General features: G+C 40.4%; 2 protein-coding genes and 1 long non-coding RNA gene across 4 annotated transcripts; 1 reads left to right on the top strand and 2 right to left on the bottom strand.

The window, feature by feature from the left end:
• The first annotated feature begins 16766 nt into the window (after positions 1-16766).
• On the top strand, positions 16767-20598 carry six2a (SIX homeobox 2a). Of its 2 annotated transcripts, none has more exons than XM_035400820.1 (2): positions 16767-17821; positions 19751-20598. In XM_035400820.1, the coding sequence occupies exons 1-2, from the start codon at positions 17256-17258 to the stop codon at positions 20055-20057; spliced, it is 873 nt and encodes a 290-aa protein (XP_035256711.1). In that variant the 5' UTR covers positions 16767-17255; the 3' UTR covers positions 20058-20598. The 2 variants fall into 2 exon arrangements, with proteins under 2 accessions (XP_035256711.1, XP_035256712.1); XM_035400821.1 differs by having other exon boundaries at positions 16780-17815.
• A 28409-nt stretch (positions 20599-49007) lies between these two features.
• On the bottom strand, positions 49008-53402 carry six3a (SIX homeobox 3a). Its single transcript, XM_035400819.1, has 2 exons — positions 52058-53402; positions 49008-50094 (listed from the first exon to the last, which is right to left on the bottom strand). Exons 1-2 carry the CDS (start codon positions 52747-52749, stop codon positions 49902-49904), a joined length of 885 nt encoding a protein of 294 aa, XP_035256710.1. The 5' UTR covers positions 52750-53402; the 3' UTR covers positions 49008-49901.
• A 2371-nt stretch (positions 53403-55773) lies between these two features.
• LOC118218269 lies at positions 55774-56427 on the bottom strand. Its single transcript, XR_004763395.1, has 2 exons — positions 56324-56427; positions 55774-56023 (listed from the first exon to the last, which is right to left on the bottom strand). It is a non-coding gene; the product is annotated as an uncharacterized LOC118218269 (long non-coding RNA).
• Between the last annotated feature and the right edge of the window lie 15662 nt (positions 56428-72089).

Below are 72089 nucleotides of genomic sequence, written 5' to 3' on the forward strand. Positions count from 1 at the left end.
TGTCTGTCTTTCACACTAACCTAAACTGTAACTGTAGAATTTTAGCTGACGTGAAGGACATATGGTTTCCAAAGAAACCATTAGCTGGGACCCCCAACCCCCCCCCCCCCCCCCCCCCAAACTCCTACTGCCTTTACCCTAATAAAAGTCAACTATTCCTAAAGTTGAAGTGTTACTCTGCGCGTGTTTTATTTAGTTCTTACCTCGTTTGTCCGACAGTTTCAGGGGAAACACTGAACGTTACACACTGGACATGAGTCACAACAACCATAACAAAAAATAAATAAATAAACAGGAGAAAGTGAGGGAGAGGGTGTGGTGAGGGAAAATATGTGGATAGAAGCTAGCCCATAACAGAGGTCATGAGATACATCAGAGATGAAGCACAGAACTCAGCCCATTTTATGTGAAGGTCTGTGTTCTGTCCGGCCGGCTTTAGGTTCCAAAGAGCAATTGGCTTATTAAAGGCATGCAAAGGGGTATTAAGTGCAGAGCATGTGCCCCAGATGCTGCTGACCTTCCAGTGAGGTACAGAAATACACGGTCGTTAGCTCTGGTGCGGGGCATTTATTTACCCTTGCTAATTTCGCCCCTTGTTTCCAGGTCCTACGAGAGGCGAACATCCTGGTTCTATAGGCCATTAGAGGGAGCGGGTTAAGGCGGCGCAGCCTGTTTGGTTAAGTGGGGCAATTTTCGTCTTTAAGTATCTTGTGTCACTTCCCCTCAAGCGGGGCGGACGACACCACTCTGAGCTCTGGGACATACGTGGCAAGAGGAATATGAATGTGATTTTTTTTTTTTTTTTTTTTTCACCCACCAAAGTTTTATAACTGGGACTCTGATGAAGGCCAGTAAAGGCTGGTCTAATAAATAAGCTTTTCTTGGAGGAGAGGAGTGTGTGACGTTCTTTTTCTTGGTTTAAAATGCAAACACTGCCATTATGAGTGCTTGGATTGTCCATCTTGTCCACCTTGATTCATGAATTTTACATTGCAGTACAGGCATTTTAGCAGATGCTCTTATACAGAGCAGCTAACACAACATTCTACATAGCAGTTACATTGCATCCATTTATACAGCCTGATATACGCTGAAGCAATGCAGGCTAAGTACCTAAATCAAGGGTACACTGGCATTGTCCTACCCGGGGAACACTAGTTCCTCACCCATTATACTACACTGCCGCCCCATTTAATGCATTTAATCCGCCAGTTGCGGTGATGGATAACCGTAACTCTGAGCCCCTGTGGTCCTGGCATGACGGAGAGAATTGGCTCCTATCTCTGAGGGCTGATGAGGTCATCCCAAACCTGCGGGCCTCGCCCATCCTGTTCCCCCTGCCCACTGCCGGGCAGAAATTAAAGGAGCGATATTTTATCCCGCTCATCGAACGCAGAGCTCTTCCTGTCACCGTGCCGACGGAGGAGCGTTTGTTAGCTGCTAAGAAAGGTCACGATAAGAAACAGAAGATGAAAAGCTGCTATAAGACCTGAGGACCCTATTATGATATCTGCGTGTGCGGGCGTGTATGCTAGTGTGCATGATAGCATATGCATGCATGTGTATATGCGTGTGTTCGTGTGTGTGTGTGTGTGTGTGTGTGCGTGCGTGTGTGCATGTGTTTTAAAGAGAGATTGGTTGCGTTTATGTGTTTTACACAGTGTGTATTTTACATGTCTTTTAGAGTGTGTGTGTGTTTTAAAGAGAGATTGACTGTGTATATGTGTTTTACAGTGTGTGTATTTTGCATGTCTTTCAGAGTGTGAGTGTGTGTGTGTGTGTGTGTATGTATGTATGTATGTGTGTGTGTGTGTGTATTTTGCATGTCTTTTAGAGAGAGTGTATGTGTGTGTGTGTGTGTATTTTGCATGTCTTTTAGAGTGTGTGTGTGTGTGTGTATGTATGTATGTATGTGTGTGTGTGTGTGTGTGTGTGTATTTTGCATGTCTTTTAGAGTGTGTGTGTGTGTGTGTATGTATGTATGTATGTGTGTGTGTGTGTGTGTGTGTGTATTTTGCATGTCTTTTAGAGAGTGTGTGTGTTTGTGTGTGTGTGTGTATTTTGCATGTCTTTTAGAGTGTGTGTGTGTGTGTGTATGTATGTATGTATGTGTGTGTGTGTGTGTGTGTGTGTGTATTTTGCATGTCTTTTAGAGAGTGTGTGTGTGTGTGTATGTATGTATGTATGTGTGTGTGTGTGTGTGTGTGTGTGTATTTTGCATGTCTTTTAGAGAGTGTGTGTGTGTGTGTGTGTGTGTGTATTGTGTGCCCCTCAGGCTGCATCAGTGCCTTGGCCTCACTCAAACACCCTCTTGGGGGGACGTGCTGTGAGCGGCTGCTCGGAGTTACACTCAGGTGCCCGGCACTCTGCTTTTATTAATAATATTACACTATTTCATAAATATGACTTCTCCTGCCTTTCCCTTTCCCTTTCCAGAATGCATCACCAGGGGCTTGAAAACCAAATCCTTACACCCCCACCCTTTTTGATGCGTCCCTGCTGCACAGGAAATTGATGAGCTTGCAGGAAATGATAAGTGAGCCAGCTAAGGGTGAGCACTCCAACTTTTGACTAAGTTTTACATATATTCATTTATCTATTGACATATTTTTCCATATTTTTTATGGCATGTCAGAAACCATTATGGAGCGGTAAATAAATGATTCTTTAAAGTGTCTGCACCCTGAGGAAACTGCCTGTAGAGCTGCATTAGAGAGGAAGGAGACATCCACTGTGCTGTTCTGCTTGTTATACTGCAGTATGTTCGTATTGCACCAAAGGCTTAATGCCCCCCCCCCCCCCCCAAACGAACCCCCTGAAAGCCCCGCCCCCAAACCCCCACCCCTGTGTGCAGACAGACTGTGGCTCCCGGCTTCCTCGCGGCTGTTGGGCCCTTTAACGCTCTCTGACCCCGGACCCCGTGGTGTAAAGTCTCTTTTAATGCGGGGGCGCTGGTTTGCTCACTACTGTGCCACGGCTGCTCACTCGGCCGTGAGCAGATGCAGCATCTCCTGCTCCGAGCGGCACAGCTGCTCTGGCCTTCGTCCCAAACTCTCCCCGCTTACTGAGGCGCTGGAGGGGAAGGGCGAATCGACCCGAAACACACACGGCGAGAACGGGGGGGGCGGCCTCTGCGGCGGCACTTCCTGTTACCGTGACGATAAAAAACCCAGGGAAAGCGTTCGGTTGAACACGACGTGCTTTTCACCCGTTATGGAGACTGTAAAAAATGGGGTTCACATTCAAACACCGAGCCCTTTTTCCGCTGAATACAAGTACATTTCAGTTTTAAAAACATGACTGTGTGCTGTATGCTAACTGCCTGGACCAGTCTGTTTTTCAAATAAGAGCCGTAGGTGGTCTTAAAAAGGAGGAGGTGGGGATGATATCTGCCACACATTTGATGAATTTTATTTTCCGCAGTACTTCTTGATTCTCTGCCAGCGTTCTGGGAAAAAGAATGGGAATTATTTCACTCATGGGGTCTTATTAGGTCCACTTACTCAATTAGCCATCTGCTTGTCGCCACAGAGAGGATGAAAAAATGAGAATTAGACTCCTACTGTGTCCATATTTCAGCAATAAAGATGACCATAACACCTGTAATATAAAGGCTTATAATAATATTTATTATTATATTATTATGACACGTACTATGTGTACACGTGTGCATGTTTGCGTGTTTTAAAACACCAAAACCAGCATGCTTTCAGGCCAGCAACAATGTTAGAATGTCACATTCCTGAAATTATTATTCTTTTGCACCGTGAATAATTGTTTCAGACAGTGCCCTTACACAGAGTAATATACTCCCTACGCATGTTTCTTAGTATATATACTGTATGTATGCTCATACATATGTAAAACATAAATTGATGTACAGTTTCTAAACCTGGACTAGTGCACGAGTAATGGAGTCACATTAATGAAGAAGAATGCAAAAATAAAAAAGCTACAGTGGAAACAGTGATGAGCTCCTGTACCACATTTAGCATCGCATGTCGCCACTGTGGAATGGACATGTGTACCAATTTATCATCTGTCTATCAGCAGGGAGAGTGGGTGGTCAGGGTCCTGGGTATTATTACAATTTGTACGCAATTGACAGTAATCCCCCCCCCCCCACCCCCCCCCCCCCCCCCAAACTAATGCTTTCGCATGCAGACGAGCACAGAGCCGCTCCTCGTCTATCGAGTCCCCATAAAATAAACACAATATGTCTAGTCAGAATGAGCTCTGTGTGCATATTATCTGACCCACGTATTGTCTGAAGCGTGTATTCCTTCTGCTCAAGTTAACTGTTTTATTTTAAACATACTTTTTTAAAACTGTGGAGCCAAATGACATTGGCACCGCTCGTGGTAACTAAAATGAAAGCCACACAGCTACACACAGTGTACAGCTCAATTATTTTGTTTTGATGTGATTTCTCAGATCATCTTGTAATTTTTTATTTATTTTAATTGGTTCAGTTTCATGATGATCTTGATCCTCCCTTTTGAACACCTGCGCCCTCAAAAAAACAAAGAAGTAAAAAAATCAAAGACAACTAACGTCTCTATGTTACTGCTCATTGTGATGTATCCAATACATACAGCCCATAATGGTGGTCTCTGGCGCAGTATATTTAATTATGAACAATATCAATTCATCTTTCGCGTACGTAATGTTCTCAATGCAATCCAATCTACAAGTACAAAGGTTTCCTACTGGTCTTTATAAAATAAATTAATGATACATTAGGAATATATACTTCATACTTGTCACGTTACATGGCGTGTTTAATACATCATTTCACTATTATTTAGTCTAAAGTGCATTCGCAGCAGGGGCAGTGTAAAATCCGCCTGGATCAGAGCCACCTAACACCGACTATTGATGGAAACTTTGGCTTACCAGGCAACACGAGAAATAAGGAAGCGCAGACTGCAGCCTGACGAGAGTAACAGAAACATGTGTTATTACTTTGGAGAAACAACAGGGCCACATTTTTTGTGCAGTAATATTGCATTTATTAAGTCTTGAAAGCTACCAGTGTGTAACTTGCTTGTGGTTAGGGGGTCCGGGCGCAGTGACACACAGAGAGCCCCCTCTATTCACATAGAATTCCTAGGGCTGTCCTAGGCTGTGAAATATTTTTTAAAAGACAGAAGTGTTACATTTTTAAAATATGACAGGGTTCATCCAGCATATGTCTTGGAAATCCATAATCTTGCAAACTTGGTGGTTTAAATGTTTTTTTTAATAGTTCAATAATTTGCATATTTGTTTCTTAATTGTGAAATTGAAATTGCAGAACATTTTGGATATATATATGTGTGTGTGTGTGTGTGTGTGTGTGTGTGTGTGTATATACTCTTTGGCTACATTCAGCTTGAAACACAAGTAGCTTTAAAACGCCAACAATATGCATTTGTTTCACCAACATCTGTTCAGTGCTCGCATTCATTTCCACAGCTTTACCCTTCTTCCCTTTATAGTACATTAATGTGTTCATGTATCCAAGTTGATCATAATCTGGGCTTTCTGGTTTTTGCAAGCACTTTATTAGGCTGAATTAAAATCAATTATGCAATAGAATCCAGAAATATAAACTGGCCCAGGGACAAAGTGAAAGTCTCCTGGTTGGCTTTTCGCAATAAGCGGTTTCATATCCGCACGTAACATTTTTTGTAAATGTTAAAATATGTGATGAACTGGCAGATAGTATAAATCTGCACAACTCGTTATTATCCTGTAAGACTATTGCAGTATTCAGTTTCTTGTAAAAAAAAAAAAAAATTAAAAAAAAAAAAAGAAGAAGAAGCCACGCAGTTCAGAATGTACAGAGATCATCTTCCAAGGTCAAGGGTTCAGGCTTCAGAATGTTCGCATGAAACTCTTTGCAGCTAGATTTCCCTCCCAAATCATAAGACAGATGGCATGTTGGTGAGTTTTTTTTCAAATTTGTTTCTTTTGTTTGGGTTTGATTGCCCTGCGAACAAATAACTCCGGTTAGATTTGCACATACATTTGTACTGTTGTAAGCTCAGTGTCACTGTTTGGATACCTGATAGTCAATTTTGTTTACTTGCTAATGCGGTGAATTATCAAGTTATTGCTAAACGTGCCAGCATCAATCAAGATTTTTTTTATTTTTTATTTCAGGTTTCTGGCCAGATGACTACGAACCCAGACCGAGGTTTGCTGGCATGAATACATTCGTTTTCACATAATATACCATGAGGCTTGCGCTACTTAAACATGTGTACAGTACAAATTTTGCATGTGTGTAGCCCACAAAGCTCATTAAAACAACTGCATTATGAAGCAGTTATGAAACAAAATGCATCGCTCCCCGAGTTCATCGTAAGCAGTCATCGTAGGTTGCAAAGCTGTTTGGGTTAGTGCAGCAATGCAGTGTTAACTCATATGGCCCTTGCACTGTACGGTACCATTACTGACTTTATCTGAGAAGAATTTACAGCCCATATGGCTGGTGACACAACGTGAACTCCTTGTTTCAAGTAAAACCGCAAGATGCAGTAAAAGTCCAGCCACATGAATGCATACAAATTCAGCATTAGCACATTGCTAATTATTTCGGAGCAATTTTATAAAACCTTACCTTGACATATAAAGTCAGAAGCTGTAAAGAGAGGTCTTGCAAATGCATTAAGCGGTGTGCTTCATTTCTGTAATCAGGGACCCTAACCCTAACCCTGACATACATAAGGAGATACCCTCAGAGACTGAAATAGGCCACTGAACTCAGATGATAGGAAAGTGCTGGATGGAGCCCTGTCTTTTCGGTTTGGGAAGTGAACACAGACGCTAGGCTGGACGGCCAGCCCCAGACGGGCTTGCGGGTTTGTTCGCAGTGAAATGGGTGCAGCTGCTCTGCCCGGGTCTGCTCTGCTCTGCTCTGCCCGGGTCTGCTCTGCTCTGCTCTGCCCGGGTCTGCTCTGCTCTGCTCTGCCCGGGTCTGCTCTGCTCTGCTCTGCTCTGCCCGGGGGAGGCCTCGGGATGCCGGCCTCTGTGCGCCCAGAACCTTCCAGAACCTTCCGCCTGAGCCGTACCGGCCGCTCCGTGAAACGCAGTGTGGAGACGCGCCGCAGGAAGGGCCTGCCGCTGCGGCAGAGAGACCAGCAGCTGGCCAGGAAAGCCCCTCACGTGCTGCCACCTCAGCATGGGGTACAACGGAAGAGCTGGGGGGGGGGGGGGGGGATTGAAAAGTTCTTCCTGCATGACGTATGTCAGTGAGTAACTGCCATGGACAAACAAACACAGAAATGACCCCTATCCCCCCATACATGTCCCACACAATTAAACTTCCCCTCCTTCCCCTCCCAGTAGTAATATTGCTACATAGTATACATGTCTTCCTCCAACATTTACGACTGTTCCCACTGGGACTTCCATACGTGAGGGTAGTGGGTAGCGCCCTGCTGGACTGGGTATGGATGGTCGTCTGGGTTTCATGGCCACCTCTGGCTGTTAGGTGAATGGTCTGTGATTCTCTTTGAATTGTTTTCTACTCCGGTGAAGAAAACAGGCTTTAATTTTGGGAACACATTAGGTAGTGGCTTTGGCTTAGTTTGAGATAATAAAAAAAAAGACTCAAGCAAAAAAGAGAAGCTCATTTTTAAATTTGTTTCTCAACGTTTTTTTCATTTTTTTTTTTTTTTTACCTTCAAATCTTTTTATTTGAAGGTATTGCTTAAGGTCATGGCCTAGGAGGACAATGGAGGTTTCAATCTCACACTTTTTGACAGAATTCCAACGGAACTACAAACTGCTGAACTAGCCTTAACTTACCCACTCGAGATTAGACAGTGCATACCAGTCCATGAAGCATACCAGAAAAGCAGTCTTGCCATGATAAATTCAAGAGCAATATTTGTAGTGCTGTACCCACACCATGTTCCCTAAGATAGGAATTCCAGAACAAATAGGCGATGTTTAAAACCAGAGTATAACAAGATAATGGAATCTTTTTTTTATTATAAGGCATGAAATTTCCTCTGACAATTCCCCAGTCCCAGTCCAATCCTTGGAAAAGGCTGGTGTGATATGTCACAGGGAGGAAAGATCCGTGTGCCATATTGAGCATGGAAGAGGTGTGGTACCTCTGTAATCGTGCTCGTTGAACAGTGCCTCTGTATTTTCAGCTACTGTTTAGAGGTTTTTCAGACTCAACCCCATTAGTTGCTAATCCAAGCTCATAACATCATAAAAGGAACAGAATTTGGAAGGAAAAAATCTCAACTAAATGTGGGTTTTGAATGAGGAATGGTGATATGCAATCTGCCTAATAAGGATTTCATTTCTTGTGGCAAAGAAAAGTCAGAAACATTTTTGACAGTATTCGTTTAGTGAAGAGGCTGAATGGACCAAGTACAATAAACTGTACAATAAAAGCTGCATAGTCAAGTGATTCTAGAAGATATTTATAGATTTTTCCATATTACTTCAGGATTTTGCATCTTAATCTGTGTGCAATATATAAGAAGGAGTCTGTGTGACAAGTCCAGAGTATGTTAACGCAGTGTGAAAAGGAGTAAATAAACTCTATGGCTGCGTTAAAACCCCACAACTGTATGGATCTGAAGTGTGTCCAGACAAACTGTAACAATTTCCAAATATGTCGCTGTACACACCTAATTTTTCCACACGCTATTTGGCGCTTGAATTTTATTGAGAATGACTGACTCGCTGAACAATTCCGTCTTGATAAAACAAAGTGACATTAGTTACCTCTTTCAAATTCTTTAATAATCCGTTTACGTATGCAACGTATCTTGCAGCCTCGCACAGACCCTGGAAATTAGAGCATCCTGCGCGTTATGCATCTATCTGGGACAAGAGTTAGTTAAGTTGTTTATCTCGATTAATTTTGTGCTAAAGTGTGGCTATTGTTGAGGATGATTAGAGAGAACTATAATAAACAAATTTAAGCAATAGGGACAATTGCTACAACGTGAGAATGATTTATGTTTTATAAAGTGAACAAAATCTATATTAATAGGCTCTGCGACAAAGCCACGAATCTATTATCTCTGACATAGATACCATTATTTAATTACTTCACGATATATAATAAAATATACATTTCAAAAAGAATATTAAGAGTATATATACACGTCAGTGTGTGCTTCTGTGCTTGTGTGTATGTCTGAGTGATTTTAAGGCAGTTCATGCAAATTATAATAACCAGATGACTTTCGTCGGATAGCAATTGGATTGCAAATGGCTTGTGTGTAGCTATCACGTGGACTTGTGACACTGAAACACAAACACACTAAACAACTGCTCCTCCAGCACATCGTATAAATATAGTGGCGGCATTATGATTTGTTTACATTTACTAATTATGGTCTCTAGACGTGCGCACGATGGCGTTAAACATTTTATAAACCTTTGAATAAACGATGCGGAAGAGATGACAAGTAACAGACGAGCTGCAAAAGAAACATGCATTCAAACAACATAAATTTCAGAGCCATAAAACGGCTCCTTAAAGCGTATGCCTGCACGCTTATAAATCTTCATTTACAAAACCCTAGAGACCACGTCTGTAAAATACCCATTCAGTGGGCATTCTATTTTAACCGTTTCGTGTTTACTTTTACTTTCGAGGTCCATCCGATCTGTCATTGCAAAATTACATTGGTCCCTGGGCAATATTTGAGGCAGCAGTGCAGCGTGTTAACGAGAAGTAAGTTTGCTCGGATCTGTCCGGTGAAAACAGATTTTTTTCCACATCAACAGAACTGCGCGCTCTGAAGAACAGGTCCCCCTACTCGCGACAAGCGCGTGCCGATAAGAATTGTCCTACACAGATATAGTCTACACTTAATATAATGGCCTTAGCAAAAAAAAAAAAAAAAATCTGCTTGTGAATACTACCAAGAGCGTGGTGCCCTGCAACTGTATATTTATGGTAACCGACAACAGCTCAGGTAACTGGCATTTAAGTTAATTAATCGGGCGGGTTACTTTGTAGGCTGATAATAATTTTGCGATTTATGTTGTGACAAGACTCAGTGTTTGTAATCGGGAGTTCATGGGTGTAATTAAAATCATGTGCCATGCTGTTTACACGTTTCAATTGCCATATATTAACTAGAACTAGACATTTTCCCAGTTTCTGTGCGCCCGCACGTAATGACGCGCCTGTGTATTGAATGACAGCTGGACTCATTCATGACCCAAAACAGTTCGTATGATTAAAATGAGCAATTACAATAGATCCAGTTACAACAGATCAAAGTACATTGCATTTGGATGCAATTACATTTTTATCTACCCTTTAAAATTTAACTATATCACCATCAAGTAGGCTGTGTGGGAAATATAAAATTATTCATTTCCCAAAAGTATTTGTTATTGATTTTTTTTAAACAATAATACTAAGCCTGCTGCTACTGGATAATAATAATAATAATAATAATAATAATAATAATCGTTATCGCTACAATGCTTAATTTGTAAGCATCATCTGTCATCCATACATATATAAAGAGTAATTCTACCTGAATTGCAAGTAATTTCCTGCATTTTTGCATTTGACTTCTGGGTATTGAAATTTGGTATCTTCTTAAAATAAATGAAAACTAAACCTTAAAAATGTATATAAAACCTGCATGCCAGAATCAAAAATACAAACTTCTACATTGGACAGCATCTGCCTGTTTGTGGAAACGTGCGGCTTTCAACTATAATTAATACGCGGATGGAATAGAATAAGGGACGGACGTGTCAATGCACTGTAAAATCTGATGGGCCTACTCTCGTTTGGACACATTTGTAGAACGTTAATTCATGAAGTTTTATTAGGCTACTGTAATTTTGAAAGAAAGTAATCTATACAGATTTATCCGCAGCAAATCGGAATGTAACAGCGTGAGGCTGGTACCACAGAGTTAAACCAATTAGAATATTTTCGTAGTGCGGGAGACAAATCGAAACCATGTTCTGTAACACGCGCCGTGGACAGAATGTTGTTTGGTGTTTTATGATAACACCCCCCACAAGTCGTTCAACAGAATTTAATATATAACCATTTAGGAATCGAGTGAATTAATGCAACAGTTGGAAATACAGCATCATCGTGTCATGTACAGGGCACACTCGAAGGTTCACATGTACCATAAAGTTATCTTCTATTTAATTAGAAGGGTTTAAGTGTGAAGTTCTTAAATGTGGGCAAACTGTATGTGTAGCAATTTCAGTTTTGTGCATGTTCACGTCGCTGTTCAATGCTTAGTACTTTTATAATAATAATAATAATAATAATAATAATAATAATAATGCTGTTGTTGGTGTTGATATTGTAATTACTTCTCCTACTCCTACTAAAACAATAAACGGCCTTTGTGTTATTTAATTGTAAAGGCACAGGTTGAATAGTGATTCAATTCAATTTCAATTAAATCAGTTCGGAAAATGAACTGAAATTCAGTTAATTAATCCTCACAGAATGTCATGGCCAGTTTTCAGCCCATTGATTTTATTACATTTTTGTGGAGTTGGCTAAACTGAAAAGAATTGAATATTACTTTCCATCACTTCCTCAGTCCAGTCGCATGTTTGCTTTTTTCGTCACACGTAAAATGTTTCCACATAACTGTTCTACACACGACTTCACGAAATAACCTACAATTTCGAAAAATGTTAAGATTGTAAGAATATGTTTCCTGAAGTGGACAAGTGTGTAAGTGTTAAGATATTACAAAAAAGGGACAAGACATTTGACATGGTCAACGTTAGGCTACCGGACGGTGTGCTGTCAATTTCTTACGCCGTCGTTTTGACGAGAGGCAGGTAGGCCTTACGCTCCACAGGCAGACCTGGCTTCGAAGGGCAATGAGAGTTACCAAACCGACAAAGTCTGAGAGGGTGAAGAAACATAAACTGTCAATTTGGCTTCTTGTTAGAATAAATAAACCAATTAACCAAAATAGGAATAAAATAGAAATAGAATAAAATGATTGACGATGATTGATTAGTTTGGAAAGTGCACTTGCAACTTTAAGGTTGTGGGTTCTATTCTCGGCAGGGGCACTACTGCTGTCCCCCGGCAAGGCACTTAAACTTGACTGCTTCAGGGAAAACTATCTATCTATATAAATGTATTGTATCTAAATGTTTAGACGCTCTGGTAAATGCCAAAATGTACTGTTATATAATGAATCACCGTGGTTCGTCATAACCCCAAAGCATACCAATACCATTAAATTCCTCCAGTGTTATTTAGGCAAATTAGTGTTTTTCCAAACAGACTTGAAAATATATTTCTTAATTTATTGACGATGAAATAAATTATTAATATCACATTGAACAATAACTGTAGTCTATGGAATAACTGAATTTTTAGGATTTACCATTTACCTTTTAATTAGCCATTTTTTGTAATACGTTTAGTTTTGTTTAGTACATATACTTCTTTTCTATTGCTTTCTTCCAGCACCCCCAAAACTAGAACGGAAATATTTAATTTCTCGATGGACTGTTTGTCTGGTGAACTTGATAATGATCGTATAGTGCAGGCAGCATTGCAGTTTTGCTGATCCAAAAATGTAGGCCTGTAGAACTAGTGATATATACATACAATAAGTAGGCTACACACTAAAACATGGTTGTATTTCGTAATAAAATCAAGAGAGCCAACGCTCCTGTATGTGCTCCCATCGTTATTCCAATCATGTATCGATGAATGCAGCCGATCAATACAAGCCGGTTAGCTTGTCGTTGGCGCAGGCTAAGGAAGAACGCCGAGCCGCCACCACCCTGCGTTCCCAAACATCTTGCAGTAATCAGCCCAATTAGTGGAGGTCGTGGCAGCAGGCTCTCGGGTGAGCAGTGGGAGGTTGTGAAAATAGGGGGCAGCTATTAGGGGAAACGTGATCCCCATTCATCAGTATTGTAATAATCACGGCTCAGACGAACCACGCGGGCCTGCTGAAGCTCTGATCAAAATGATCCATGGAAACAAGAAGTTTACAAACAATGTCAAGGCGAAACGGGTACGTTGATTCGGTCTGTCGTTGTCGGACTCCAGTCTTCTTTGGAGCTCAATTGAGTTTGATAGACCACTGTGTTGTGACTCGCTGCGCGAGTCTATTCTGCGGGGGATAATTTAACTGTAGCCTAGTTCCAACCCCACAAAGCTCTAGTCGGTGTCCAGTCTAATTCAGGATGCTTCCCTTAAAGATTGACATGCCTCCAAAAAGACTACAACACGGGCAACATCTAATCCAGTTACCCTCAGTCCTGGTCCTGGAGAACCACTGAGTCTGTTAGTTTTTGTTTTCGCCTTAAGACCAGCAATCGATTCAGACCCAAGAACCAGGTGACCTGAATTAGCTGTGTAATCAAATGCTTTAACTGATCAATTGCTGTGCTACTTAAGTTCCGATCAACAACACAAATCAGCAAACCCTGCGGCTCTCCAGGATTGAGGTCCACTGATCGTTTATAGATACAAGCGGCAAATGAGGTGGTTAGTGTTGCAAGTAAAAGGTCTGCTTCGCTCGTTCATTGAGGAGCACAACGTCGGCCTATTTAAGACCCACAGGGGTAAGTCACCTTGTCCCCCATTTGTTTCCCACTAGAGAAATCGGTACAGTTTATGATTATGGCCGCAGCTATGCATCAGCGCGAGACAAAACGTGACTAGGAAGAATGTACCATGTTATTGACCTAGCAAAACCTAGCATTGGCATCACCGCGAATTAGTCGAGTCAATTTAATTACGTCAAAAAGTTTACAACTTGGCAGAATATATCCATAAGTCTCAAAACTCTTCAAAAATACACAAACGGGTACTCCTTAAAACGGCTCTGTTATGTCATGCTGTCGGTCCTGTTACAATACACAATACAGGAGCTCGGGGTATTCATTCAATTAAGACACATTTCGTTGTTTCTTTAAGATTGCAGAAGAAGATAAGCGAATTTAAAAGCTATCCGAAGTGCCTGGTCTGTCAAACAGCATTCAAGTGCTCATTTTAAACATGTGTGCTTACTGCTTTCGCATTCTGAGAAATTATGTAAAACCAAAATCCAGTGAAATGTTAGGTCAACAATATTATCCTGTCCTTCTTGACAATAGTTATGATGTGGTAGCGGCAATGTCCGTAATAATAATAATAATAATAATAATAATAATGTTGTTGTTGTTGTTGTTGTTGTTATTATTGTTGTTTTTATTATTAATGATAAGAATCATCATCATGAATGATTCATTCTTAATCTTTTTCATGTGATAACTTTCAGATGATTACAACAATATTTAATGAAATCTGCTGACCATTTATTAAGCTATAATTCACTAACTCTCAGTTTAATAGGCTATTGTTGAGCTGTGAATTTCTCTCATATATTCAAATACGTTAATAAGATTAAATCGAATTGGCCAGTTGTTTCTGTGAATATCAATTTCTTCTTCCTTGTCCCCTGAGGAATAGCATCACTGAATATAATGCCCTTAGCATTCATAGAACTTTGCTTAAGGCGAAACCCAAGTCATTTTATTAAATTGTAAACACCCTCTTTCCTCTCTTAGTGAAAACACAACATGGAAATGGATTAGGGTCTCCTTCCTTACAGGATTATTTGTCTCACTCTTCAAAGGGAAACCATGAGTCGTAACTACAAGGCCTTATTGCTCAAGCTATTAGCTTGTGTGTGTGTGCGTGCGCGCGCGCGCGTGCATGAGAATTACAGGGTTCTAAGAGACATTTTAGAAAATTAGTTATATACAAATAATTAATGTATTTATATTTATTTGTGTGTGTGTATGTATGTGTGTATGTGTATATATATATATATATATATATATATATATATATATATATATATATATATATATATATATCCAACAGGCAACAGGTTCAGCATTTACGAGAAAATCAAGACATACAGCATACTGATGAAATACATATTCAAAAATGTATTCATAAATATATGAATTAAGCGTACATTCGTACATGCGCACCTCTGCCGATGGTGCTAACTGAAACACTTTCCTAACCTGAATATTGAAAGATCCGGTGATGAATTGCATGTATGCAAAACTTTCTTTGACAGCCTGGGAGGAAAGCTGAAAAATGCAATGTTCTTGCATCTCCCTCGCGGCAAAGCTGAATGAAGCAGCTGCTCTGCGATCCCCCGGCGACAGATTAGAGCAACTACGGCTCGAGAGAAATAAGAGTAAACTGTTTAACATTTAAAGTGGAAAAAGCAGACACACACAAAACCAATTCATTTTCATCTCATGAAATCACGTACATTCCCTTCCGTAAATCTTTATTTGTGTATACAACATAAAACAAAGATTTAAGGAACCTTATTGTGGTTTGAAGTAGGATAGGCCTATCTACAAATTAATAGAATGTCTTAAGCCCCGGAAAAATTGACGTAGGCTATTTAACAGGTTCAACACTGTTTTATTGACAGAACACAGATTAAGTACATGCGATGAAAGACGAGATCAGTTAAGAAATCTGATGAAAAAAAATCAATTACACGTTATAGAATCAATCGTGTGGTCCATTCTGCATCAATAACGTCTTCGACCGACGGACCCACACGCGTAAAACCAAAAGACTGGATGAAAGGTCAGCACACCTCAGTCAAAAAACAAGTAATGAAAAATATTATTAACGCTAGCCGAGTTTAGCGACGCGTCACACTTAAACAGATACAGACACACGTAGCCTAATTCAGTAAATATTTACTTAATGCGAAGGGAGCCATTTAAAGATCACGGATAATAAGAAGGTATATATAAAAGCATCAGTTTTAAATCAACGTGGTATTTTTGTCTTACCGAGATCACGGGTTAATTCCTCGCAGAAATGGGGGGATAATTCTTCCGTCTTCACTCTCTGAGATAGGGAGCCGCTAGCTGTGCCCACGCCTCACTGTAAAAAGGGGAGAATCATCCTCTCAACCTTTCTGGCTCTGTTTTACATGACTTTCAGAGTTCGGCTGTCTAAACCCATTGCTTGTGATACAGTAGCAAGTCCTTTGCGCCTGGAAACCGTGCTATCCAAGATATTTCGCACACATTGTGTGTGCGCGCAGTAAGGCACGGTGTAGGCATATCGGCTCCAACGCTATCGATGTGCTTTCATGTCCCTACGAATTAATTTATTGCTTATAATTAGTCTGTTTTTATGTAATTAATCGGTGCATGAGATAATTTTGCATGCGTTCATTGCTACTGAACACACTTAAATTAATGCTGCATTTAGTTATTAGATTAAAAAATAAAACACGCTATAAGAACTCATCAAATCTAGTGCGGAAATTTGTTCGTGCACTTGTGGAGTCTCGTGTAGAGGTGTTTTATATAAACAAAAGCAACCAGAGACTTTTTTCCAGTCAAAAATGTCTTGAAAAGCGACCACAGTGGCCAAGAATTCCCTCTCCATATAGCTAATGAACGTAAAAATGTCCATATTTGTTACATATAATTATGGACTTGAGTATTTTTTGAAAATTGTTCAAGCCGACATGTACTTCATTTATTCCGTAGTAGCTGGGTTTTTAACACATTTGGAGTCTTAGTTTGCTGCGCCGTCAAAATGCGCACGCAATGGAGGAGCGCATTGCTCACTGGCGCCATCCTCCCCCGAATGGAAGGATCACAACACAACAACTCGGCACTCTATGGCTGGTTCGACTGTCTGTCACGGTATGTGCAAAAAAAATTTAATATACAGAGAAAAAATCTAAGCAATATTTCAATCGGTAGGCGGGCTAGGAATGGAGAGAACAATCTGTCAGCGGAGCCAGGGAGCCACCTCAAAGCATATCGGGTTACTTTGAATGACAGCGTAACCATGGCAAATAATTTGACTAAAACTATTGTCTTATCCTCACCATCCCCGGGTCAGATAACCAACCAATCACAGTTCACATAATCGCTTTTCTTGCCAGCTTAGAATAATATTATTAAAACAAGCGAACGAGGCTAGTCTTTAGGAGTACGTTATGTTGAAACGGTATAGAAAAGGTGGCGATCGACTCAGGGAGAAGAAAAACTTGGTTTCCTGGTAGTTTAATTGGAATGTCGTACATAATGTATCTGTGAACAGGACTAAAAAAGTTTTCCAGTCGGATTGGATTTATCATCGTCCTTTTCAAACTCTTGCAACTCTGAAGTCTTGCCGTCTACGGACTTACAACGTTCGGCTTTTTGATGTCTTAGTTTGAAATACAACGTAAAACAAGACGATAAACATACCTGCTCATTAAATAGCAACCATGTCTATGCTTCCAACATTTGGCTTTACGCAAGAGCAAGTCGCGTGCGTCTGTGAGGTTCTTCAACAAGGGGGCAACATCGAACGTCTTGGTCGCTTTTTGTGGTCCTTACCAGCATGCGAACACCTCCACAAGAACGAAAGCGTCCTGAAAGCAAAAGCAGTAGTTGCTTTTCACAGGGGTAATTTCAGAGAGCTATATAAAATTCTAGAGAGCCACCAATTCTCTCCGCATAATCATCCAAAGCTGCAGCAACTTTGGCTTAAGGCACACTACATCGAGGCTGAAAAACTGCGGGGCCGCCCTCTCGGGGCTGTGGGAAAGTACCGCGTTCGCCGAAAGTTTCCCTTGCCCCGGTCAATATGGGACGGAGAGGAGACCAGTTACTGCTTCAAGGAAAAGAGCCGGAGCGTACTGAGGGAGTGGTACACTCACAATCCGTACCCTTCCCCTCGAGAGAAGAGGGAGTTGGCCGAGGCCACTGGACTGACAACCACCCAAGTCAGTAACTGGTTCAAGAACAGACGGCAAAGGGACCGCGCGGCGGAGGCGAAGGAAAGGTACGAGTAAGTGTAATACGTGTTCTCACAATGACACAGTCATATAATTGTTTTTCTCGATATTTAATGAAGCCCCCTTTAAAGGAGTTCACTTCACAGTATACACTGGAAGGAACACTGAAAATCTGCATTTTCTTGAAACAGAAAAATGTCACAAGAAGAAAAGAATCTGTCAGGACATGCGAGCAACTGGTTTCCTTACTGAAATACAGTACAAAAGTGATATGATACAACATAGATACAGTTGTCAAAATAAATCCGGCAAAATGTGAATTCTTTGTTTAAATAGCCTCAAGTCAAAAACTTGTTTAGATTTTTGTTAATTCAATAATAATGAATATTTAGTACACGAGAACCCTTATACATCACCCCTTACAACACACGATCTCCGGATTATATTGTTGTTGTCCTCGTGAAATCTTTAAATTTAATAACGCAGTTAGATTATAGATACACACTGACAGGCCACAAGTAAATATAAAATCTTTACTGACATTATTCCTTCTGGGCACAGCTATTAAAGAAAATACGTGATCACACCGCAATTTCTTTATGACTCTGTCGAAAATTTCAAAGTCACATTTTGTTAATTAGGCCTATACATGTTAGGGTTTAAAAGCACACAGCTCGCCTGTCAGTTGCTCACCCAAGAGAGTGTCTGGTTTCACCCGGCGGTAGCTAACTCAAGCTGAAGCGACCGCTGTAAATCATTGCATTTCTACTTTAGGAGTCTGACTCACTACAAGTTATACTTGCTAAAATACACATACCTATTTAATATTAATTTAGTGTTTTGCCTGTGCTGTGCAATGGCTTGTTGTAGTCTACCTTTATTCCGTTTTATAAAGATCAACTGCATAAAAGTGTTCAAGTGATTTCTTCCTATATGTTTTAGATATAGTAAAAAATTAATTATATATGAAAGCCTTTCACAATGACAATCAATTTTTGTTATTGACATTCGAATGGGTGGAACAGTTTCAAGTTACAAAAAAGTTTTAACTAAATTGCTGATTTTTATTTATGTACACTTGTTTTAAATTAAGTAGAATGGACCAACAAATGCTGGCATGAAAAGTACGCTGTATCACACATACACAATACTTTACATTATATAATATTTACTCCTGTTAAGTTTAGCTAAATATAAGGTGTGCGTACTCTGGATAAATGGTGATTATTATTATTATTATTATTATTATTATTATTATTATTATTGTTATTACGTCTAACTATATATAAGGTGTGCGTACTTTTGATAAATTATTATTAGTAGTATTAGTAGTATTAATAATAATAATAATAATAATAATAATAACTAATAATAGTAATACTACTAATAATAATAATTTGTTTCTCAGGACCAAATAGCAGGATTAAGATGGCTTTCCTATTACAGAGCCTACAGAGTTTACACTAACGTTGTGTAAACTGACGTTGCTTAGGGCATCGGTGGTCTGCTTAAATTCATGAATCATTAAATTTGCATTTCAGAAACAAAGTAAAGCTCCCAGCATGGTATAACATAGATTATTTTCGAAACAAGGGTGTCCGTGCGTATTTTCGTGCGCTCAGGCATATCCTTCAACACAAGCTGTCGTAGTAGCCTAAACTGGCCTACACTCTCAGTCAGTATGGACGTAAACGCACTGGAAATGGTTTTTCTTTTAATGAAGACTACAAAATAAGTGATAATATACATACTGTATGTTCGTTACAATTCGATGGACACTCACCAATACTTGTCACCGCACAGATTTCTGAGGATGTCGGATATGTTTGAAAAAGGTTAGTTAATTGGGATCGGGCTGATATGTTTCGGCTGTAGGTTTCGGGAGCTTGTACTTAGCCCACCAAACTGAAAGAAGAAAAAGAGTAAGGTTATTTACATGGTTGTGCATTGTACTGTCCTAACAACCCTTCTCTCTTGGACAGGGAAAACAACGAGAACTCTAATACGAACAGCCATAACCCATTGACTTCTTCCATGAATGGAAATAAAACCATTTTGGGGAGCTCGGACGACGATAAAACACCCTCGGGAACCCCTGATCACACCTCGTCAAGCCCAGCTTTGCTCCTGACTTCAAACTCGGGGCTACCACCCTTGCACGGCCTCGCGCCACCGCCTGGTCCCAGTGCTATTCCCGTTCCCAGCACGGACACCGTGCACCATCACCATTCTTTGCACGATACTATACTGAACCCTATGTCGTCCAACCTGGTCGACCTCGGCTCTTAAACGAAGGGACTTCTTTTTAAAGGACAATAAAAGAATCGTGGACGCTCGAGAGAAGAAAAGCCATCAGACACTTGAAGTGATGTACAAAAACAAGCGAAAAGCCAGAGTCAGGATGTTTTTGTCCGCACGGAGAGAGGAGAGATGGTAGGCGTTTAAAGGTATTTTAATAGAATGTAATACAAAAAACAGTAACAATAAAACGTCTTAATTCTTGTTATTATTAGTTATTATTTTAGAGGACAGATTTCAACAAATCCGTATACACTCAGTTGGATACCCCAGCCATTCTCTATTTGTTTACGCACTGCAGATTATCAAAAAGGCCATCTTTGGTTTTATTTTTATGGGGTATCACATTGGAGATCTATTATAGGGGAAGAAGTCTTTGAAACAAAGATTAAGATTATAATCTCTTCTTTTTGTATTTTATTTTGGAAAGCGACTGCATGTAAACTTTGCGAATAATAAAAAATATAAATAAATCGATCCCACCATAGTTTCATATACCCTTTACAATAAAAACAAACATTGAATTTATTAAGTAGAGAATGTGTCTGATTTATCACATGTGGTTTCTGTTTAATTTTGTTGTCCTATCAATAATGAGACCTCTTTAAAGGATTGCCAAGCCAATTTGAAATGCATAGTCGACATTTGATTCAATAAATGCGTTTCACACAAATACTTTCATTGGTTACATCTGTAAGCATCTAGGCGCAGGCTAATACATAATGCAAAATGGATATAAACAATGTATTGCATTGGAATGACCATAATCAAATATAAAGTAGGGGGTCACAAAATACAGGAATAAAAATAAGGGATTTTCATTCTGTTTCTATGGACGCGTCATCATCTAATGGGAAAGATACTGAAGTTTTGCCATCAGCGATTAAATCTACCCCGCTCGAGGCCTTGCTTGGCCTCTCAGAGTCAAACTCGCCTGGTAAAGCGAAGTAAGGTTGTAAGGGCAACAGAAAAGGAGTGTTATCGGAATTGTACGAAGTTTAACAGGAACAGTATCGGGAACGTTTCGATAAAGTTATGTGAGTTGTACTGGATTGTTTTCTCTTTTGTCAGCTTACTGGGCTTGATAGAAGAAAGACGACATGATGTATTTCAACATTTCTGATTATATTTTAACTCTGTAATTTCTACTTTATGACGTGTATATCATGATCTCCTTTATTAGCCATGCAATTGCATTCTGTCATGGCGGTGGCGTCGTTTTTTATTTTAATTTTAAAGTAATACCAGTCTCCTGCTTTTAGATTATTAGTCGAACCATTCCAAAACTGGTCTAGCATTGCCCGCTCCAGCCTAGCCCTGGACAGTGTGGCCCCGTGCCTTGTGTACATATACAGCGATTAAAACGCACTTTGCACTTTTTATTCTACTGTGCTCTCTTTATTGGTCTATAAGCGTGGATATTGTTTGTTATGTAATAGCTGTCAGTACGTGGCCAATTGGCTTTTTCTTCAATCACCACTCCTGAGTGCTGATAGCGCGAGTTAAATTGTGCGTGATACGTCTGAAGTCATTAAAGATGTATGGTAATATTGCACAGGCAGTCTGTCTTTTGTCCTGATTCGAAAAGACTCCGATTTGTTGTGATAGGAATGCACACGAATGAAATGGTTTATTCTCAGTTAGGCTAATTGTGTGAATTAAAGACAGACTTGGAGAATTACGCTGCCTAAAATTAAGTGTGGCCTTGACATAGTACACTAGATTCATGTACACGGAATTGCATGTCATTGTGTAAATTTTATTTAAATTTTTATAGCATAAACCTCTGCTTTATTTTGAATCTATCATGTTATTTAAACGCGATAGGAGTTCTGCGTATCAGTTGTCATGCTATCTATAAATTGGCGGTCTTTTAACTGCCTTTTCATAACGCTGCAGCCTTGGAAATAAAGTGGGGCCTATCTCAGTTCAACGAGCAGGCATAATTAATGGCTACTTCTGGATACGCGCGTGGCATTCTGACACAAGTCTAGAACTACAAAACTAATTTGCTTGAAAGCTACGGCGACCATGTGCAATACTTGAACAGAGAACAGAAGCGCGATATGCTACAGAGGCTATATAGAATCATGTCTAGTGTTGAAAGATTACACTTTGTTTGAACAGCTTATCCCAGCAGACTCTCACGGTTGTGCAATCGCATGTCCTCGGATCATTCACAACGTGATATCACTCATTACGAGGGTCTCTTCCTTTATCCTTATCTTAATTCCTTATCTTTTTTGGTTTCTTTTAAGTGGGATAATTCTACGATAAATCATACATACGCATCATTTGTCACGCTAAATATGAAATTCGGCTCGTGCCACATGCCTGCCACATATTAGTACCACACTTTGCTTAACACAGCCAGATTTGTACTTACACAAGCAATGCTTTTACTGAAACATTTGCGGCTTTACACTATCCTGGAGTTTAAATGATATGTAACAGCTCAATAACGCCAACCGTCTAAATAGCCGCCTAATCGCGAGGACAGCTCAAATGGAGCTATCCATAGCCTATCTGAATACTGTACGTATTGAAAGCGACCGTTTCCAGTGTTCCTGCCACTGCTAAAGCGGCGATTCGCTTCAGGGGCGAGATAATCGAATCATATAACGAGCTGGCCCAACACTCAGTTTAGAAGTAGGCTAACTCTAAGTACTTATAACCATATATAATATACATTTCAATGCAAGCCGAATGCGGGATTGCTAATGTGAATAATAAAGTGAATAACAAGAATAAGAGAACTGCCTTTAATTTTTTTAAAGATTAGGACCACTCTTTTTATTCGATTCATTATTGATTGGTAGGCCTATTGGCATTGGCCTATTGGTATATTACTAAAGTATGTCTGACATGACTTCGAATACCTCGTCCGTAAATTATTTTTAAATAAAGCCCAATGTTTTTATTTAATTCATAATAAGGTTAATATGTGCTCATACATGTTGAAGTTCACCCGGTTCATGAATAGTGAACACCCCCAAACAAACAACCAAACCATTAAATGCTGGCTTCGGTATATGTAGGCGTTATACGAAATTTTAGTGAATTTACAGAAAATTAAGAAAACATACAGTCAATCCTAGGCTACAGTAACCCCCATCCACCTCGGGCTAAAGATGTTACAAAAAAGTAACATATCAAATTAATCCAGCTTGGTCATAAATGTCAAACAATATGCTGATGTAACTATGGAAGGTCTGTTTATTAGCAAATGACTCTAAACTGCAGCTAAACGAAAATGAATGGAAACAGACTAAACAATAACTTATTTATACAAGAGCTCGCATTCCATTAATTCATGCCTCTCTTGCGTCTTTTCGTTTTTCACCTCTCTCTCTCTCTCTCTCTCCCTCCCCCCTCTCTCATTTTGCTACATATTAACAGAACTAAATATGTGACAACAGTCCATTCTCGTATTAAAACTTTTGACCCAAGTCCCTAATTTTTTAACAGTTTCTGACACATATACCAACGTTGCTCCAATTCACTTAGACACATGGGGATTTTGCATAGGCATACACCGGAGAACCGCGGATTTTTAACGTTTCCAGTTGGAACACTTTATATGCGCATTTTAAGTGTGCTGGTTGAGTATGGGGCAACACAAAACAAGACCTATGCATGCACGGATCAGGGATACGCATGTTGTCTCCTTTCATAAGGCACATTTTTTGACTGAAAAGTGAAAATCAATGCAGCAATGAACTGGGTCTCACGCGCTTTTCCTTGGAGGCAAATAGACTACAGGATGCAACATCAGCACAATCATGTCTGTAAAGTTAACTTTGTCGCTTTACACAACTTACATTTATTTTCCGAAAAAAAAATCGAGTCATTTGAAACCATGTTTCAGACTGCGTGGAAGTGCGTGTGTAGCCTGCATTTTGTTTCCCGAATATGGTGCGACTTTACATATACGATCTCTTCTCCAGAAAGTATGACCTTTCAAGGGCTAATTTTCGTCATGGATCTGATTAACTGACGGACAGAGACAGATTATAAATAATGTTAAAATGTTGTTTAACAGCACAGCCTGTAACACATATTCATATTTAGCCGATTTCAAATTCAGACGGACCATTTAGATGGCTGTACACTCTGAAGATGGAAAGACTGCAATTGAATCAGGGCCATTCCGTTAGGCGAAGCTGGAGTCACTAAGGGAAACCCACTAAAATTAATATTATTATATTTTTCGCAATATACAATGAGTTCTACAGTTCTTAAGTTCTTCCATTCCTTTCTGTCTTTCACACATAGACTACGATTTCCCTATACATTCTACAATTATAGATGATTATTTTGGCTGTAGCCTGCAATATATAAAATTAACCAACTCTGGACCCAGCTCAGAGTATGAGTTACAAGTCCAACTGTCAGTCATTTTTGTTTTTGTTTGTGAAAACAGGATCTACTAAAACCCTATAGGCTATACAATGAAAAGGGGTTCATGACACATTAACCTTCCGAAAACGGAATTGTCTTGTCAGCTGAGACTTAGGCTACATCAACAATGGTCACATCATCCTAATAAGATGCAAATCTAAAAATAAGCTATATTTTAAAGGCTATAAAACACAAAGATACATTATAGTTCTCCTAAAAAGCTGACTTAAGTTTGCCTTACTTTGCTGTCCTCACTGATTCTTGATTCACAACATAAAACGGTTGAGATACATATATTACTGCATACTGAACAACAATCAGTTGTTATGTAGCCGACTTTGCCCGCAGTGATTACTAATAGCTTCCGAGTTTGAAAGTTTATTTTGGAAATATGTCGGCCTGCCTAGCCTTAATCCTACCAACTACAATAAGGCTTTCCCACAAGTAATTTTTTTTTCTGTAGAGATCTATACAGCATTTCATTCTTCTAAGCCATTCTAAGCATCTTCTTTTTCTATCTTCAGAAATAGAAGTGTTCACTGGCATAGTGCATCAAGTTTCATATTATGAATGAGATTTCTGTGAGTGTCATTTGTGTAAGCAAATATTTCTGCCCGTGATCCCTTGTTGCCGACACTATCGAAAGTAGTCTGCTTAATTTCCAAATATAGGATAGGTATAAGGACAACGAAAAATGCATCAGATTCAGCAAATACGCTCTTTAATCACTCTTTTCTATACTTCACAGTGAGACGGTAGTCACGACAACCGCAACTGTTGCTTTAATTTATTGCACTGCAGTTGTAGTTATTACGTGGTTTAAAAAGAAAATACAGAATGTTCTACAATATGCCATGGTTTGTTGTATATCATTTTAGAATTAAAACAAAAATGTGGGTAAATAAGATGGGAATCTTGTATTTTATATAAACAAGAAATTGGTTTTTTAATAGCAGGTAGAAGATTTAGTAGCCTATAACTAGATTTCAACCAACATTTCTGGAATATTTTTTTTTCATGTAGCCTACACCTTTTGGATTTAAATCACTATCAGGGTGTTCTATTAGTTTATTGGCTATCGGAATATCCTGCTATCAACATATTGTATGTTGTTCCGCCAAGGCGACAGGTGTGTAAAAAATATACTGACCGAATCAATTTGACGGACAATAAATAAATAAATAAATAAACCGTGGATTTGAGTAAATGGAATTTCATACACAAATTGTAGAAAATAATAAAAGGTGCAACAGCAGCAAACCGTACACATATATTAACAACAACAACAAGAACAATAATAATAATAATAATAATAATCCAAGCCCTTAGATTTTTTATCTTATTTGATGACATGTAAATGTAACTTCAATAAATTGGTTTATTGTAACTTCGGAACGAAAGAATGCAACACATTATTTGGTTATCAGTCTTTGTGACCATAAGACAACATTTTTATGCAGTTATAAATATTACCATACAGTTGTAACAGTTCCAGAAGTCTTCCATCCGATTTGAAAACACTCAGAAAATCTTTTTTTCTGAATGGATCAATATTGTGTAACTTTTTACTGCAGTGATACACAGTAAAATGTCTAGTGTTAATTTAACTCAAGACCACATAACAGCCCGTTAGGGACCATACTCTAAAAGAATTGATTCAACAGTAAACATTTTACTTTGTAATGAGGCAATTCAGAGCGAAAATCGCTTTGGACCAAACTTTGAACCAACAACGAGAGAAACAAATCTTTCGGGTATCAATTAATTTCAGACGAACCCAACAGCTTATTTGATTCGCCAGGCAAATATGTATTTACAGTTCACACTCTTTAAATCGAAAATACAATAATATGAAAGTGTCTAAATACTAATGTTATGTGTCAATATTAATTCACGTTTTAACCATCAAAATAGAGGTTTCTGACTGACGTATTAATGATCAAGTAGGCTGTGGTGTTAAACATTGAACGGTGGTGGTTGATTGGTGATCATACAGCAACGGAATTATAGTCAGGCTAAGTGATACCGACCATTAAACGCAACTTGCTTAGGATGTAGAGCCTGTTGGTGCATTTTGAGTATAACGCTGTGAACACTGGCCATATAGGCTACGGCCGACTTCACGACGCAACCGTAATCAGAGCACAAATCCGTATACCTTACTGAGCCTCCTGCTGACAGGCAGGTGCGGCCTCAAGGGACAGAAGGAGAACGCCAGCAAGCCTTTGTTGTCCAATAAATGAAACGGGAACAGCAAGATGAAATCGGATTAGGTACGTCAGAAAAAAAGGACTACAGCTATTTGACCGTGACAAGTGAGTTTACAAAACTCGCAAAAAAAAAAACTGTATACAAATAATCCACGAGGAAATGTTAACAGGCTGCATGAGCATATTTTAGAATAAGCACATTTAAGGGGGCATTAGGTCAATATTAGCCCAGTGATTGTGACGATATAATTAAGCGTTATGAAGAGAAAAATGCGACCTTATGTTTCATGTATACACCAGGCCTATTTTGTTCACGTTAAACCTGCCATTTAGGTCAGAGCTTAGAAAACAATATTATTTAATTGCGTGTTGTGATTAATTACACATTTTGCTCAACTAAAAAACGGTCCCTTGAAGTTCTAACGAGTGTATGCTTCATATTAGTTCGCGCGTAATCGCCCAAAATAAAATGTCACGCTGCCAAGTTATTGGATGAGTTAATTGGTTTAATTTAATTAATGTACTAACTACGTATTTAACTCCGTATTAAAACTGCATTTAAGACTTTTTCGCGAAGAATACGAGTGTCAATTTTCGTGTTTTCTATAGGCCTAAATGTTCCGCACAACTATGGTCTAAAGAGCTATCCAATTGCTCTCTACTGGTACTCTATAGCGAAGACTACGCGGCATTTGACGTTCACTATTATCAAGTTTGGTTACTTTTTTGTCTCCACAGTAAATAAAACAACAAGGTTCTTCCGAAGTACTGAACTTGACCTCAGTCCATTGGGCAGGATCTCGTTTTTTTTTTTCTGGAGAGACGCTGATCTGGACGGAGGTCAATTCTGTGCCCCCAAAAGGAAGCCTGGCTCGTGTGGACTCCTTGGCATTCAAAAGCGAGCAAAAATACGAAACCTATTTCATGATATTCATGACATTCATTTTAACATACGACCACCAGATACTTTTTGGTGTACTTTAAGAGAAGGAAAACAGTGTGTTCCCACGAATAGCAGACGCGATATAATGAGATTATGACCACATAAAATATATTACGAGTATAGGTCACTGCAGTTATGATGTGTATGTATGTGTATGATATATAATAATAATAATAATAATAATAATAATAATAATAATAATAATAATAATAATAATAATGTTGTTATTATTAACATCGTAAATCAATAGAAATATGTCACCCTACTTCCTCCGTCACGCCATTATCAACTTCACCGCAAATAACGTACGATAGCATTCGGTCAGCTTTCGTCCATTCTTATGCAAAATTGGATGTACTACTGGAAATGCAATGCCACCTTTTGTCCAGCGAGAGCTATTGCACTGCGAAGGAGACTCTCAGCAATGAAATCCACAAATAGATCTCATAATTTTCCTCAGGTAGACAGCAGAGCGGTGGCCAATGCTGTTTTTATATAGTAGATACTAATTAAAACTTATTCAGCATTATAGCGTTGATTAAATATCCAACAACATCGAAACCCTTCTACACGGCACCAGATGGTTTATCATTTCAGATTATAAAAAATAAAAAATAAAAAACTAGCTGGGGGTAATGTGACTGGCAACTACTTTTCAGAGAACGAACGGGGTGTAAAGTATGCTTGGTAGAGCCAGAATGTTATAAGGCTTTCCTGTGTAAGCAATCTGTTCCATACGACAGGCCTGCCACTGGCTCTGTGCGTCACGTGGAGTATGTTAAGTAATATGAAAGCAGAGTGTCGCGCCAGAGCGGGGAAGTTATCACCTTTCACTTAGACTTTAGAAATCTATGTGTCACCTACTGTGCACACAGTTTCTATGGCATGACAAACGTATGCTAAACGGCCGGCCAGCCGAACTCCAAAAATGTGTTCCAAGGGACAGACGGCCTATGTTGCATGGTACCGTACACACAGGTTTGCATCCAAAATGTTTGTCTCATGTCTACTGTCATATTTGCCAAAGATCCCAGTGAGGCCATCCCAATACACCCGCACACCCACACATAAAGTACACACACACACGAATGCATACACACACGTGCACGCATACAGTATATATACACACACACACACGCGTGCATACAGCACACCCACACACACACACACATGCGCACGCACACACACTGTAACTTAACCGCTCTCGGAACAAAAAGCAGCACAGCTCACTTGTACAACAGAACTCTCATTTGTTTCCCTTCACAGCCAGACAGGTATGACCAGGTAAACAGGTGAGACTGTCTGATCTCGGAGCCCAGAGCAGCAGCGTAGCTCTCTGCCCTCAAGTGTCATACCCTTGCCTCACTGTGGAGCTTGATTTTTGGCTCTCAGGTGCATGCTGGGAAAGATTTGTGGCCAATTAATTATTTACCATTGATAACAAACAGCTAATGTTTATTCACATTATATTTGTTCTTATTTAAATGGAATCCAGCTGTTTCCCAATAGTTCAGATTATTTTACCAATGCCTCCTCACCACCGCTGGATTAGTTCAGGACTATTAGGTCCTTTGACACAGACTGTGTTACCCCAGTGGGGTAGTTTTACATTTCCTTCAGCGAGTTTTGTGTAGGATTTTTCCTCAAATGTTTTCTGTAAATCAAGGTCAGGCTGATCTAAGAGTACAGAGCAGCAGTGTACCTCTCTCTCCCCAGATATTAGGTTTCTCTGACACTGATCTATAGAACAGTGTCACTGTTCATTATTTATTTATCATTTATGTACCTATGTAACTGTGTGCCAAATTTCTCTGTTTCCATTGAACTATGTGTCTATGTATTTATTTACATTTTTGCTTGATAGAAACCCTTATTCACAGGGCATTGCTCACATATTGACATATTATGCATCTGAATGGTTATTTTCCTTTTTATTGATTCAGGCACTTTCTTGGTGCTGGCTGGCTTCCTGTACATTGGTGTAACTGGCAATCGAAGGCGCACTTTCAGGCAAAAGCACAGTGCCTGATTCCAGCGCCATCCTGCCACCATTGTACCCTTGCCCAAAACCATGCCCTGCAAGGCCAGACATTCCCAAACTATACAAGCCCACATTCTACTAAATACATGAATGCGTATCTGTGAGTAAACTTTCTTAAAATGTTCCCTAACATTTGTTCAACGATGAAATTTAAAGTGTTTTAACATACTTTAAATACAACAGCTGCAACAAGCAACCAGCAAGTGTTTTTTGTTCATATTTATCTCATGACGAACCAGAAGGCCCCGTTCGGGAGCTGTTGTTCTGAACCACGCTAACAGACCCACAGCCCCTCGTCCAGCTCTCCCCGACGGTGCGAAGGGAAGCCGCCCACAGTCATAACACCGGAACCGCGTAGCGTTAGCCGCGTCATGGTTTTGGAAAAACACGCAGCGAGAGGACGCCCCATCCACCTTGCCCCGTAAGCGGGGGGTGGGTGGGGGGTCACCGACGTCCGCCAGCTGCGGTGCAAATCGTAGCTATCAGAAAGCGGCCGGTATAGGGTCAGGGGTCACTGTATCCTCAACACACATACCAAACCCACTTCCTGGACCTGCAACCTGCAGACGTGCAGAGAGCCAGGTCATCCCATTCACATTTCCTTTGCGAGTCACTGCGTCTTAATTATTCCTGTATGCTCTTATGTTTTTGGGCCAGTGTAGTATAATGGGTACGGAACTGGCCTTGTAACCTAAAGATTCCTGGGTAGGGCACTGCTGTTGTACCCATGAGTAAGGTACTTAACCTGCATTGATTCACTATATATCAAGCTGTATAAATGGATGCAATGTAAATGCTATGCAAAAGTTGTGTAAGTTGCTCTGGATGAGAGCGTCAGCTAAATGCCTGTAATGTAATATTTTTTATCCAGGATCCAGAAGGGTTTATGTTTAATTATTCTAATTAGCTGTGTAAATATATATACATGGTTGGATACAAAAGCAATTCAAACAGGCCCCCCTTGCAAAACAGATTTAAGTCTCAATGGGGTATTCCTGGTTAAATAAAGGCTGAATAAAAAGTATTTCCAGTTAAATCACTGGCTAAAGGAAAGCTGACCTTCCAGCAAACTTGTGCTCTCATTTACCTTAGGTCTGTGCGCTCCAATGATTTATTTGGTCTGACACTGAAAAAATTATAGCTGCTAGCTACAGCTGCAAACTGTGTTTAATTTGGTTTGAAACATGAACACTGACGTATACAACTGTTCAGAAAATTAAGCATAATAATCTGCGGGGAAGAAAAACAAGCACACACACACCTGCCCTCAAGCAAAGCTCTCCTGCACCTCAGTACAAAGTTCCTACAGGAGCTGTTCTGGATTTATCAAAAGTGACACAACGGCTCCCTCTGGTGTAGGACATGCGTCATGAATGAAGATATCGGCAGTTAGGGTCTGCCTGATACAGCAACCTTCACACGTACAGCCTTTATGGACCATTCATACAAAAAAAAAAGAGTAAATTCATTTGCATTTTTGACTCGTGGGAAACATGATTTAAGGTTTGCTGTTTTAATGTTCTTACTCGGGTAAGAATCCCATTTCACAACAGCTTCATGGGAAACACAAACAGGCTTGTCTTGGGAGATAACACGCCGTTATGATTTTGGTTGTCCGAATTCTTTCCAAAAGGTACTGCATCAAGGAAAAAGGGGGGAAAATGGTTTGTCTCATGCAGCTGCTCATCTGTAGATTCGCAGGCTTAAATGGACAATGGCCAGCCCCGCACACGCCTCCTTACCCCTATCCCACAGTGTAGTCGTGGAAACCCCTCCAAATCTGAGAGAGGCTGGAGCAAGAGCAGAACTCTGCCTGGGGGCGGGGGGGCAGCCCACTGTGTCTCTGCACTGGGCCTATGAGGAAACGTGTGTGCATCAGGGTCATGTTTCCCTCACATAATCTGCCTTCACGCTGCAAGTCATGTGGACAGGTGCACGGCAGCATAGATGATTCCAGAAAGAAGCCCCCCCCCCCTCCCCCCACACACAGACACACCACCCCCTGCCTGAGAGAGAGAGAGAGAGACAGAGAGAGAGAGAGAGAGAGAGTTAGCCAACCTCTGAAAGCAACATCCACACTCCACTTTTCATGGCTCAGTTGCTGTGCACAGTAGCTGCTGGCTAAAGCGGCCATCCCCACCCCCCCGAACACATACACACACTCCCTCTCTCTATCTCTATCTCGCTCTCTCTCCCTGCAGATCTCTTACACACCAAATGTCAGCATCTGCCGAGCCGAAGACCTCGTTCATTGTAATGCGAAAGCTGTTTGAGGCATTTCTTGCTTTGTTAGCTTTCCTTTGCTGCTCGACTAAATTGTCCATTGAGCTCTGCTTGCTTCTCGCCACCAGCGGAAAAGAAGAACAGTTGTGCAGTGAGCGACAGACAACGTGCCACGGGTTCACTGCACTTTTCTGAGAGAAAGAAAAGGGATGCAGAGAGAGAGAGAGAGAGAGCGAGAGCGAGAGAGAGAGAGACATGACTGGTCGTTCGTCCCTCACTGCAAGGTTGATGTGGCACAGGCCATTTCACTTCACGGCTTCAGAGTGCCCTATAGACCGTTTCCTCTGTCAGCAGATAAGGGTAAGGCTGCAGCCGGCAGTGAAGTGCAGCTAAACAGCCCTGACTTGTGGCTGGAGGGTTAAAAAAAAAAACAAAGCAACATGGGGCAGGGCTCGCAACGTCATAAAGCACATAACCAAACAGACAACCTAAGGACGAGGACGGTTACATTTCAGACAAACCTTGACAAACCTTGAAGCGGTTTTGACAGATCTGATGTGGAAAATTTAAATCCTCAAGAAAAGAAAACATTTTCCTGCATTTAAAATAGTTTTAACAACCGACTTAAAATATGCTTTAGATACATTCTTAGAAACAATTGTAGCAAAGATCCCTTTAATTTTAAATGTGGCTTCCCTCTTTCATGCTTGCATTTACCTGATTTCTCTCCCTGATTTTTATTGCCTGATCCGAACTGTAGGCTCTGTCGCCTTGCAGTAACGTCCTCCAACCAGTCAGGGGCGCAGGCACACACTAGCATGCACGTCCCCAATCTTGTACGTCATCTTGTGCACTTCAATTATTGAATGAATGCTTATGCGAAATGGCTGCCAGCCAAGAGGAACAGTATTTATTTGTTTGTTCTTTTTATATTTCCCTTTAAATATCTATATTGGCCCATTAAGACCACACTCAAAGTAACCACATTCCACATAATTCACCGGCCCTCCAGATCAGCATTTATTTCCACCTTTCCGTCTGCTGGCAGCAAGATATATTAATCTGTTTTTGTCGTTGAACTTGGCGATGTCTGAGAGCCGGTTATTACTTTAATGCAAGTGGTTGCGATTTGCAAGAAACTTCAAGGAAACTACATCTACTTTCAAGCTGAAGATGATAAGCAGCACGAGTCCCAAAATGAAACACTTTCAAGAGAAACATTTCAAGCAACTGGACGGAAAAGTTGTCCAGATTGTTAAACTTTTTTTCCTGATCCAAGCACAAATTCCTCCACAGCTTACTGCAATAAGGGGTTGTGGGTGTGTGCGTGTGTGTGTGTCTTTGTCTGTGTGTGCGTGTGTGTCCTGTTCTCTAGATTCCATGTGACCTTGTCTCGTATCATGACTGAACCACATAGATGGCATTCCACATCTGTTCACTCTACTCACTTAGCCCAATGTATTATTCAACCTACATCAGTAACTCAGCATTGACTCAAAAAAGCCTGTGTTTTGTGGTTTGAGAAAAAATAAAAAATAAAAATAAGGAAACGCGCACATCCAATGCTCGGCTCTAGGCTGAGGAAGACTCTGCATAGTGTGCAGGGTTTTATATCGATTTTATTCTCCTTATTTTGGATCATAACTCAGTCCCATAAAAATGATCTGTCATATGCTACTGGGCAATCTGTGAATAATAGTCGTTAGCCTATTAGCCAAGAGGAGCTGGGATTTGCTTTAATATTCAAAACACACTGATACAAAATCTATTTTCTAAATCTTTTCTTAAGGTTTTTTGGTGGGTAATCCCATGTCACCCCCTCCTTACTGCCCTCCACTTGTTACCCTACTTGCTCAAATGAAATTTAAAGCCTTGGTGTTAGCTGACCAGGCCACCAAGGGACCGCCCCTTCATACCTCTGAAAGACTCCCAGACCATACACAATCACCAGAACCCTCCCTTCTGCAAAGCTGGGCATCTGGCTCCACCCACTGTCTGAGTCTGCAGTTCCTGGATACGTACACTGTCTGCTCCGGTCCCTTGCTGGTGGACTACGCTTCCCACAGCAGTCAGAACAGCAGAGACACTGACCAGAAGATCCCCCTCTTCAGGCTGCACCTTGGCAAGTGGCACCTCCACCGTGACCCTCCCTAGCACTTTCATCTGACAATAAAACCCGATTATGTGTAAACTATTTTTTGCTTTCAAAGCCTCCCTACTTAAAAAAAAAAGTATGTCCCAAGCCGGTTAATGCCGGTCTATTGCTGATACAAGCTGGGCAGTGCAGGCTTTATGCTAGTCAAGCTGGTAGACCTGCTTGCTTGGTCAAGGTGGTAATGTGATGGTCAAGCAGGTAGACCTGCTCGGTCAGGCTAGACCAGCTGCTTCCAGCATGCTGGTCACAAGCATAACCACCTTCACTGCTGTTTTTTCCACGTCAGGACTGTGGTTATTTGCTCTTGTTCATATAACATATGCAAGTTTAATTCTTAGTATGGTAGTAGTTATTTGGCACAACTTAGTTTGATATTAAATAAGGTAGGTCACAAGTTGTTCACACTTCTTGCGCTTGCCAATGCTTTTGGGACCTTCCTTCGCCCCCTGTTGGGAATTACGCCTACTGCACTACCACTCCTGATATTTGCAATTGTGTTTCCATTGTAAGTTGCCCTGGATAAGAACATCTGCTAAATCTGCTATTATTTTAATGTAATATAGGCACAATATTCATACCTTTGATTTGGGTGTCCACGTGGTGGGAGTCCGTTGGAGGCGAATTCCCCGTAAAAGCGGGTGAAATTTACTACGCTTCTCAATTGTAGGAGTAGACGAGGAGAAAACATTTCCTAAACAAACAACCACATTTATAAAACAATCTCAGAAACCGCAAGTCAATTTTTGCCCAAGCTAAGCCACACAAGAGTCGTGTTTACTAACTTAGTTTGCAAACTTGAGTTTCCTCATGTACCGGAAGTCAGGATTCAGGTGCATCAGATGCATCCATTCCAAAGCACCGCCGAAAATCTAACGACGGCCCCTGGGATTGACGGAGACTCCAGAGTTGGTCCTCTTCATCTGCACTGGATGATGTGGTTTGAGCTGTTTTCTCGTTCATTTGAGGACGTTTGGTGGAAAACGCAGCTGGACTAGGTAGAGGTGTGTGCACTCGCCTCACAGCCCTCCTTCTAACACATCCAGGTTTTAAGTTGTCTTTTGTATGATCAACCACATGTTTTCTGCAACCTGCGCATAGTTTAGCTTCTTATGTCCTCGCAAATGTAAATGATTTAGGCCTACTTGTCGAACAGGGGATACTGTAACGTCTCCCATGTTCTGACGCTGTACTAACAAAATAGAACTAAAACCACGAATGTATTTTAAGAACTCATGAATTTAATGGCGCCCATGTTGGAGCATACCATATCAGGGCCACACTTTGAAAGCATGCAGTGAAGTGAAATTGGACCACAAAAAAAGGCTGTTATCAAAACATAGATCCCATACTTCGAATTCAGTTCAGTTCCGTTTTTTTGTGTAGCGCTTTCTCCAGAGACACTGGCACAAAGACGCGTTACAGCAAAATAGACCTTTTTACGGAGTCACAAATGAATGAAGTATATTTAAGTGTTTATCTTAGCATGAACGAATACGTTTTTTTCTTCTGGAGCAGTCCACGAGCTCTCAAACCTCAAACACAACTTTCCCGTGCTTGCCCTCTAGTGGTTGCTGTGAGTACTTATTTCTCCATCACGAACAGAGAGTAATTTTTAAAAATGTAGTTTTACACTTTTGGGCTTATTTAACTGTTTCGATTTGAAGCGTCGAAGCATTATTTTTTTGCACATACCATGATCAGGGAGATTTTGCACTTATATTTTATCGAAATAAACTTTACTCAGTCCCATCTTTCCATCTTTGCTTCGGCTGAACTGGGTCATGTATTTTGGTGAATTCAAGCACACTTCGTTTCGGAGCTGTGAACGGCAAATATGGCTTTGGATTGGCTCTTCCTGTTCTTTTCATTCTTATGGCCCTTTGGCAGAGAACATCAGAGTGACTTGTGATTTCTGGAATGCTTCACTGCATATGCAGTCAAGCTGGAGTTTTGAAGACCATCCTTCTGAAAGCAGCTTTAAGCCTGCAGCTGAGCTCCTACCATTGCCTGGTTCACAGTCGTACTCCATACTCGCCCTGTCGTATCTGCAGTGGTAGAGAAAGGCACCCTGCTCCAAATGTGCAGCTGCGTGGTGGAGTGGACGCACTTGACATGTGGCTCAAAAGCGGGGTGCATGAATTACAAGATGTGACACTGCTTATGCATACATGAGTAAAGTGCTTAACCTTTCAGCGACCTTCCGTCTCCTTTAGCCACACAGCTGTGGAAAGGGGGCAAAAAGTGAACTAATGAAGTTACGTTAGGAGTGTAATGAAACGTAACATCTCTCCTCCCCCTGTTGGGTCCCTTTGACTAGCCCCCCCCCCCCCCCCCCCCCCCCGGTTACCTGCAGAGCTATAATCACTGGATCGATATCTGTGGAGAGAAATAATTATTCAAAGAGTTATGAAGTTACAAGTGATCAGCATTGCCCTGAAACTTGTGATTTGTGTCTGTTTTACCGTTTAAGCTAGCACCTGATGGACCTTGAAGTACGTGATGCTGGTTTGCTGTGAAATGATGTGTATATGAGTGTACTGTGGATTTATGTTAAGCATAGTATTGCACTGTGTTCCTCTTACCCCCCTACCTGCTCAATGTCACATTTTGCTTCACAATATTTGGTCTTCAAAACATCCGTGGAACATTGAGAAAGGTGGATTAAAAGCTTGCGGCAAATAATTTGTCCCGTTTACCGGATGTCCTGTGAATGATGTCTTTGAGTCCCAAAGAACAGTGCAGAGAATGCCTTGGAACGTTATTACATTTTGTTTTTCAAGTTAGAAAATATTTTTTGGCTAGATGTGAATAGTCCTTCTTATTCATTGTACCAAAATGTTAGCAGTATAAAACAAATGTTCCATTTCCAATTTCCATTTGGCTCGTATCCTCCATGATGTTTTGATAATCGTGATGGGTCGGTGCCAGTGAGTTTTTATGCAGCAGTTTGGAACATTTTTCTGTGACTTTAACAGAACTTGTTTTGAACAATAAATATGTTCTAACATGGTTTGGGGATGCCCCTGCGATAGATGGGCTGCCTGTCGAGGGTGAAATCCTGCCTCTCGCCCCAATGCACACTGGGATAGGCTCCAGCACCCCCCGCAACCCTGCCCAGGATAAGCGGGTATAGATAATGGAATGGAATGGTTAGGGGAACACCCCCATCATAACACCATAGAATGTTCCCCATTATTCTTGAAACACGAAAATGTGTTTGCTAAGGAGTTGGTTGCTGGTCTCTCTGTTTCGTGTGCTGGTCCGGACTCCTCCGCCTGCGGGTGTACTTGCAGGTGACCCTGTTTTTGGCACTTGTTTGATCTCCGAGCGGCGCGTGAAGCCCTAGCAGGGCCGCGCTGGTGTCAGGCGGCCCTGTGGGAGTTGCTCTGACTCGTTCACAGACGGGTGCAGTCAGTCAGAATATCCGGTGTGAATGTAGCGCAAACGGCAGGCCTGCGCCACCACTGAAATGTGCCAGTGACACTGAGTGAAAGTGACCTGTGCTGGCTTTTAGCCTTGCCTCACCAAGGCTGTGTGTGTGCGTGTGTGTGTACGTGTGTGCGTGTGTGTGTGTGTGTGTGCGTGCGTGCGTGTGTGTGTGTGTGTGTGTGTGTGTGTGTGTGTGTGTGTGTGTGTGTGTGTGTGTGTGTGTGTGTGTGTTTGTGTTTGTGTGTGTGTTTGTGTTGCCTGTGGTATCCAGTTCAATTCATGCTTTATTGGCATGACATTTCAAAATGCATATTGCCAAAGCATAGTGTTGGCAACAATCAATCATATTAACAGTACAAAACAAAACAGCAACAACAACAGCATACATGGCAGTAATATAATATTAAGTATTAACTCTTATTCAATTCAATTTATCATTATGTTTCCAAAATATAGCAGTCATTTATTGTTAGATGTTTATTCGCTGTCAGGTTGTGACAGGCCAGAACATATTCAGCTGTGGGTGAGGCTGTAGGTCCTTCCCCTAAAAGGATTTTCAGCTTTTGTTCATTTGTTTTGGAATTTTGATATCTAATATTTTTCTTAGATGTGAATATTTTTTAATACAGAAAGAAGTGCATCTCTGTCTCGACCTCCTGCTGTGACCACATATGCGTTCTTCTTTGGGTAACTGTGCTTTTTTGTCTTTTCCTTTTTCAGTTGCTAAGGTGTGTCACTGAGCCTGTACTTGGTTAGGATTTGACTCTGCTTTGTATCTCTCACAGTGAAACCTTCCATATAAGGCAGTTGGTTGGATTACACTATCAAAGATTTTATGCCAAATTCTAATTGGTACGTCTGTTTTGTTAAAATGTCTTTTAATTGCATAAAAGGCTCTAGGAGCTTTTTATTCATTGCCAGACCAACTTTTCCTGAGGTGCTCATTTTGAGTCCCAGGTAATCATAGAACATGGAGTGCTCTTGTGTGATGTTTTTTAGTTTGAACACGTCTGGTTTCCTGGGTTTCTTTTGGAATATCATTATTTTAGATTTTTTAAAGTTTACTGACAGTGCCCAGTTTTGACAATATTGCTCTAGCAGATCCATATGTTTCTGTCATCGTTGTTCAGTGGGTGACCGCAACACCAGGTCATCTGAATAGAGCAAGAATTTTACTTCCTTGTTGTTTAGGGTTAAGCCAGGGGTTGCCGACTGTTCCAACAGCACCTCTAACTCACTATTGTGGACATTAAAGATAGTTGGTGACAAGCTGCCTCCCTGAAAAACACAATCTCCTCCAGTAAAGAAATCCCTTCTTTTATTTTTACTCCATGTTTATTACTGACAAATATTGACGTAATTGTGTCATAAACTTGACCCCTATATCAAGTCTCCACTCTTGTAATCTCTTTCCATTTATCTCTCTCTCTGTCTCACTCACTCACTCACTTAAGAAATAGACTGAGAGGAGGAAGGGGTCCAGAAATCCTCCAAAGGTACACAAAATGTCCACAGGGTTGCTGTGCCATCACTGCTTCAGTGCATGGCACTTCAGTGAATGGTCTTTGGTTCATGATGCTTCAGTGAATGATATTTGGTGTATGATGCTTGAGTGAAAGGTCTTTGGTGTATGCATGACTCTTCAGTGAATGGTCTTTGGTGTATGCTCAGTGCTTCACTGAATGGTTTTTGGTGTATGATGCTTCAGTGAATGATCTTTGGTGCATGATGCTTCTGAGAAAGGTCTTTGGTGTATGCATGACTCTTCAGTGAATGGTCTTTGGTGTATGCACAGTGCTTCACTGAATGGTTTTTGGTGTATGATGCTTCAGTGAATGATCTTTGGTGCATGGCGCTTCGGTGAATGGTCTTTGGTGTATGCATGATGCATGCAGTGCATGTAGTTTTATGCTGCTCTGGACAGCAGAAATCCATGTGGGCTGGCAGCTCATGGAGGGACCCAGCTGGGCTGAGGCTGAAATTCAAAATGCATTTAAATGGGGGAAACGGAGCTGGAGCCTCAGTGGGTTTGCATTGGAAGTAGAGTGACTCACCACACGAAAAAATGTCAAATATGTGTGTATGTCTGCTATTTAATTTAATTTTTTTGTGGGGGTGGAGGGGCTTTTTAGTATGAATTTTATGGTACAATCTCAAATTAGTGGGGAGGAGTCTCAAATTAATGTGGATTGTTGTTGGAGGTAAAGAGGCATGAGTGAGTCACTTCTGGTGTAATTACTGGATGGGTATGAAGAGTAGCTGGGGAATCTGCTGAAGTGGAGCCAAGACTAAGAGGCCAAATGGCTTCATAGAATTGCCATACCAACTGAGCCTAGTCAGTTGCTGGGAGCAAATGGCTCTAGTGGATTAATAGAAACGGATTTTATTGAAGATGCATCATGCAGTGGTAGGGAAAACATTTTAACATTACAGAAAGCTTTGTTTTTGAGATTAGGATAAGGGCAATGGGCAATGCCTGTGGAATCCGTCGTTCGGAACAGAACTTGTAAAGCCTGAAACTGATTTGCGAATTACATGACGATATACGGTCTCCTAAAAAAATATTACATATGACTTATCACCATAAATACCATAAATGTGCATCATTGTGTTCTTTTTACCTGACTACACTTGAAAACTTAACTTTGGTCTGGGATGGCGGCGCGTGCGTCTATTTCTGTACTGCTTTCATGTACACGAAGAGCGTCAAAACTCTTTTGGAATTCAAAGCCTGAATGGAAATGTAAAAATTTATACCATGCCACAGCACCGCCGAATGTCTTCAGAGACTCCGATTAATGCTTTTCCTGTATCTGTAAGTGTGTTTTACTGTCCATTTACAACGCTTTCTCTGGCCCGAGCTCTTACCCTGGAGTTTAACTCTGAAAGGCCGCGCTCCAGCGGAACCCGTTAGATTTCCTCATCGAAAGCTCAGAATCTCTGGGTATCACTGGTGAAACATTAACAAGGGAGCCAGTATTCCATTACACTTGGTACAGTATTATTCCTTGATCTTGCACAAATGGAAATACAGTTCAGTGTTCCAACATCATTTGACTTTCATGTGATAAAACATTTATATCCATGCTTGTTCGGCGCTGTCCCCGTGGTGCCCGGTTTTAACTGGAGCGTGAGAAGCGCAATAAAGAAGCCTAGACGGAACGTCTTAAATTTTCATTATGGACTGTTCTGTTTAAGTAGCTTTTAAATAATACGCTACAGTGCGGTTGTGGGACTTACAGGTTACATAGCAACGCAAAGGAAAAATCTTTTTTTCCCTTCAGTTTTTACGTTAATTACACTGCGTAACACAATGCTAGTTTTTTAAGCCGATTTTGTTGGAGATTGTACCCTTTTTGGAGCTTCACAGCAAGTTCGCAGTGCTCCCAGGCTAATCAGTACTGTCTCCGTAGAGCTGTAGGACTATAGCCTATTGCTTGTTCATGAAATAGGCAACTAGGCCTACTCAGCCCTGTTAAATGCTAACATTCATGTACATTTTAGGGCATAGATGCAAACTTTGAGTATCTACGCAGATAATAATGTTTATCCACATTTTAGTATTTGAATTCATGTTCTCTAAATACAATTCGCTTACGGCGCTTAGCGTTCATTTATTTTTTATTGAAAGATTCATTTTTGTCGCACAGGCATTTTGTTAACAGTACCTCCACTAGATGGCAGTAAAAGCACACGAAAGCTAAAATTGACTTTTTTTCACTTGACTATGTAAACAGCGTTGTACCAGCCCGCAGTGCTCTGAATCGATGCTGTCAGGGGTTGTGTGTAAGCACGAGCTCAACTCGGTGGGTAATCCATTCTACTGCTCTTAACGGAGGTTAAATTGAGAAGGGCAGTCCAGGCTTGTGTCAGACTCAAACTCCTTGTTAACTATATCATCTGTACCTTTCCGTCTGTGCTCGATGAGTAGCCTGCACACTCCCACTCTAATTTCCTAATTATAATAATGTTTTGTAGTATGGCGCAGTTGGGTCTTTAATTTGTTTTCCTTTTTAACGGAGTTCGTGTTCATCTTTGTGTGTTTTTAGTGAGCCTATGTCTACATTAATCTTCTGCAACAGATAACGTATTTTTATACGGTATTGTATAATATATAGCCTGGTATGTTCCGCGGAAAGGTTGGAGAATCATCGAAGACCAGGGAAAAATGAATTCTTTCCTGATCTTTCGAAATCTGGCGAGGGATTTAAAAGCAAAGGCGTTTAAAATATGCCATAAAAATAAATGAACGAGGAGCATCAAAGTAAATAATATTTATTTTTAAAATATAGTACTGTCCATCTTAATTTACCGATTATTATTATTATTAGTAGTAGTAGTAGTAGTAGTAGTAGTGGTGGTGGTGGTATTCCAACGCGTTTAAGGTTTATGTGCGCAGATAGTTTAGCTATGCGTGTCTTTATAATCTGGTGTATTATTATAATATTTATTTGTTCTCATGTAGACTTCCAGTCGAAATCATAGATGAAGGGCTCTCAGAGTGTAAACTAAACGGCACAGCTATGTGCATCCCTGAAAATTTAGACTTTTGACGTTCAAAATAAACAACACGTTTTGGCATAGACTTAAGGGACAGGATATGCAAAGGCAGTCCTTTTAATTTGAAACAGGGCTGCAATACATTCACGCGCTAGATTTTTGCAATCTGTCAAGTGGGCACGCGGTAATTACTGTAAGTAATGTCTCGTTGCCACTGGTAGGAAACAAGTTTACAGAAGCGCCAGTCTATCTGTAGCCTATGTGTCAAGTCCTCGAGATAGGAGGAGGAGGAAAAGTAGTTATTGCCTTAAACTGGCGGGCAATCTGTCGCTGGTAATTCGGTCTCGGCTGAGCGGGTTTGGGGTGTGTGGCCGGGTCCACCCTCGCGCTCTGATGAATGCTTGCAAAGGGACTCATTTCGGCTGGAACTCTCCTCCGGTCAGACAATGGAGCAGAGCGTTCACTGACTGAGCGCAAAACAATCGCCAATTCATATGGGAGATGTGTCACCAAAACGCTAAAGAAAAGCTAACATGACATCTGTTTAAATGGTTTCTTGCTAATAAACTCTTCTCGAATGGCGTCTTTGTTAGGACGTCAAAGATTATTTACAGAATGAGTCAATTTCTAAATGGTTTCCTGATTGTTGGGCAGAGTCGCTGTAGGTGGTGGTGAGGACTATTGGCGGCTCGGGGGGCGACCTCTCTCGCGCAGCGGGGCTCCAGCAGCAGCGGCGCTAATTGAGGAGGCCGAGCCGAAGCGGGCAGCGGTCGGGAGCTCGGAGAAATCAGGGCCAGGACAGGTTTCAAACAGACGAGCTCCACATTTTGTTTTGGGATATAAGATATGAGATGGGACTTCATACTCTTGCCCCCTCCACCCCCCTTCCGTTATTACACACCCATCCAAAGCCCCCTCCTTTTCTTCCTTTTCTTTAGCACACTGTCTCTGTCTATCCCCTCTTCATCTGTCACATTGACACACTCCTTGGTATGGTAAGGTTGGTTTGTCGGCGTTTTTCCCAACAGAACAGCGCATATAGCGTTAATTTGTTGTTTTATTCGTCGAACAGTTTAAAGTTGTTTGTCCAAGTTGCCTACAAACAAGGAGGCATATGCACGCTGATATCGTTCCTCTCGTTAATCAGATCACTGTCTCGGCATTTGCTTGTAAAGAAGGCCGAATTAGATTTATAAATGTCGTCACACATTTGTAAGTGTTTGAAATCATCATTAGCTCGGGGCCTTGCTAATCATGGACGCTCCAGTTCTATGAATCCAGCCAACTTACTTATACCAGTATCTTTTTATTGATTTTTTAAATCATTTTATGAATCTGACCTTTTTAAATACAAATGCAATTCGGTAGGATTTCTCCAATTTAAAGAAAGTTTAGAACGCCCAGTCCTGTTTGAAAATAGCCTTAAACGAGGCGGAAATGGCAGAATTATGGCGACATTAAATTGGCTTGGGGGAAAATAGGCGTCAGTTCGTTTTCTTAGAGAAAATCCGTGGAATAATTCTGCATTCACGAAGAATATTAGTGTGAAGAGTGTATAGCCTATTATTCAAGATAATTATTTGTACACATTGGGAATTGTATTAATTTCTTTTAAATATTGTCCATAACAAAAGTCGCTTTTGTGCAAGTGGTGAATTAGTTACCCGTATTAATACTAGACAAAACCTAAATATTAATTGCCTGAAGAATAATATATTACAAAGGACATGTAGAAAACATGGTTGACGATATCCTATTAGCTAGAGGGAACCAGTTTGTACAGCGTTCTTAAAATATTTGTAGAGGTGAGCTGAGAACGAAAATTTGGATATTATATTTTATCCACGTTTGATTGAAATGATTGAAATACGGAAAAAACGGATGCAAGTGTAATCTTTTAAGCTATATAAAAAGTTATTGAATTAGGTTATGTGGAATATATATTTGGTGGAATGTGTGGTGTGCGTGCGTGCGTGCGTGCGTGCAGGTGGGACTGATGCGGTTGTATCTTCTGGATAACATTATGTCACGTTGTCCTTGTATTTTCATTATATAGCCTGTGTTAATTAGGTACAGGCCTAAATACCCCCTAAATAATTGTACATCCTTCGGAAATACCCGTTTAAAAGTACAAAATACAAGACAGTACTGGTACGGAAGGTTTTGTCGTGACCGCTGCTTTTTTTTTTCTTTTTTTTTTGCGTTTTTTTTCCAAAGCAGAACATTGTTGTTTGGCATTTAATAGGTCGGGCTTGGGTTCAACTTTATAATCGTCCTAAAGTAGACATATGACTGTACATAGTCTTTGTAATATTTATTTGGACCTTGTCCAAAGTTTCCTCTTTGCTCGGGGCAAAGATGGGAAGCCTCGGATGTAACCTACTCAATCGCTATATGAACTCACTGGAATCCCCACAAATAAAGATAGTCGATAAGAATAATTGGCCTCACATTCATTTCCCGAAAATGACATAAAAGCACCTGCTTTCCTATTGCGTTGAACATGTAGCTAACATTCAATTTTCTTTTCGATAGCCTGGCTTAAAAAAGCAGTTAAAGTTTGAAACAAAAAAAGTTTATTCACTTATATACTAAGCACATTACCAAGCACACACCGTTTTGGTGTTTTGAAAAGATGCGTTTAAACATCTAAGGGACTAATTTAATATGCAGGCATTGTTTGGTGCACATGTAGCCTATTGTTTACCAATAGCCTACACGTGATATTGCTATGGGTTTTAACCGTAAAATGACACGGGGCAGGCTATGGAAAACGCAGGTGCTCGTAGGGTTTAAGCTGCTGCCTCTCTGTGTCTGCCAAGCGTGCATAAGGCGCAAGATCAGAGAACCCTCTGCCCTTCTTTACCACAATTCATGATCTAGGAGAAGAGGTGCCTTTCAGGTAAACAGGCTAAAATTTTCTAGCGCTTACGTCATCCTTATTTAGAGGGGTTTCTGGAATAGTATTAATCTGCATTAAAGCATTTTCTCCCGTGCTGACCAGTTCTAAATCGGTAAGCATCCGAGAAAGGCTATGATCCCATCTGCCTTGGTTCCAAATTAAAGTTCAAACGGCCGGCTTATACACTGCTGATCCTGTATCATAGCCTCTCGTGACCCCTCAATTACTATTTAATAGAATTACAGTTTTAAATCCCAGTAGTCTTAAAGAATGTTTTATCACAGACCAAGCATAGTGAAGGATACAACAGACGCTTTAACGCATGAACATTATAGCTCATAACTAGCATGGAACTAGCGTTTCTTTTTTCCCCAGGTTTGTTGAACATGATCTGTTAAATGTCATCCCATGTTGGAAAGTCCCCGCTCTCCCACGTGACAAATGATACAAACAGACTTACGCACACTCACGCACCCAAAAACATAGCCTTCACGCGGCCCGAACTGAAATGCGAAAAAAATCTTCAGCTGTACTTTTTCCCTTTTTGTATTGGCCTTGTTTTTAAGTCCTGATTATTATGTTTTGTTTAGTTACAATGCAGCACACCAGTGTTTGTGTTGAATATGTGGCAATGTCGTTATAAAACTGATAGTTTGCGTGAAATTGATAAGGGTAGAAGTTTGCTGCCTGTTATATCACTAGTTAACGCAACGCGAAACAAACCTGATATTATCATCGTTCTTTGGTGTCCTTACGTTCTGTTTACAATCACCAATCAACAGTAGTTTTAATTCCAAACAATGCTTTGTTCGAGCAGTTTTTGTTATCCTTTTTAAACATTAAACATTGCCCAAGGGCCCTTTCGTTGAGAGTTTGTTTTCTTTAATATAAGTTTAGAATAAATAATTAAGTAACTATTGGTTGTTCAAAACGCGATTCTGTTACATGCATTTATATGATACCCCTGAATATGTTTAAGTGCGACATCTTACCTTTTATGTGGCTGTTATTAGCAAAAGAACTAGCGCTAAGCGAAAAGGCCCCCGTCCTGCCCAGAGCGGCTGTGGTGTTAGGCTGAGTCGCTACTGCACGCGTTGAATCCAGGTCAGAGGGAACTGGCGCTCTTTGAGAGCTGCATGAATACACACGAATAGAAAAGTTGTGTTCAGTTAACCGATGAAATCAGAGAAAAAACAGGGCAAGCCTTTCTCGCTACAGGCCGCAGCCAAATAGCTCTCGTCTGCCTATATGCGCACAAGGTTATGGGAATAGGACAAATAATCCTTTCTGCTGTTTTTTTGACACACGTACTATAGACGACACACATACAGATAGAAAGGAAAAGGGGTCCGTCCATTGTTGTTCCACTTGTCTCACATTCTCGTTTACTTTCTGTCCTTATTCATATGAGTATCACACTCAGCGGTTCCCATTCTCCAAGTTCTTTTGTTTTGTAATATTTCGCTGGATGGATCGCGAATACTTATTACAAATATAGCTGACACATGTCAAGAAAACAAAAGCATTATTATTATTATTATTATTATTATTGCAATAATAGAATCACTACGACTGCATAGTACTACTATTTTTACTACTACGACTAATAATAATAGTAATAGTAGTGATAATAAAAGTAGTTGCAGAAATAATAATAAAATGCAATGCATGAACAAGCGGGAGTCCACAAAAATCGGCATTGCATAATATGGTAAATTTTGTTTAGCAGTATGTCGCTTAGAGCACTATAACTCCTGTATTTGCATGTTATAATAACAATATACTCTTAATTTTGTATAGTATTTGCATGGTTACTTTTGAATTTGTGCTTATGCAAGTTGTCCTACTAAATATCCAGCTTACTTCTCTATTAAAATTCCATTAAATTTTACTTAATGATTAATGCTGAGCGGGTAAGCATTGCATCGTTTGCCCAAAATCCACCTGTATGACTGCTAGTTAACTGGTGTGATTTACAAATTTTATCCATTGAGATAAGCGTTTGGCCAGTCTAGAGCAGTCATTAGTTAAGTGACCAACCTTAAGACTGAAAGAACATTAATAACCGAAACAAATCATTTCCAGACCATTAAAGTATAACATTCGTTTGCTGCCATCTGTTTGATGTAATCTGTTGGTAGTAGGCTATCCCTTTTATTGATAAAAATGCTCTTCAGTTTCCGATTAATTTAATCTTAATCAAGGTCGGGCTTGTCGTAGCCAATAAACTAATGGAGATTGAGAGAGAAGGTAACGATAATGATCAGCGATCTCGGGGTAGCAGGCTTCACCGGCTCCGTGCTTGTGATAGGCCCTATCTTCCTCGTACAGATGGAATTAAGAGGTGAAAAAGGGTTTAAATTGAGATTTGCATCAGCCGCAATCAACCACTAGGGATTTTCATGGACTTTAAACGAACGTGGATTTTTGTGGGCCTATGTCTGCAATATTCCTCAATGTGTAATTATACAAATCGATAAACATTATTTCAGCATGCAACATATTTCTAACACGGAAGTGTTGTAGAAAACTTTGTATAAATACATTACCAATACAATTTTAACGTAGAAGCCAAGAGCTGCTGTGAAAATATAGGGAAAAAGTTAGGTGGTTGTAATGCGCATGCGCTGTGATACAACTCCAGTTTGATCGTGATAGCAATGCATTTGGGATTAAATTAAACCATATTTTAATATGTAAAGCAAATTTATGTAGAAGTGGCATAACATTATTTCTAAACCATCGCCTAAGCTTAGTTGCAGGACTAGGTTTTTAATTTCGCCATTTGGTGAGTAATAGTCGCAATATATTCAGTAATGCAAAATATAATTTGAGCTCTGATTTCAGGTTATACTGTTTTAATTAATATTTTAAAACAATTGTAACTTTCGGTAATTTGTATGTAATTATTGCTTGCTTTTACTGGCGTATTTCAACATTTGAGAAAAAAATAACGGATTTACCAACTGGAACAAATGAGGGGGGAAAAGAAATGCGAATTCTCGAGGAAGGGTCGTTTCTGAACATGGGAGTGATTAATTTTCCCATATACTGGGTAATATAAAGTGGTGATACGGAATAGTTGATTGTATAATAACACAATTATTTTTCTTCACCCACACCACACCCACACGTGTTATTTTGTCTTATTTTTTAGGTTACGCAATTGATGCATTAAGTAGCAGTCAAAATATATTTATACAGAGCAAAACTATGTTTAGACTGTTTGTACGGGGCTACGCTAAAGTGTCCACATGTATTTGTCAATTGTTAATATCATGTAGTCCACTCATAAAACAGACCGCATTACTATCTCTATTGTTTTCTTCCTATCAGTACACCGGTGCTGTCATTGCGCTTTTAGATTTAGTTGCATATTTTCCAGTGTATTTTCAGACATTATGGCCATCAAAGTGGTGAGAGGGTGCACTCTGGCCTACTTTTCTTGCCCATTCAAAAGAGACATTTTAACAGCTGCAGCGTGCAACGACAAATCAGTTGTGCCCCCAATTAAGGCCACCATGAAAAAGTATTACGGTTTCAAAAAGTTGAAATAAAATAATCAACATGAGGCGTATTAATAAGTTTTATGAACCTTTTTTAATCGTGGACTTTAACGTTGACGTACTGATTAAAGCTGAGTTCTGTAAAACGGAAGGGGATTTTTTCTCTCTCACGAGGAGATGGCTGGAACACCGCTCGCTCTAAAAAGAAAGGCTCTTTCACTCTTCTACAATGGAAGATTGGGCCAGGGGCGGAGTCCGCGATGATTAGTCCATTTAATGGCGCGTTTACTTAATTTCTGTATTCACTGGCAACCATAAACAAAAGGCGAAACAAGGGTCTCGTCTAAGCACTACACTGACGTTTAACGTGTTCGATTATGTTATATCTGCATACATCCGTAAGAAAGAAAAGCACCAACATAACATCTACTGATATGGTACAGGGCACACGGAGGGGATTTGAGACAGTGGTTCACACCACATTTGAAACGGAAATATATTGCTTGCGCACCGGTATGACTGTGTCCCCATGAACACCATTGACAATCCCGAAAGCTGTCACAATATGCTTGACACTGAATTTTTCCAAGGCCGACAGCAAAAATAGAATAAAGACATAATACAATAAATGTATAAGAAAATGGAATACTGTATTTGATTTAGAAATTTATACATAAACATAAACACGCAAGTAAAGAAACATTGAATAATATAAGCGCCTTAAGCGAGCACGGAAAATGACTGAACATGTTGATGAAGAATACTCCAAATTTTATATTAAATCGCTTTTGCATAAAATTGACCGATAACACTTGTTTGTCTAGAATCATTATCCCATTTAAAGTAGAAAAACAAACAAACAAAAAACCTAGAGCACTTTGTCTTACGTTTTGACAAATATTTTATGTAGGAACACCAAGTCAAGAAAAGTGAACAAGGATAGAAAAGGGAATGGAGAAAGACAGCAGTATTATATACAAGCATATCTCTACACATATATTACAGACTGGGAGAATGATCGCATTATTTAAGATATACATAATTCAATATAAAATCTCGAAATAAAAATAAAATCTGTTACAGTCATAACTATTCGGCTCCACATTTGACCAGTACCCCACACAGGCAGTGACAGAAGTGTAGTAAAAAGGTGCTTACGACTCAAATGATTGTCTGATGGACATAAAATAAAACAGGATTGCATCTTGGCTGAGCGTCATCATCACTTGGACTAAAACAGAGATCAAAAAGGCGATAAAGAGCAGGTTCTGGTAATTCCCTCTTCTCCGCGATCCTTGTAAAAAATATTGAACTTAGAGTATTATTTTTCCCCAGATACAAAAAAAAATATCATGCAAGTAGTGAGGGGGCAGGGGAAGGCGTGGGTCCGCTGAAAGCGCTTGAAAAAGACGTGCTTTTATCTCTCTTTTTAATAATTATACCAATTGGTCCTTTTTTTTACTTCCCCAATATTTCATAGTCTTTTTCAGGTCCATATTCCCTGTAAATACTTGTCTTTTTTGTATCATACATCGCATTCTGAGTCACTCGATGTCACTGAGAGAATGGACGTGCCGGTTTCGACTCGCTCTGTCATACTTGAAACGCTGGTAGTCGGACTGGCCGCGGTTGATGGCGATTCGGCCGAGCTGTGCGGGGTACACCCGGATTCTGACAGAGATCGCATGCCATTCTGTCCTATTGCTTGGTGCTGAAGCCTGGTGGGAAACAACAGCAAGAAATAACACCGCAATTAATACAGATCTCTGCCTATCTTTTTGCCTCTACCCCTTTGCTTCTCATAATGCACGCACCCATGCATGCACGCGCTGAACCCTTCATTCACAGTGCTTAGTCCGAACAAATATACTTGTACTCTGAGAAAAGATGCAACTACTATTCAAAATAAAATATAAATGCATAAAAAATTATAAGTCACAAAACTACTGTATTTAACATAAGTGTATTTTAATATTTGTAGACATTTATTTTGCTTGCATTTAATTTCAAAAATGAAAACAACATGGCCAGTGTTTTTTTTTTTTTCTTCTCATCATTAGGCTATTTGCTTTACGTAACTAGGTTTACATCTATTAATACTTTATTGCCCCTTTCCAAGTTCAAAACTTGGCGCAGTTATGTTTTGAAGTTACAGCTTCTGTTGCTATAATAGCAAATTAAATGTTGCGCGAGTCAAATCCTTTGCGTTTACCTCTATAATATGTGAACGTTAACTGTCCAAATGATCTCGTATTTTTCATATACTTTTGAAAATTGCCTCAATGCTATGGATTTCCAGTGTATAGTTTGTTTGCGATACTCTCATTTATTATACATTACTGGGGAATGTGCTTTACGGCTGGACACACAATGTGACCATTGGCTCAACTTAGTTTAAAAATAATTTTGGTTTATAAAAATGTATAGTATTATGAGCACATGTAAACATGAATACAGCTAATGCTTGATTCCGAATATAAATAAAAATGTATTGTAACGAGTGGGGAATGATTTTAGTAAAATGTGGGAGTGTATTACTAAACCCAAGAGAAACTGACAAATTTCTCAATGTCTGTGTGTAGCCATTGAAAATTATTATAAATTATTAGAATCCCCATATCAAATATGCAAACTGACAAAAGTAAAAAGATAACAATGCTAGCTTGCAAAACATAAGCACATCGAAAATAAATAATAATAATTATTATTGTTATTATTGTTATTTTTACACACACAACAGACACACACACGCATATATACATGCATACATACACAAACACACACATATGTGTGTGCGTATATATATATATATAAATATATATATATATATATATATATATATAATTGAAATAGACTAATAATTTCAGATGTGCTTCATCTGTTTACAAAAGAAGCCCCTTTGCAGAAGTACTACCTTAACTGAGAACTGTTTATTGGATTTTCACCATAAGGACGGATTTTGTGTTTATATGCGTCGCTAAGGCCGTTTGTTTTGGTGTTTTCTGACAAACATTTTTACTGGTAGAGATAAGGTTTAAAAGAGGAATGTCATATATAAGATTTTTTTATTTAAGATACTGCGTGTGCAGCCACGCACACAACTCCTTTTGCAATTCAAGAGCACTGAAATGTTACATAGTTCAGTGTAGTTCATTATTACAGAATGTTTTTATGTCATCCATGTCCACATCAGCATTCAAATATTAATCCGACTTTAGGCTATCGCTTTTGTTTTGTTTGTTTGTTTTGTTTTACACTGAACCAAGTTCGTTTAAATGTATTTTCATTTCACAGCATTGCAGCATTGTATTGCTGTACAGCGCGTTTTCATTTCGTTTATGATTTTACATTCAGCGAATAGCTAAATATACGTTCATTTGAATTAAAACTGAGAACGCATTTATGTATAACTTCTAAGCCTTTTGAATTTCTGGTTTTCCGGTAGCCTAGCATAATAAAGCTTGCAGTATGTTTCGCAGAACAGTTTGTTTACATTCAAAATTAAAATATCCCCCAACCCCCAACCATCGCCACCATAACACCACCGTTTGCTTGTAAATACTGTGATTTTCTTATACAAATCATTGTTTCATTTTCGATAGAAGTAATGAATGCATTTTCGTTCATACAGTTTTCGTGTAGTATATTGTTAAATCAACAATGTGACAAAAGCCAACTGACCTGTTTTTAGCTGCCGCGGCTCTGTCTCTTTGCCTCCGATTTTTAAACCAATTCCCCACTTGCGTAGGAGTGAGTCCAGTGGCTTGAGCCAGTTCCCTTTTCTTGCTTGGATTCGGGTAGGGGTCCTGGAGGTACCACTCCCTTAAGAGGCTGCGTGTCCGCTCTTTGAAACAGTGAGTCTTCTGCTCGCCGTCCCAGATGGTTCTAGGCAGGGGAAACTTCTTCCGCACCCTGTACTTATCAACCGGTCCTAGTGGGCGACCGCGCAGTTTCTCGGCCTCCTGATAGTGCGCTTCTAGCCACATGGCCTGCAGTTTGCCGTGGGAGTCCTTCGTAAACTTGTGATTCTCCAAGATGTGATACAGGTCTCGGAAATTCCCCGTGTGGAAGGCGACCACAGCGCGAGCTCGCAGAATGGACTCATGCTTGTTGATTGCTTCGCATGCGCCAGGTGCCACCGGCAGAGACCATAGGAACCGTCCCAGTCGTTCGATATCTCCGGTTTCTTCCAGCGTCTCGCAGACGCTCGCCACTTGCTCCGGAGAGAAGTTGAGGGTAGGTAGCTGAAACATTGACAAGTCTTCGGGAGACCTGGTGGTGGGAGCGCTGCTCGCCAAGAGCAAAGGGCGATCAGCGAAGTTTGGCAGGAAGAAATGGGAGGGATAAAGCTCTAAAGGGGATCTGAAAACCATGGAATGACCTGAGAGAGAAAGAAAATTATCAAGGAAAAGGAACGACGAGTAAAGATTGAATGATTCAATAGCTATCGCCTAATGACACCAGCCTCATAATATCTCCCCTAAATCCACCGTGAGTGTAGCATTGAAACATTTTGTTTCGCTTTTCTATTGGTCTTCTTGGTGTCGTTGTAAGGTTGTCATGGCAGCCCTGCCAATCACTGTCAAGCGTGCCAATCATTAGCCAGTACGTAGAGGCTTTCACCACTTCTGCTGCACGCACGGGGGGTTATCAGAAACTCCGATCTCAACACTACCCTCCCTCTACACCGGCTCGCATGAAGTAAAAGCCAATGCTTGCCTATTTGTTGAATGGAATGAGCAATTAGAGGGTGGAATATTATTACGATCTTAACGAGGCTCGTTAAGGCAAGGAAGATATGTAGGGAAGAGGAATAGGAGGGGGAGGGGTTGTGGGGGTGCCAAATGGGCCAGGCAGGAATACGGGAATACACATTTGAATAAAGGGGTTTCTAACCGAGTCAATTCACACACGATTTGCCCATAGTTTCGCCTCATTCGCCCCATCTGAACACTTTTAATTCGGGAAAAGGAATGGAAGCTGAGCTCATTAGATCCCGTCCAGACAGGGATCATGCTCATCAAGGAGGACAACAGAACAGCAAAAACGCATCTTTCCTTGAAAAACGAATACCGTTAATTTTCACAGACCACGTATTCTTAATTAGCAATGCACGCCTGAAGGGAAAGAAAGCTTGAACGGGCTATGTCAATATTGCAGTAACATGACATAGCTACTTGGGCTATAGGCTGCACGGACCAGTCCTGTAACATTAAAGCTGACTCGCGCCAATGTACCTACTGCTTCCAAGAGCGGCGTTGCACACTCCAGCGCCAGACGCGGCTGTTGCAGTCTCTGGCCTTTTGCCCAGCGCATGTTTCCAAACAGAGTTATTGTACAATGAATATTGATGCTTTCAGTGGTGATAATTAATCCCAACCAACCACACAACATATCGGCATTAATACACGCATAGCCTACAGTATTATTACTATATATGCAAATTTCACTAAATGCATAAGGAATGTGGTGTGGTCGTGTGCGCATACGCTATTATTAAACAGTTCATATAAATAAACTTTAATCCAACAATAATAAAGTGACCTTAAATGTTAAGTCTGTTCTATCATGACATTTTCTTGACCTCTGTTGCTCTTACTGTGTATTGAATACATTTACTGAGAAATGTATTCAATAAAGTAGCCTAGTCGGGACTGCCTTGGCAGTGTATGTTTAGCTAGCTCGGTTCTAAAAGGTACGAGTTCACACACACACGCACGCACGCACGCACACACACAGACACACACACACACAGACACACACACACAGTAGCGAACAATACAGACATTGTAGGGGCATGTATAAGGCGTAGTGAAACGCAGCATCGAGACTTCGGTTAATCTGCCCTCAATAAAGCTGAAATAATTATACTAAGCCTCCTTTCGACAAAATCATTGAGGAATTTACACAAAACTTTTAAAAAGATTTTTTACATTCCACAGCATTTTCCTCAGACTCACTCCACTCAGATAGCGGGTGCAACAAGCTTGCGGCTGGTTTTGGGGTGTTTTCATTTTATTACACCCACAATGGCTAACAACATTGATTTGTGTAAATTGTTTTCCATTAGTCGCTATTATCGTGTATTTATACATGTGTATCTCGGATAGAAATATGGATGTATGTATGTTGGGGGCGGAGGAGGGGGGGGGGGGTGTTGTTCATTGGGGCAGGTTGTGTCTTTGGGATCAAACCTGTTTGCTCTCCTGTCATAAGAAACTCCGGTGAGGTAATTCCAAGTGGCACTTGATTCGGTCCAGTTGGAAAGCTTCTTGGACTGGAAATAACCCGCGGCATTTCGATCCTGGCCATACTCCTGTCCAAAAGCCTCAACTTTAAGAGCTCGGACCACACAGAGAAATATCCTAAATGTTACACGTTTATTTTTTCTGTTTTGCATTGTCATTATATTGGCCGACTCACTCGCCGAACCAATTCATTTAAAAAACGGAGTTCTAGTTGGAAGCAGTCCTCAAACACATATTCGGAAATAATTTGAACTCGTAATTGTGTGGTGAAATGTAAACTCTGGATTGGTGTGCAAATCCTGTAGTAAATAACATTCTTTTACATAGCTTTTGTTTGCGTTAAGCATGTAATTAACACCCCTAAACAAGTTTATTCACCTGGTCTAATTGTCTGTTTATCCCCGAGCTTATAATGCTCTTCTCTTAACGATGACCAGCGGGAGACGTGCTACTCAATGCAAGCAAACCACTAGGTCGATCTTTGTTTATTTACTCGCCTGTTCTTACAAAATGGGCAGAAGAGATCAGTAACGTTAAACTGCTACACGAATTATAAGTTAACCTTGGCCCCTCTTGTTATTATTGATTTATTTTACAATACACACGGCCTCAGAATCTTAATTTACCCATTTTAGACGCCAATTTGTGCACATCTGTAAAGGAAAAAATAAACAAAAGTGTTGCGTCACCGTGAGAGAGAGAGGGGGGGAGAGAGCGAGAGAGCTAAAGAAAGACAGAGACCGAGGGGAAAGGTAGGGAAAGGGTATATTTTACTTTGCTTTCTATTGACCCTCAGATTCCACAGTGATCACTATGATCTGATAAACTTTTAAGCACGATAAACTGCAGCCTGCTGGGTCAACAATATTCTGCCATTAAACGTCATATTTGTGCGCAGATTTGAAGTGGAGCAATTGTATCGGAAATAAAAGAATATGCTTAAATTAATTCGGACATTTGGAGTTATAAAAATACCTAGTCTACTTTGAGGTTTTCTGTGATTTAGGTTATTTAGAATTTGCATTTGAATTGCCAGGTTTTTGTTGATTCCAGAAAATGATTACTGTCATTTAATCTTCGTGGAGAGAACTATAGGCTAAATGGGTTTTGAATGTGCCATGTTGAGTTAGCGAGTAACTAAACAGTTTCCTAAGGGAATTCATTTAATAATCTGATCAAAGACAAACTAATCGTTTGTACCACGTTCGTGCCCGGAAAGCATGCATAGGCTACTGTGAAACAAAATCAACCCTTCACGATCTTTCTTCTTTCTTCAATGTTCTGACAACGGATTGACGGCGCTGGACACTTCGTGTCTCGGTAGAGGAACAGTCCGAGCCAAGATTTCGACGTACAGAAGTCCGTTGCAACGTTCTGAAGTGGAAATCCTTTCCGGATCCTGTAAGTTTATTATAGGCAAGCGCTGAACTCCCACGTCGCTTAGCAGGTACAATAAGTTTCTGGTAGTGTTTACCAAGATAAAAAAGAAAATATGTATAAACAATAAGGATATTTACAGCTTCAAATATTTGTTTTAAATAAACGTAATATTTTTTAAACCCCGCTTTATTTATTCACGGTCAACCAGAGTAGAGTATTCGTTGTTATTAACGTTTGACTTGAGTGAACGTATCGCTAGCCTATCGTTAAATAAAACAAGCCAGGTCAACCCTCGAGTATCAAAAAGTATCAAAATTACCATCTCTGTGTTATTTCTGTACTGAAAGGCCAGTCTTAAATTCCTCTCGCGTTGACCACAGTTTTCATTGGGAGCTTCTGTCGCTGTTCCTTCTCTATGTCCGCCTACTCGAATAGCCTATTGCTGCGTGTAGCTTTGTGGTACCGTCGGGACGGGGCGCAAATGCTTCCCTTTACGTTCATAAAGCTTCGGCGGTTCGAGCTCGAGTACAAACCTAGTTTGTCTGACCTGTGCTTTTTAGGCAGTTAAAATGTCATTTTATTTCTCGATAACAGTCGTGAACAGTGCGACAATAGCCGTTGTTTTCCCCCCGCGGGTGTTTTTAAAGCAAGTGCGAAAATCGCAGCGCAATAGGCTGCATCAGGAGTTGTTATAAATCTGTTATGAGCGCTGGACATTTACAGGGATATAAGCAATCAGTAAGTAGCACGCACGTCTTATATGCATTAATTCACGGATTATGTAGCCCATGTAGCCAATGCGTGTATGTATGTATGTAGCAACAATAATAATATAATACGTTTAAATGTAGCGTCGGTAATCTACATGTTTTGCATAGTAGATGGCATATCACCTGGCGAGAAAGTAAACAATCTGCTTTTATTCCAAAGAGTATAAAACATCCGTGTCTTAAGTTTATTATTGTTGTCATTAGCAGTATCTATGCTAATTACCAATAGCCTATACTCTGTGGATATCGCTGATAGCGCTTTACGTTACGTTTCCTCTGCAAAGCGTAATTTAAACAAAGCTTAACTCCTTCAGCAAACTCAAAAGCTCATTTAAGATTAGTTTTTAATTTCCCGAACCTTTTTCCTCATTTTTGTGTGGTCTCATTAAGTGGGCATCCTGCTACGTCCGCGGAGTTATACGAAAGCTGTCCAATCAGTGTATTTGCACGGCTTGTTAGCGACAGTTAATGAGGGCGCTCCGCAGACTGAGAGAATGGCGCCTCGATGTTAGATTTACCTTATGTCAACTCGTTACTTCTAATGAAGCCATTGGAAGCTTCTCCAATGAATGGAACCAGGCGACTGAAACTGCAGGCCCTCTTTCTTCCGGTATCTCGGAGGAGCACGGGTGCTGAGCTGAAATGCGAAACTCCCCGGCACATGATTCGGTAAGGGGGAGGGATGAAGAGGAGGAGAAGAAGGAGAATGAGGAGGAGGAGGCGGAGGGGGGGGGGGGGGGGGGGGGGTTTGGGCCTCTGCGTCATTTTGATTCAATGAAAGAACACTGGGGGGAAGGAATGTGTGTGTATATGGGGGGGGGGGGGGTTTGAGAGGGGTGGAGGAGGTTACTGAAAGACATTTTACACAGTATAATATCATAGGGTGCTATCGTGTATTAGCCTACTTGGTCAGTTGGGCTTGACATCTCTGTCTCCTTCATAAAAAAGTTCTCTTAAGCGCCTCTGTATATGCGGTTCCCAGAGTTGCTTTTCATTTGGGTCCATGTGGGATTTTAGCAACATCAACACCGTTGCTAATCAATCTAGATAATGCAGTATTGTTTGGATTTTCCAAACGTTCAGCTTTCCCACCTTGCTCCCCAGCGACCACTTCAAAATCAGTCATAGCCATTCTTAGCCTAACTTATTTGGAAAAATAGTATTTTATTTTATTTAGTAGTATTAGTATTTATTTTATTTAGTAGTATTAGTATTTTATTTTATTTTTATTTTTAAATTTAAATCCGTCTATTCATTAGTTTCCTGGTTCTTCATGCATTGATTTGTTTTTCCCTTCAAGCAGCAATTTGTGAAATGAAAATGTGTGAATCTTCTGGACCTATATAGGTTAATAGGCTATTCCTGTTGGTGTATATTAGCCATTCTTGCTGTAATAAAAAAAGAAAGTAAACACACGCATGGGAATTACACTCTCGGTATTTTTTTTTTTATTTGTATTTTTTTGGATTGGTGTGAAAGGTTTCAAGAATAGAAAGGGATGACTATATGCAATTCTATAATTTGATCATACAATCAGTGTTTCCATAAGGTATGCTGTATGTGCCGGTGGCGCCTCTGTAGTCCCAAGCATTCAATTCCACGGCCCTGACGAGGACTCAGCCAACCGAAAGGTTTTAGCCCCATGGGTTATCACTCATAGTAAACAGGAATCTTACTAGTACTGACTAGTAAAATAGTGCACCGTTATGCAGATGAACTTGACTAGTTTTGCTTGTCTGTTAAAACTTAGATTCGAGGTCCGGCTTGCGACCCCTTCTTCACCGCACAATAAATGCCTGTCACCTCTATGTGCGCGCCGAATGACATGGGTTCCTGATACAAACTGAAACGCGGCCGAACTATTCAAATAAATGCAATATGTAGGCAATACATATTGTGTATTGATATTTTGACAGGGCTATTTGATATAAAATACACAAGTGACTGCACTTGAGTTGTTTGTAGCACCTACCTCAGTTCATGCATCAGAACTCTTACTATAGCCTAAATAGGAATGAGGGCCACAACAGATCAGCATTGGTGACATGTCTGCCCATCGAAAAAAGTTTTAGCAGCTGATAGATGATTTTATATTTTCACGTATAATGCATATTGTAGTACTTCCTCTTTTTTGGTGGGAGGACGACATCCAGTGTGAGTTTTTTAATGAATGTAGGCCTAAGAAGCATGCTTGTTTAAATACATATAATTGTGTGGTGTTTATTTTTCTAGAACGAACGCAGAAAATATATTTAAAGCGATTAAAATGTATGTAGCGTGTCAGAAAATGTATATGAATTCAAAACTAAGGGAGAAATTCTATCTTTCTGCTTTGCGGTTGGTCATGTTTTTTGTAGTATTTTAAGCATGTGTTACATTTTTCCAGAGTTGCATATTATCATTAGTCTAGCAGAGGTTTGCAGAGGTTAACTGGCACTTGTGGAAATTACGAAAAAAGCGTCCGAACCAACAGCAAAGCAGCTTGATTGAATTGTCCACTCATTGTTGCAGAATAGGCTCTGATAATCACATGCATGCATACGTGTTGGTCTGAATCTAGACTATCAAAATTTTGCCATCAACTTGTAATCACATTAACATATGCAATATCAGTAAACCGGGACACATAACATAAAGTTACTTAGAAAAATAATATTATTTTTTATTGTTGTTGTTTTTATTATTATTATTATTATTATTATTATTATTATTATTATTATTATTACTACTACTACTACTACTACTACTACTATTATAATTATTATTAGATGTAGTAGCAGCAGCAGCAGTAGTAGGAGCAGCTGAAGCAGTCAGAAAAGTCTAGGATTACTAGTAGTAATTGTTGCTATAGCAGCAGCATTATTAAGTAATTGTTGCAGCAGTACCCAAATTGTTCGTAGGTTTTCATCATGTGACAGGTTATACCATAATTTGACAACCAATGCTTAAGGTTTCCTATATTGTGCAGTCATTGAAAATTTAGTTTCTATGCCAGTCAGGTTAATGGTTTTCAAGGAATCTGTTGCAGTTGTGTAACTACGGCTATAACAACATAAATGCGAGAAGGACATTGTGGGACATTATACCGTATGGGAGCCTGGTAGTCTATTAGATTTTTTTTTTTTTTACTGTAGTTCCGAAATGCTCTCGTCCGTAGGGCACATGAAATCTATCAGACCGTAAGAATTGCGTTTTCCTTCTGTTTTATTTTTTAAAAACCTGAAATCTCATAATCGCGTGAATATTAGATTTTGATCGGGTATGTGTCCTTCTACAATCACCCCCCCACCCCCTCCTGTTTTCCAACCCAACATGCAGGAGGCAATGTGAGAGAAAAGTATGTGAACAGACTAATTCCTCTCTCTAGCGCGCGCGTGCTGCTGAACAGCAGTTTACCAGCGCTAGAGGAGGAGCCGAGACGATTATCACTCTTCCAGGTGTTTGGATACAGCGCTTTATGCAGAATTAATATAATGGACGCATTGCTCACGCCCTAGAGCTTAACATATGATGTTCTACAAACGAGCACTTAGTTATTCCCTGGGCCAAATGCGCTTTATTTTATTCAAATCCCTCATCGCATATGAAGGGAAGTGTACCTGATATTTTACAAATAAATCAAAGAACCAAAAAGCAGTGCTGTTCAACGTATGGTGATGCTAATGCTCACCCTAATATACCCTCCGCTTGACTCCAAAATCTACATTAAGTGACATACATCTGATTGAATGCTGATGCATTAGCTAAGCATGTTATTATGATAGTTTTAAAACAACGTATTATTATTATTATTATTATTATTATTATTATTATTGACAATGTGATGTTATTGCTAATTGTATTCTGACTGCCTCCGTTTTTAGGACAGTGCTGATAGTGCTCAGCTGTTCCTCTGTCAAACTGGATTTGGGGAGCTTTACTTCCAATCTGGGTAGATAGGAGGTGATGTAATAATTGCCTCGGACATTCAGAATCTGCAAGGCCAGCTCTGCTAAGAGCAGCTGATCCTGAACTGGGGTTGATCAGCTCACCACGCTAGGCTTATGCAGTCACAACAAGGATGCTACATGTATCGGCCTGAGCGCAAGTCCCGGTGACAATGCGAAACCAGAAAATTTGTATTTAGTTGTATACTTTCTTTAACCAGTTCTCCACGCGTACGTTGACAAAACTGGCTGTAAGTTGACGGTAACAATAATATGCATTCATTCATTCATTCATTCATTCATCAATCCATTGGCCTATTCCTCGGTTGAAATATAAACTACACTTATTGGTGCAGTTTCAAATTGATAAGTCAAGTCCAGCACATATGATAATTTTGCTACCCCAAGTTGTATATAAAATGAATTGCGGATAAAATATCGATGGGAATATTTAGGAAGTTTTGTATCATAGCAGTTTAGTTCGTATAACGCAGTACATTGGCAATACAAACATGTATGCTATATATAGCATTGGAAAATGTGTTAAATTGTCTTTCTGCAGGCTATGACTATGAATTGGGTAGTTTAGGATAAAACATCGGCTTCAATAGACGTTTAAAAACGCACACTCTGTCATGCACAATTGAACTTGAACCTCCCAGCTTTCACTGCAGTGAGTTCACGTGTTTCCCAGTCGTATTGGTGTCAATCTCACTGATACAGTCTGACGCTTACAACACTTCACAGAAAACTCAAAACCCTGTCGTTTTTCTTTACTTTTGTAGAACACAAATAGATAAGGATGATATCCCCTTGAGACCTAGTCAGTGGTATCATACTTCATAGTGCGAACTTCATTAAGCCACCTTTTGCTGACCTGGGGCTGATGAAATAGGTTACACCAAACAACAACGCTGTCATTATTTCCATATATAAAAATGAATCAATATACTATTGAGCCATAACTGAAAACAATGTTTTTGTTGCACTACCGTGTTGTTGTGTGATTGGAAAATCAGATTGTAGCCTACCCAAGACATTTTTTCAGTGTTTGCTTCTAGTATTAATATTCAATTAATATTTTCTTTAAAGGTTTATTTTGCAGTCAACTATTGTATGTAATCTATATAGGGTTTGTAACAGGTCTGTGTCAATGAAACACCCAAAGTCTTGTGAAACCTCTTATGATGTTTCTGTCTGTAGCATTTGTTTTGCTGTTTGCGTGGCACGCAATGTACCAAGCGCAAAACGTGGCCTGTCTTAACCATGCAAACTGAATGTCTGAAAAAATGTACTTGTGCTGTTCTGTTTAGCTCACGGAAAATTAGTAACTTCAAAATGGCAAATAATAACATAAACAACAATCTGTCTTAATCTATTTTTTCCATCATTTATTTTGCCACTCATTATTATTTTGCTACATCCAAAGAAATTAGTGGCTGTTTTGTCGTTTTTTTTATGACACATCTGAATAAAAGTTGCTGAACGTTCAGGTTCAGGTCACAGTACATTTTATTGGGAAGTTCATGGATCCATTCGTACTGTACAAAGTGCGTAAAATAACGCATATGCTGAGCCATATGCCAAAGAGGAAAACAACAAATTGATGTTGTTTTCCAGTGTCGCGCTGTTTGTTGCGAAAAATCGGATGTGTTATGACCTCTGCTAGCGCATAAAGACACACCAAAAGGCTGTGTTTAAATATGCGCACGATGTTGCATTTTCCTTTCTTTTCTCATTGAGCACAGTATAACATAGAATGGTGAATCTGGCTTTCTTGCGCAGAAACAGCCCCCACCCCCGCAAACAAAAAAGGAAAAGTTTTTGTACGACTATGCAAGTGTCTCAGCCCGCTTGTTTCCTCAAAGGAACATTGTCAAGGGGGAAATGTAAAATTTTTAGATACATTGTGTACCCGGCAACATGTAACCGGGTGATCATAAGACGGCCTTTTTTGTATTTGCACAGTGCATGGTACGGGTCAGCTATGATTTTGTATTTCCAAATCATGGGAAATGTGCAAAGTTGTGAATGCATTTACTTTGGTAGTATTTCGCTTTTGCAACAATACAGTTAAAATGTTTTGAATTCCCTGTGCTTTACATAGTTCTGCCCTTTTCGCCACCCTTCCTCTTCTCTGTGTAGTTAGCAATTACGGCTGAAGGTCGGAGGAACGGGTCATGGTTATCCATCGCCCCATAAGTGGATTTTGATATTTAGACAGCTATTGTTACTCAATATTAACTTACAGGATAATGACGAAAGATACTGCGTCCACTGAACTTGTTATTCACGAATGAGCGGCATCTGTCGAATATAATTTTCGTCTCTGGCCCGGTTTGCCCGGCGAGATCAATACAGGACGTCTGAAACGCGCCGGGAAACGCAGCGAATTGCATCGCAGTGACAGATAGAAGCCCATCATGCCGCTCCGTGTCGCTGAGAGAGAGGGGGGCACTTCCATGTGGCTACCAGATCAACAGGTACTGCACGACACCGCAAAATAAAAATGAAAAGCATTTGAAATTGTGAGATTGAGTTCCTTCAATTCCAGGAAGTTTGATAAAGTTTGATAAAAATTTTGATACATTCAGATGGACTCGCAATATTCGCATAAATTGGAGTTTTTTATTTGTTTATATTTATGCATCTATTTAGATCTGAAATTACAATAATAATAACGAAATACCAAAATAAAAACATTATTATTATTATTATTATTATTATTATTATTATTATTCGCGCGATCAATTTTTGTTCCCAAATAAACTTTGACTGGAAGTTATTGGACACAAAAAAAAAAAACTTCAGAAAACTGAGTTCTGCTGTTTTCACACTCCTCAAGTGAAAAGTAGGGTAATTTTGAATGCAGGCCTATGATTACTCTAACTAAATGAACATAACCGTCGTGGAGTGAGAAACCCCGCCGCGGGTGTCGGTTTTTGACACATCATCAACAACTGTAAACATCTGGAGATTTATCCGATTGTGTGTAGGCTAGATTGAGGCACATAATGTCTTGTCAATTTTTGAATGTTGTTTTTTAAGATGGGGATTACCGCCAGGATGTAAACTGACAAAAGACCGACCCTCTCCACAGTTTTGGTTTGGAGCTCACGAAAGCCGGAAGGTTTTTGACTTTATTTGACGCATTTTAAACTATTTGGACAATCTTGACCCGTCTTTGAAGGGCAGGGAGGAGGGGGCAGGGGGGTTAAGTGTAGAGGTTCACCGACTGTTCATATTCTCTCAACTGAAAATGCCTTGTTTGCAATATTTAAGGTATTGCTTCTATTAATGTTTAACCAGTTATTATTAAAACGATTAAAATTATTACTAAGACCAAACTGTAACTAACAGGAGTCTTACGTTTATTTTAAAATTCTGTTGACCATTGGACTATTTCATAATAAAGTATTGTGTAAACCTGTAATTGTGTGTTTTATTTTGTATTTTTTATTTTTTTAATTAATGAGATGAGTGTAAGTAAATTTAAAAGATCAATTTCTATAATTATGCTTAAAAATTGATTCAACAGGTCATACGTCAACAATTTGCTATGATTAGCCTATATTTTGGTCGCAGCTTAATCAAACTGCTCGGTGAGACTGGGGTCTCTGACAATTATATATTTTTCATTACATTCAGTCTTGATGGGATCTTAAAATCGGAAGCGCTTTTCCCTGCCCTATAATGAAACACAATGTCAAATGTATGTATTTAAGCTAATGGGGTTTATTCGTTAATGATTTATTGTACAGTGTTTGCTGAATAACCTTTAGTGCAGGGTAATATTTAATTACTAGTTACTAGTTACTTGTGGTTTAACGCTGTTTTGTGTCTTTTTCAATCATATGAATATTTGCCACAACTCATATATAACTGGGGATGCGGATTAATTTGGCGGGAGTTTACAGATTCATGTTTTGTCCATGTCACTGTCTTTGAGATCACACGCACTCCCGTCTGATGTGCGTTATTTTGACAATGGTATTATTAAGTAGCCTTATTTGTCACCATTATAAATCTAGTTATATATATGACAAAATATTCCTTAGTGGCATCCTCGCATGTTCTTTTCTTTGTAAATTAAATAGGGCAAACGTTCATGTGTTGCGGGATGTATTATTAATCCACATGCACTCCTATACATTTTTGTCGCGCAGTGATGAAGACGCATGTACTTTGTCATCGTCAAACTTTCCACGAATGAGCCTATGTTTTATTTGTTTTGAGTCATTCGTACTCCCTTACATTTATGGCGTATTGCATTACAGATAACGCAGTCCCAAAGTAGTTTTTTCTCCCCCAAAGAGACGGGCAGACGGGTCGAGGGTGGTGTGTTGAAAAACGAGCAAGAAAAGGCAACCCTCCGTTCCATGATGTTTAGTAAAAAAAAAGGGCTCCAGTGTTTCATCGAACCATCTTAAATAAAGCTAATTTATATTTTATCAGTGCGGTTACTAAATTAATAGGAGACACTCAAGCAGATGTCAAAACGTCTCAAAAATGTTTATGTGTGAATAACTGAGCAGGCTGTGGGACGCATTATCTGATTGCGAAATGAAAGATTCATGAAGGACAGCTGTTAGCAGCACCCACTCCCGGTGTTTCATTAGCCAACAATGCTAATTTAAACATCCATTTTAGTGAAACCTGCATTATTTTCAGTGGCGTCCATTTTCCGTTATTGCTCTTTTATTACCTGTAATGTGTTCACTGGAGCACACACTGCAGCTCTCGAACCAAATCCACGTTGTTTGAAAAGTAGTTTTAAAGAAGTAATGTTGCACAGGTTTGTATTGCGTTTCATCAATTTCTATACAGTATCACCCATTTTACATTGGCCACGGTTACATTCTCACCCGATTTAATGTTGAGGACATGCAAATGAACGTTAAAATGGTTGACATTAAAAATACACAATAATGGTTGAAACTGTTTTTAAATACGTTGGTCTAAATAAGCGATTCCCTCCGATTGACCTAGTATGTCCCACGAAAGTTGTTTTCTTTTACAGTGATGGCGTAGCTGTTCTGCAAATAAAAAAGTATATTTATAATACATGCTCTTTTATGAATTTTTTCTTTATTTATTTGAAACGAATGTCTCCATCACCAGTCTCCTTCATCAGTCACCTTCGCTCAAAGCCCTTGGTACAAATGTTGGTGGTAGAGGTCTCCACATTTTAACAGATCTTCCGTTTCGCCTGAACTGGTCCTCTTGGGACCCCGTCTGTGATTGCACGCTTGGGCTGTTGGGCTTGTGGCAAGGTGCAGATCTGGGGTAAATGTCGTGTAGAGGTAATGGGAAGTTATTGGGAGGTAGTCCGACAAGGGTGTCCAGGAGGTTCCAGGTTCACGGTGGGGTTAAAGCGACTGTTAATATCTTTTGTTTGCTTTCTCCAGAAAATCCCCTTCCTTCCTAAAAGAGGATGTGTCCTGGCTTTCGGATCAGCTTATGCCCTGCCTTGCCACCAGCCTTTACCCTGTTTGTTTTTCTACGTTTATTAAATCTTCCCAAACAGGAAAACAAATAATATCGCTACGTCATTGAGCGAGAGGTTTGTTCTCTTTGTGCGTGTCACTACCGGGCCTGTGCTCCTGGCCTGAGAATTCTTTTGTGTTTTGAGTTCCAACGTTAGCTTTCTATTTTTATCCAGTTACCAAAACTTCCAAATTCTTTTGTAATGGTTGTTTTACTTAAAAATATTTTATTGTCAACTTATTTTTTCAATCTTGTTTTTTGTAATAACTGGAGTAGTTAACATGGCATGTAATTAATATATTTAATATAATAATATACATAGTGATATATTATTATTATTATTATTATTATTATTATTATTATTATTATTATCATCAGTAGTGGTGCAGTAGTAGTGGGAACAACTCATATTCACAGTGGATTTTTAACCGTTTGATTTGTCCTCCCTCCCTGCAGACACTTCAACTGCTACTTCAAGTCCTTGTTGCAGTTTGTTCAGGCTGTTTAGGAGTATGTGGGAGCAGTTTACCCTACTGACTACCAGGAGATACTGAAGCTATTCTCCTTGTACAGTGAAAAAAATAATTTTTAATTAAACTTTACTGAAGTAAACTGTCAACCACTGTCAGTGAAGGAAAATAAAGGAGTTTTTGTTTTATAACATCATAGGAACTTATTTTGTTGGTTTTTTGTTGCCAAACAACAAATAGACAACAAGATTATTTAATCAGAATTATTATAATTTTTCAACCCTAGTTTGTCATTCATAAAGTCGTTTCTGACTGGAAATAATTACATTTACCAAAATGTTTGGACATGAATGTCTTTAAATTTTTTGTGTAGGGTCTGACTGGAAATAATTAAATTGACCAAAATATTTGGACATGAATGTTTTAAGATTTTTTGTGTAGGGTGGAATGTATTATGCATTTCTAGCCATTAGCTTTGTTATATTTTGTTTTGGATGATGCAATCTCAGGTTCACGCATGAAGGCCCCCCCCCCCCCCCCAATCTGTTATTTAACTTGTCGACTAAAGATCCACCATCCTTTGAAGCATGTTTAAAAAAAAAACATTAAAAAAAAAACAGTATAAAAATCATTGATTGACTGTACAAAGAAGTGTACAGGTCAGTGATGTGGGGGAGGCTCTTGCTGTGTGACACCGGCAGCACGGTGTGTAATGTCGGCACTGCCGGCACACCACTTTGGGGGTGTTTATCTGGAGGAAACGTGGCCAATCTCCTTCCTTTGCTCTCGCACGGGACGCCGTGCCGTCTTCCCCCCCGAGGCGAAAACACCCTCCATTTCGGCGTATCGGACTCTGGGTTGGGCCCGCGCCTCGGCCGGGGAAGATAGGGAGAGAAAGGGAGAGGGGTCGCCGGAGCACGCTGGTCGCCAGCTCGATCCCCGGGCCTCAGTTTCACCAGACTCTCCACCTCCATCAACGTAAACATTCTCTTCTGTGAATGAGAGAGAGAGAGAGAGAGAGAGAGAGAAACAGAGAGAGAGAGAGAGAGAGAAACAGAGAGAGAGAGTGAGAGAAACAGAGAGAGAGAGAGAGAGAAATCTGTTTTTTCGGGTTGCTTATCTTCTCAAAACAATTCTTTCCAGGGAGGATTTCTGTGCGCCAGGGAGGAGACGCAGTGGGATCCCGCAGAAGTGCTAATTCCTGGCAGAGTGAAAATTGGCAATGTGATACCCAAAAGTGCCTTTCTGTCCCACCACTCCTCTTGCCTTTCTAAATCCCTTCAAATCCGATGGGAACATCAAGGCAGGAAGAAGCGGGGTCGCGCACACCCGCTCGCTCCATTATATGTGCTATCCAGTGTCGGTGTTGTGCAGCGCTGTCTCCCCATAAATTACTCCTTTTTAAAATCTTTTAAAGATGGCCGCCATCGAACGCATCGTGCGCAGGCGTACGCCTTCACACAGTGACACTGCCGAGGCGATGTTTGCTCTGTCGCCGTTATTAACGTGGGTGAATTGCATGTGGTTTATGTTAATTGTTTTGCGATCTACGTTCTTCTGTTGAGAGCTTCGCTCTGGCTGAGCTGGTGTGTGGTGATTGACCCCCCCCCCCCCCCCCCCAGCCTGCAAACCTTTATGGTCTCTGCCTCATTGTTCAGTTCAGCTCCTGAGTTAATATGAGCACAGGAGGGAAATGTAGTCCATCTGGGTAAAATGTACTCTTTCGGAGTTGATTGAGCACACAGCGTTTAACTGTGTGGCTGTTGTGTTGACACTGACGGTGGCAGACAGGAAGTGGAGTGAAGACCGCGCTGTGCGATGGCGGGGCTTGTGACCCGAGTGCGCTCGGACACGGCTGTGTCATCCCCGGCCTCGTCTCTCTGCTTCCCGGTGACAGAGCGATCCGTCTGGCTGGATGTTGCCTTCATTAGCCTCACTACATCCGCTCAAATACGGAGAGTCGCAAACAAACGGGCGCGGGCAGGGGCCTGCCGCCATCCCGCCGAGCCGCGGCCGGGGCGCTGTCCCTCTGGGGCGTGGCTCTTTCACTGAGGGCCCCTCACTTTTCCCCAAGTCCGACTGAGCCTGCAGGGCACTTCGCCTGAGCAGCCAATGGGTTTAAGTCGTGGCTCAGTCAGTGCTGACTGCAGAGCCGGGCACTATTGGCCATAGCATTGCCCAGGGAGGGAGACTTTCAGCAGCTCTCCTTGATTGGTTGATGGGACCAAATTGATTGATTGAAACGCTTGTTATTGGACTTTGTGCATTTTGTGAAAAGGGGGTAAACTTGTTGATGTTTAGCAAAGAGTAAGTCAAGATTTCTCAGTTAATGTAAAAAACAAAGTGCACTGCAGATTTAGATTGGATCAGATCCCATGAGGGGCCATTTACCGCAACAAAGTTTAACTGTAAAAAAATGGAAAGAAAATTAAAATAAAATTTTAAAAGTTGTTCTTTGGCAGTTTTTTCTTCGGTCCATACATTTTCATATGTCATTGGCTTCAAGATTACACCATTTAACAAGCCTAAAAATACAAAGAAGAAGAAAGGGGGAGGAGGGGTGGGGCGGTGGGTCAGGCCAGGGGGGAGGGGGTTGGGGGGTTACCCAAGCGGCCCTGGAACCGGTGGGACACGCCAGGGTGACCCTGGCAGAGGCGGCCTGCGGCCCTGCTCACTTCACCGGGGGGCTGGACGGGGAGACGAGCCCCTGTCCCCACGGGAGCCTTCTGCCGGGACGCTGATGATATCTGCCCCGCCCCGACCCCAGCAGCCACCGCCAGAAGAATGGACTGACTGGGTGTCATTGTTCCCAGCATTACCCTGGATTGTTTTGTCATGTTTTGCCTGCCCCTGCCCACCCTCCCCCCCCCCCCCCCCCCTCCCCCCCCCCCCCCCCCCCCCACTTGGCCCTCCCTTCTAACCCTTCTCTATGTGAAAGGGCCGTGAACAGAGTGCAAACGCAACAAAAAAAAAAAAAAAAAAACCCAATCGCGCCCGTTTCGAGTCTGTTCGGGCCGTGCACGACAATGCGTCGCTCGTGAGAGGAAAAGACTTCTTCTGCTCCTTTTGTTACCGCCGCAGAGTTGCTGCCTGCGCAGCGGGCCGGTGTGTGCGCATAATCGATTGTTTATGTGATGATAACGCACTTGTTTACAGCAGCCACCTGGGAACGCGCGACCCGCGCGATTGTCTGCGCTTCCTCCAGACGGAGGCCGGTTCCTTTAGTGCGCCGCCACGATTCGTCGCTAAAAAAAAAAAAACAATAATTGACACGGCGGAGGACGAGGTGGGTCGTAAACCTGATCTGCGGGTTTTCTTTCCTGCAAAAAACATCTAAAAACAAATGTAAGAGGTTGTATAATCCCGTATCTGGCGCAATAATCCTAAATGAAATATAAATTCCATAAAAGGATTAGCCGAGTGTCATAGAAGAAATGGCTACGAGCACAAAAGGTAATTTGTAACCTTAGCAACTACTGGAAGTGGGGATTATCAGACTGATGTTGGGGTGTGTCTGCTGGCTTTGTGAAGACATGAGAAGGGAAACCCTGCGCTCAGGCCGTGGTGCCGAGTAGACTGTGCATATTGTCAGTCTTTTGGTCTTCGTCTAACCGGAACAACCAGTCACATTTTTAAGTACCACTGAGTGCGTCTTAAAGTCTACCCCCTCTGCCTGCCACCGTCTCTGAGCGCCCTCTCCCCATGGCTTGTCGAGGCTTTGCCCGGGATTCAATCCAAACCGCCACAAGTTGTCAAAATGGAAAGAACAATTTCATAAAAAATGAACTTTACAAGATTAACTTGCCACTTTATTTATTTGTATGTGTATTTATTAAAGTTGGTTCAGAAGTTGTGACCGAACCCAGGGGTCAGTTTTTTAATACGGCGCTGGATTAGCCTAGAAGGGGTTTTTCCCCCCCTTACTTTAGGGTTGAATAACTCTTTCTCTTAAGATGACTTGCTGGTTTTGATTGGACCGCGGCCAGGCTGGAAACGAGGCCGGTGGTGTTTCCCAGGGCCTTGTCTTAACCTGAATGCACAAGACGCAGACTCCGGAGGCATGAGGTGCAGTGAAATACTTACTCCTCTGCTCCTCTAAAAATTTTTTCTTTTCTTGCCACGTGAACCACTCAAATAAGGAAGAGTGCATCCCAAACATAATTGCCTCCGAAATCTGGTTTTAATAAATCACAAATATATTAAGTGTGTCATAAGGCAGGATCATATAGATTATTTATTTATTTTTTAATTAATTAAATAATTTTTATTTTTTATTTTTTTTATTTTATTTATTTATTTATTTATTTATTTATTTATTTATTTATTTATTTATTTAATGTTCAGCGGCTGAAAACAATTCAGATCACTGAAACGAATGGGCAGGTGGTGGTATATTTTCTAGCTAAGGAAATATATATTAAATGACCCTTCCCGCTCTGACAGTAAGTATCCATAACGGAAGTAAACATACACAGCAATACATTCACCTTCCATTAGAAACTAGGTTCAGTGTTCACTTTGGCTCTCACATTTGTCATTGAGACAGTGAGAATGAGAGTGTGAGCGAGAGTGTGTGCCTGCTTCTGTGTGTGTGTGTGAGCACGCACGTGTATGGTGAGAAGAGTAGGGGCATTAGAGAGCCCAAAATAAGGTCTGGAACTACACAGTAAGCATCCAAGCCGGAAGTCCGACTAGATTGATGTTGAATCTGCATCACTATACTGTATGAGATTATGGATTCTATTAAACTAATGATCACTTTGCAGATAACCATAGTATTTATATGATAATCTGACTATGTAAAAATGACAGGCTCACTAGAACACTGCAGCCTCGGCCAATGAGCCAGGAGGTGTGCTGGGAGGGGCAGAATTATGATACAGACGGGCCACATATAGAAACATAAGCTTATTTTGGCTAAACAGGGATTTTCCACCACACTGGCTAGCAAGCCTATGTTTTACAGCAGTATTATTGCAGCAAGTTCCTGAATGGCACGATACTGTTTGCGTTTTGGATTGTGTAGCAGAGGATGGCCTGGAAGTTTGTTTAATAACGATAATGGCCCTATAATTAGAGAGAGGAAGGAACGATCAGCATTCAGATTGTGGCAGTCTGAATAGTTGTGAACCCCCCTCCCTCTCCAAAGGTGATCATGTTGCTGCAGAAGGTGTATACAACTTCATCCATCAAGTTTAACCACTTTTTGACTGTGGTTCCTCAAATGGCTTATTGCCTATTCATGTGGAAGTGACTATAGTCCAACCCAATATTCTCTCTCCCGCTCTCTCTATGTCTCTCTCACACTCTCCCTCTCTATCTCTCTCTCTCTGTCTCTCTCTCCCTCCCCCATTTTCATTTTTCTTTGTAAGTTTGGGAAGCTATTAAAGCAACAGCAAATGGCTTCTCAAGTGACATTTGCTGACATTCAA

Source organism: Anguilla anguilla, chromosome 18, assembly GCF_013347855.1.
Source record: "Anguilla anguilla isolate fAngAng1 chromosome 18, fAngAng1.pri, whole genome shotgun sequence".
Taxonomy (NCBI): Eukaryota; Metazoa; Chordata; class Actinopteri; order Anguilliformes; family Anguillidae; genus Anguilla; species Anguilla anguilla.

Bases quoted from the DNA above. Each gene is read 5' to 3' on its own strand.
- six2a (XM_035400820.1), top strand. From the start codon at position 17,256: ATGTCTATGCTTCCAACATTTGGCTTTACGCAAGAGCAAGTCGCGTGC. The intron at 17,822-19,750 runs GTAAGTGTAATA...TCTCTTGGACAG, and splicing joins GAGGCGAAGGAAAGGTACGA to GGAAAACAACGAGAACTCTA.
- six3a (XM_035400819.1), bottom strand. From the start codon at position 52,749: ATGGTTTTCAGATCCCCTTTAGAGCTTTATCCCTCCCATTTCTTCCTG. The intron at 50,095-52,057 runs GTCAGTTGGCTT...GTTTCCCACCAG, and splicing joins GCCGCGGCAGCTAAAAACAG to GCTTCAGCACCAAGCAATAG.